We start from the raw sequence: 72,089 nt of genomic DNA on the forward strand, positions 1-72,089 counted from the left end.
ATATATATATATATATATATTATAATGCAAACAAATTGTAAAGTTTAGCTTAATTAAAGAAAGACTACTCTGCTTTTAAAATGAAGCTTTATAAAGATGAATTGCTACCCTTACAGTTCTTTATCCGATACATCAAATAAGTCGAAAGAGTGTTAGATCTAGATCTATATCTGTTATATAATATATAATGTCTGATTTGTTTTATTTATAGGTGTCGATTGATTTCGATGAAAGAAATTCATTATTCATAAATTATAACAGTGGTTATCTTGTTATCACGAAATATCTTTTGTCCAAATTAAAAAAAAAACCAAACAGGTGTTTTTGGCCAGTTAACGTTTGAATCTGGTATTTAAAGAAATATTTTCAAAATCTAGATCTAGTTTCGTTCTCTACATCAACATGACACAACATCCAAATCCGATAGTTTTCTTTGATATAGCGATTGGAAGCACTGTAAGGAACTTTTTTTTGGAAATTTTAGCTCGATACTATAATGCTAGAATCTAGATCTTTATTTCTAGAACAAATCGCCAAATGTTTGTCTCGAACGCAGATTGAGCCCCTAAATTAAATTTACTTGTGACTTGTGATGTGATAGGTGGTGAGAGTGCCATCATTATCAAATTAAAATTATTAATTATCATCATTCATTTTTCATGATGAATCAATAATTTATGTCAATCAATGATGATGATCATCATGCTCATCAATCAGTACACTCAGTACACTGACTGAGTCTTACTCTTACTCACTCATCACACTCAGACTAAAAAAAAAAACAATTTTAAAAAGGCTGAAGTCACTTTCCCTTTAGTAGTTAATTAAGTTATTAGTATTTTTTTTAGGCCTACTCTTTTCCGTTTTTTTTCTTTTTTGATTCAAATTTATTTAGTATTTAGAAGCTGATTTGGACTATATTTCAATTCGACCCTTGGGTACGGCCCTGGTTCGACTTAATTAATTATATAATGTAATATTCATATGCTCATTAAAATAAATGTAGATCTAGATCTAGGTGCCAATGGGTTGTTCATCCAAAATGACCATGCATAGGCAGGAGGTCTAAACTTCCTTTTTGTTTTTGGGTAATAACCGGATGACTCCTTTATCATTTTTTTTTGGTTATTGTTTATTGAATTTCATAACTCTGAACAAAAATTTCAGGCTGCTGGTAGAATCAAATTTGAATTGTTTTCCGATGTAGTCCCAAAGACAGCAGAGAATTTCAGGTAATTTTTGTTTAATACATATCTCCTCAAAAAATGTCATGTTTTAAAAATACAGTCCTTTTTCTGTTAGAGCTTTTTAATGTTTTTTTCCACCCCTTTTCAAAATTTTAAGTAACAGCTTTCAATATTTTCTAATGATATATATGTTGATGGTGATTTATTTCTCTAAGAGGATATTAAGGTTTAGAATAGCTATGTTTGCTGGAGTAATGTTCCCATAAATCTACAACTGTGATGAATCAAAAATCACTTAATGGATTAAAATTAATATAAATCTCTGTTCCAGAAATATTATATCATATCTAGTTATAATACAGTGTTAATCTCTATAAATATATCCTTTCTGGCTATATTACAATGTAAATCTCTATTCCAGAAATATATATATTTTTCTGATTGCTTCTATGTTTCAGACAACTTTACAAATTTCTACTCCAGAAATATCATATTTTTTCTGGTTATTTTTCAGACAACTGTGTACAGGAGAGTACAGAAAAGATGGAAAGCCACTTGGTTATAAAGGTTCCATATTCCACAGGTAAAGAAGTAAAATCTAATTAGATGTATTTTCTTAATGTGTGGTTTCTACGTAACATAAACAAACACAATTCACTGGTGGTTGATGATAATTTTTATACTTGCGAACTGTTTTTCAGAGTCATTAAAGATTTCATGGTTCAAGGTGGTGACTTTGTAAATGTAAGTTTTCCTTTTTAAAATGAAAATAGTAAAATTTTAAATATTATTATATACTATCTGTAACAATTATATTTTTACACAATTTTAAAATCTAACATTCATTTTTATGGTTTTTAATGGATTTTGAATTAATTGCAGCATTATTTCTTCTGTTTTTTTTTTATTTAAGTTTTGGTGACATTAATAATTCTAAAGTTGAGGTAATGTGTTGTAAAGTTTGTTTTTTACTAAGATGACATAGTTGAGTATACTGACAGGGTGATGGCACAGGTATGACGAGTATATACGCTGGTCGGCCGTTTGCTGATGAAAATTTTAAAAGAAAACACGAGTGTGCTGGTGTGTTGTCTATGGTGAGTTTTTCTTTAATAAATTTATTATAACCTAACATGTTTTTACTTCTGCTATTATATACAGCAATTATTATTTTGTTATAATAGTGAAAAAAATTGCTTTAAACTGTTGTTGAAATATTTAATAAATCTGAAAAATTAAAAAGGGAAATAAGTCTAAATTATGTTGTAACTACATATGTTCTCTACCATAGAAGATAGTTTTAACATGTTTTCTTTCACTTGGTAAATATTTAGCAATATTTATCTTAATGTATCTCTTGTGGTAGGCTAACAGTGGCAGAGATACAAATGGCTGCCAGTTTTTTATCACCTGTGCAAAGTGTGAGTTCCTGGATGGGAAACATGTTGTCTTTGGTAAGTGTGGGACAGCATCAGCTGCAGTCAAGGTTAATTAAAGTTAGTTTTAACATTCCTATCACTTCCTACCTTTATAACTTTAATCATCATGTATATCCATTCTGGTCCCTTGATGCTCAATACATGAAGACATTCAGCTGATGTAGTATATGAAGGGAATGTGTGATTTACATTCCACATATGAATAATATATACAGTGTACTCACTTATAAATGGTGTGTTTAATTTGTCTTGGTAACTAAATAAATTAATATCTGGTATAAAGTGTATAAGGATTTAAAAGATTTTGTTGTCATTAACACACAAAAAACATTATATTGTATTTTATTTTATAACAATTGTTTGTGTCCTATGAAATTTCAGGTAAGGTAATAGATGGTCATCTTGTGTTGAGGAAAATTGAGAATGTTCCTGTTGGGCCTAACAATAAACCAAAAATTCCTGTGACAATATCGGAATGTGGGGAAATGTAGCACTACATCATCAATTTTTTTTTATTTAAAAAAAAAAATCATCAATCTCACATGTTCACATTAAGTCATGTTTATTTTGTAAAATATATGTTGGTGTACAACTTTTATAAACTTTTTGTTTGTTTCGGTTTTTTTTAAAAATTGTTATGACGCAATTTTCGTTACAAGTGATCTATCCCATAACCCAGGAAGAGTTGTTGAATTTTTCATAATGCTTTGCCATCTTTCTCTGTCAACTGCTGCTTATATTCATTCAGAAATCAGCATCCCAGTCCATTCCTTGAGGAATGTTCCTATTTGTATAGGTGTATATTTGGTTGAATTTTTTTAAATGAAGGCCTGTTGTCAACCATGAAACGGTATGTTAAAATCCTAATGATGTCTCTGTTTCCCTGACCTTCTCCCACCTTGCACAGTCACCAAATGACTGTCTTTGATGTCCATGGAACCAAGTGTACAGTTGTCCTTTTCCATGTCTGAATACAGCTGTGTCCTTCCATCGAGGTGGCTCGCCTTCGCCATGAGCATGTGGTTGTTGTAGTTTCTCTAGGAAATCTTCCAACCTGACTGGTGACCTTTAACAGTAAGGGCCCAGTGTGCTAAGTGGTAACATCATTTCTTCTCCTCCCCCTCCCCCCATGGTTTGGTGTACTAACTTAAATGTTTTGCCGGGACATGTCACTTTACAGTCACCTGTGAGAGATTTAGAGGATAGGAGGGGGAACAGTGAGGCCAATCACCTGGAGGTGTGGCTTGCTGGACATCATTTATACAACCACTTACCAGGGTCCCCTATAGTGATATGTTTATTATTAGGATAATAATTATTATAGATCATATTCAAAATAACATCATGTAAACAGTGTTGTATCCTTTCAGGGCTGAATTAGGATTTTAAGATAGTTTCATAGTTGACAATAGGTCTGTTGCCTTCATTTAAAAAAGAAATTCAAACAAAAATACACATATACTAAATAGGAACATTCACAACACAAAATATCAAGATTTCTTAATTTTTATTTGTAATATTAATTCAGTCAAACATAAATTTAATCCAAATCTGTTTAGTAATTTGTAAAGTATTACAAATAACTTGTTGTGTACAGATCTTATAAAAGTAGCATGCTTTTTCTCCTGGAATATAATGGCATGCAGTTTTGTCTCTTACCTGGTCAATCAGTATCTACTCACAGGTAGATCTCATTAATATTATTCAGAATAAGATCGCACACATGCGTCACATTTTAAAATGTTTCAAAATGATCAGTGGAATGGAAGTCACAACATGAAAAGGGCAGTTTTAATCAATGTTAAACAGCCGATTGTAACAGAGATTATAGTCAGAGTGAAAAAGGCACTTAATAAATATCAAGAATAGTCATGTCATCTTTCCAGAAGAAAATTTTCACTTGGTAAAAGAACACAGGAATACATCTATTTCAAATTCTTTCAGATGTTTGAGGGTATGCTATAATGAGAATGGCTTCATCATTCATTAAAATCAATTTTGATAGTATGTGGATTATGTTAAAACTGTATTGCCTCAGTATAATTAAATACAAATGTCATTAAAATATTGCTTTATAAAATAATGTCACAGTAACACAAATCTTTGGTATGTAAAGGATTAGAAGAAAATCTTAAAACTTAGATTGACATGATGTTGTCAACATGGTACATAAAATATCACAAACATTTTTTATTAAATGCAAACAACATATAGAAATACATTAATGTAAAAAAAAAATGATGAATCACAAATATTGATAGGTATCTTTGCTGATTATTAGGTTATAATGAAAATTATATTAAAAAAAGAGCTTTTAAGATTTGATGGTTCATAATGATTACAGGCGAAGTATAGTTCAATCTGTTTATGTGATCTTAGCATGAAGAGATTATTATGATCAGCTGCCTCTACCTGACTTGAATTATGTTCTCATCTGAGTTGGCAGGACTTACTGATGTCCTATAGACATAGGAATGTCACACACTCAATATTTACAGTTGTCAGGACTTAGTGCCATCCTAAAACCTCAAAACTTTCAGTTAAGCGGTCAGATGCTCAATGGTGTTACATACTATTTAGGGATATTCAACACAAAAGCAGTGTGTAATTGAGATTTTTTTTCATTGGTCTCACTGTTAAATTGCTTGTAAAATTATAAACTTACACCTTGGTAAATCTAATTAGGAAAGAATTAAGAATTATGAAAACAAAAATGTTCTTTCTTTGGTAAAAAAATAATACATCAACTTGATCATTTTATCCACAACATAAGACTAAAATTAAATTAAATTTAAAAAAAAAATTCTTTTATAAAAACTTTAAAATTGAAAACTGGATCTTTGTTTACCCTCACTATCAGGGTAATGATTAAGTTTTATTTTCTTTAAAAAAATATAGATTAGATTTTACAATCTGATTTAATTTTACAGAAAAAAGGATAAAAATAAAATGCTTAGTTAAAACAGAGTAATAAAAAAACTTTCCTAAATATTGTTCTGAATATTCCTTCTTTGTCTTCGCACACACATGCAAAAAAACAAACAACTTATAAATCTTTGTATCCCATGAGCCAAAGCAATGGCTGGTCTGTTGTTACAGTGACAATGCTGTCTGCCAGAGTATTTGATGTGCTGATCAGCTCGCCAAAACTCATTTTATCATTGGCTAGATCAAAATAAAATAAAAAACTACAAAAAAAGTGTATAAACAAGTTTTCATATGCACTAAAAACAACTATGTTTCTATAATAATAGTACACTATATGATATTATTATAATCAGAATCAAATATGTGATAAAGTTTTAAGAAGTCGGTTTAGCAAAATAAGGCAAAAAAATTAAAACCATCTTGTTAAATTATATAACTCTAACACTGATAACAAATACAGTTGTACTAATCAATGGGAAATAACTCTTAATTCAACTTCGACTTAATTTTAACTAAACCAAATCAATGTTGTGACAGCTATATCCAAACAAATATTAAAAAAAAAAGACTATGTATAAAAAAATTGCGCACTTTTACATACATTTATTATATAACCATAGCTGAGTAATTAGAAATACAAAGTGCTTGCTGTTTCCACAATGCTATTCGCCAAAAATTATTTTGTATGGACCATGAGTTAGCGTACACTTTTGTTTAAGGGAACCGGGCACAAATGAAAACCAGCTGTCATCCTAGTTATTCCTAATCCCATTTTTTTCCAATCAAGTTCTTCATTTTATTCAGCATCTGCTGGCTGCTGTATAGACTTGCTCTGCCAGAAACTTGTTGTTATTGGCTGTGGTGTGTTTGGGTGCTGAGTGGTTTGATCATTCAACAAAGCCATTCTGAACTTTAGATGACTAGCGCAGGAGAATCAGCAGATTCATTTGGCCAGGCATTTTTCAAGATGAGACTGCCACATAGAGACATCAATTGAACAAGTAATTGCTGCCACAACATATTGAATTTGCTGATCAGATAAGTCTATTCCATATATGCTTGGGTTATACATCAGTACAAAAATGGGACATCTTTGGCAAAAACATATTCTTTTGTCCCACTACCCACCAAAAACTCTGGGTTAGAATTAATTTTATAGATGAATGGTCATAATCACTATATTTACATGTAGTCTTACATAAGCAGTCATAGATATGAAGGTTAATAATGCATGAGGCCCATAATAGATACACCAGTACATACTCTTCAAAAGTGATTACATCGTGGTGCTTAGCCATTTGTGCAGCTCAAACAAATTAACCAAGTTTGTAGAAGTCATTAGAACCAACTGGCTTTGAACTTTGAGTTAAAATCTTTTGTGATACGATTAATATAACCATTAATTTTAATCAACGTGTTGATTATCTCAAGAGTAATAAATTTTAAAAAATAATCTTTAAGGACTATAAATCAATCCTATCCCTTAAGATCATTTTATTGTCAATATTGGTAAGTTCATCAGTCCGTTCCATATCACCATCATTATCAGAAAGGTAGAAACAAACATGGAAAAGGTCAGCTGTCAGTAAAGCAGAAGCAGCCAGAATGATGTGGGAGTAGTCGCACTGAACAGAGTATGATGAAGAGGTGTGGTTGCGTCCTTGTGCTCCACAAGTTGTCCACAGGATTGATGATGATCATCATCAGCAGACACTTCATCATTAAGAATACTATCAGATGTGTGACTTTAAGATGTCACAATCGTAGCAATTGAGGTCCATCAAAGTTATTTAAAATAAGATAAGTAAAAATAAAATTATATGTGGGTAAATGCATGCAATAGTAAAATGTACTAATTACAATGTTTACGTTGTACAAGGAAATAGCAAAGAGGTACCTACTGAGATTGTACTTCAACCCTGTGGTTGTAACATTCAAAGCTGGCTGACCAATGGGGACTAAACCACACCAATCTCCTTCCAGCCCAGTGTCACAGTGTAAAGTATGTTCACCCTGACGGACATTGGTAAAAATGTTAATTACAAATAAATGAACCACTATCTAACAAGCCACTTCCTCGTGTATCTGGAGATTAAAAGCTTAAGTTTTAAAATGCTTTACGTGAAAGGTAATCTTGGAGTACTATAAAAAATAATTATAATACAGATAGTAGTAAGAAACAATCATCACAAAAGTGATTCATTATTTTGTTTATTACAAGTTAATGAACCTATATAATAAATACTGACCTCTACTAAAGAAGACTAATACACTATACATTTCTCTATAATAGTGTTATAAACTAATGAAATCTATTTCACCTGATACTTAATTAAAATTTATTTGGGTAAACATTAATAAATACAAATAAACTACCAGAACCCAACTTTTATACTGAACTGTGAATTATCTTTAAAGCCAATCCTTTTTAAATTTAAAGACATGCCAGCCTGTATGAATTGTTAAGAGATTAAAAGTACAAAAATGCTAACCTTGTCCAAGAGAAGAGCCAGTGAAGAATCTGATAACAAAAGCAGGGGAACTTGTGCTAAACTAAATGCTGTGTACAGTGTGTTGATGTTGGCCAACGTGTGATCCATCCTTCCTCCAAATGCACCAATAGCTACAACCATCTCAATCTGACGCAGACAAAAATATTAAAATTACGCCTTAACTTAAGTATTTAGCTTATCAATAGAATTTTTGTCGTAGTGAATACCAGTTTAATAAGAAACAAACAAGAAGCAGCATCAGTAATCCATTTTTACTTAACCAAAAATACGTCTTCAGTTAGTTTAAATAATAAATCTTACAGTTTTCTGATCAACTCTCTCAGTGACAACTCTCAAGCATTTAGTAAAATCAGTTTCATCTTGATCGGGAGTTGATATTATGTCAACATTCTGAAAGAAACCAATATCTCTAGGTTGGTTGTCTAGAGCAAATTCATGTACTAATATCACAACAAAATGTGTTTATTTTTTTACTTAATGAAAAAATATAATCTGGAAGTGATACAAGATTTAAACTATTTGAAAGAAATATACAATATTTTAAATCACACTAAAACAACATATTCTGATACTTTATATCTGATGATAAATTAAACAAAACCATCAAATTTTTTTACAATATAGTTTATACAGCTTTTCATCCTGATTCTAAACATTAAACTTGTAACATAACTACTATTAATACCATAAAATACAGCATCATCATAAAATTCTTTATTAACTATAACTCCTTTCTACTTCAGTCCAGGGCCTATCTATTTGAGCACACGGTGATTTACAGGTACCTTATTCTTGTAGTACTCTAGTACAGCAGGGCTGGCTGAGTCAAAGTCACCAGTGATAACATTTGGTAAATATTCATCTTTCTGGTCACAAAAACTTTTGTGGAGCCGATTCACACCTCCGTCAGTCACTGCTGTAAAAGCACCTGTAAAATACACAAAAACAACAAACAAATCTGTCATGTGTTGACATTAGGAATGTTTTTATGTGTTCAAGTTCAAGGACACAAGAAGACAGCTGAAAATAGCAAATGTGTCCAGCATGAATAAAACCAATGTAATAATTAATAAAGCTGGATGAAAAATTATCCTTTAAATAGAAAATAGAGTAGACTTAAACTGAAAGTTAAATACATAAATAGGCCTAAGTCTTTTTCTAAATATTGCATACATACTCTTTTTCCATAAATGTGTAAGAAGAGGTACATCAATTGGTCTGTTAAGAATTATTAGAGCTATCTTGGGCCCTAAAATTAAAAGTGGAAGGCATGTGTTAGGCCAATAAATTCAATTTGTCATTCTTGAACTGACTGAACATAAATACTATATTATAATTATATGCCTAAAAAAATATTATATTAATTAGAGGCTAACATTGATAAGTTAAAGTAAAGTTAAATACTAAATAGTTAAGTTCAGTTAAATTAAAATAAGAATGGTTGAGAATAGTAATGAATAATTAATAAATTTTTTTTAAATTAAGTGATAGTTTAGTAATTTTACTTTAGTTAGTCAGAGTTCAGCTCATAAAACATCATCATAGACATAGTAGTGAGTTATTAGTTAGAGTTAGACTTGTTAGAGTGTGTTGTTGTGTTAGACTCAGACGACTCAGTCAGTGTCAGTGTGGGGGTGTAGTCTCAGACTGTCAGTGTCAGTGTAAGTTAAGTATTTAATTTAAGTAAGTACTAAGTAGTTTAGTAAGTAGTAGATCTAGTAGTAGAGTGTGGACTGGAGTTGTGGGTCGTACGTACTAACTACTAACTACGTCGATAACGTAGGCTGTCGTAGGTAGGCCTAGTTAAAGAGGTAATTAATTTAATTAAATACAAAAAAATACCTGCGCCTGGGAGCAAACAGGTAAGTGGACGAAAGACATGCATATCAATAACAAAACGAATGCGTAAAAAAACAATATTCTTTAGGTAGAATCTATAATTATAAATTAAGTCTAGTGGACACTTGTGGTGGATCTTCGAAAAGAAATTGTTTTGGTACAAAAATAATCGTCAACATTAGCCAGATACCATAATTAATAATATTGCCAAATACTCTGTAGAACTACGACTTGTGTTCTAGATTTAGATAAGTTGACTTAAAAAACAACACTTTTTTTCTTTTTGACAATTAAGCTAGTGCGGTAATATATTTCTATCTTAAAATTAAGAATAATTTAATTTTAGAGATTGAAATTCCTAAATTATTATTATTGCTTGGTGAGCTAGACAATCTACGTTTTAATTTCATCACCAATCTGCCGATATGGCATGATGGTTTACGGGCATTCCCATTTCTCTTCTTCCGTATTGTTAAAAAGATAACTGATCTTTTTACTCATTCTATTTTTAAAAAAGAACAGAATAATAATTATAGTCTAGATCTAATTGAATGCCCTCTATTATTTAAGAGATATTTGCTCGTTATTTATCAGATTGAAAAATATATTTCCACACTTGTGTCGTTTTTTGTAAACCTCTGACGTCTAAAATCTAATTCTAAATCTAAGCTAAAGCTTTTATTTATTATTTTAATTTTATCTTTTCAAAACTTAAGATCTTGGGTGTAGCTAATGGAGGCGAGCGAGTTGACGAGATTCCGTCCCCAATGTTGTTGACATGGAATAAAAACGTGCTTTTTAGATTTAGACCGTAAAAAAAAATAAAAACTTAAGCCTAAAATTAATTTAGAAATTTTATATTTTTAGAATAAATGCTATAAAAGTTGCAAATCCAGAGAACTTGAAAATAATTTGTTGAGTTTAAGGTTACATTTCTATTTATTTTCATCAAGCCTAAGTTATAACCGGATGTTTCACTTTCGTAAGACAAATATTGATTAGCTGTACAGTAACTTAGTGATCGATAACTATTTGTTTACAAAACTTTGCAGATCAAGTTTTTAAATAACCATGCAAATTTAAAACCCCATGACCTAGTTTTCTATTTTTAGCTTACAATGTGTACAATAAAATCAATGGCGGCCTATCCAATAGCAGGATGCCATTGTTTATGTCGCCATTACACGTGAAAACCAAATTGTTTTTGCTTTTTTTTTAATTTTTATTTAGTTACCGAAAATATTATAAACATCAAATACGTCCAATCTTTAGTAAAGTCCGAAAAAAACCAGATAGACAGGATTTTATAACCATATTAATTGTAACTACGCTGTGCATGATTTTTAAATGAATTTATACACCTCTCAAATACCTTTGAGACTTTTCTCGCTGGTGTCCATTATTGTAGAAGCAGGAACGAGATCGGCTATTATCTGATTTCATATAGTTAGTGAAATTTTTTAAAATGTAAAAATTTAGTTCCCATACCGGGAATCGAACCCGGGCCGCCTGGGTGAAAGCCAGGAATCCTAACCACTAGACCATATGGGAGACACACTAAATGTAGAGCTTTAATGATCAGACACATGCATTTAAGTAAGGTCTAAAGATTGTTGTAAATGAATGCTAGTGATAAATATTTTGTGATTGAAATACCATTTCTCCCCCGCCTATAATGGACACCAACTATATCTACCTAGATTTTAGAAATAAGTTATAGTTATAACAACACTGCAAATATTTAGACAAATTAGTTTTTAACTAAAGGGAGACTAACATGAGACAGGTAAAAAGTTACATAGTTCTCTACCTTGAATCGTAATCATTATTTAATCATTTTTTCAAAGATGTCATGTTTAGGCTACATACTGTTTGCGGCAGAATTTTTATAAGTTTATCAAATATATTTACTTCAACCTATTTAAATGTTTGTGAAGGTTCTAATTTAATGTGAAGGAAACAGTTTCCATGTCTACATGGCTTTCTTTTTTTAAAATCAGCGTAGAAAACTAAGCAGGCCCTAAAAGTAAGGCAACGTTCATTAAAACTTTTGCTGGGGTTTCAAAATTATTTGGTTTTGAACGTAGGCCTATATCAGGGGTCGGCAACCTTTTGAGACGAAAGAGCCAAAAGTTACAATTTAGATCTACATAATTTTCCAGTTTTTAAAGAGCCACTAACATTTTTATTTCAATATCTGGTATTTGATTTGGATTAGGCAAATAAGTTTAATTTTTTAATTTAAAATAAGTAGCTTTAAATGTGAAATAATATTTATTCATATAAAAACATACACATGTTTCGCACAAAACATATTAAATTATTTTAGCTAGCTCTGATATGATATAGATTCTACTTAGTTATAAAAAAAACAACTATAGGACTATTTCAATCCACTTTAGAAGCTCTTAACTTTTTTTTTCTTTACGGACATCATCGGCCCAGGAGGTGTCTCCCATTAGCCAGGCAGGCCTCAACACGGCTAACTTCGACTAACTGGCTTGGATGGATATCGGTTTGATTACCGTGTATCGGTCACTTCTGTCCTTATCTTCCACCCACAGAGCCCAGTGTTAACTCGTACTCCACAGTCCAGTACCCGGCTCAACCGTAGGAAGCTAATAGCTAAAAACTACGTCACTCAGATCAAATTAATGATTACTAACAGATAGGTAAATGCATTCTGAATAAAATAACATTCTCCATTAAACGATATTCGAAAAAGTCGGCTGTGGGGCTGGGCTTGGTGCCCAAGCGGCTGTCAGCTGTCCGAATACTCTCTACTCCCACCTATTCTCATTGTTCGCTGATTAGTGTTTTTATTATGTTTAAACTCGTGTTTCATTACAGTATATAATTTGTTATGGGTTTTGAAAATAAAATAATACAATAATTTCTAATATTTGTGCATGGAGCTGGAGAGCGGCATCTTGACATCAAAAGAGCCGCATGCGGCTCGCGAGCCGCATGTTGCCTACCCCTGGCCTATATATGTCAATCTAGCATTTTATGGAAATAACATTAATGGCAACATGCATTAATAGGCTATATCTTCCAATTTTTGACAATTTTACCTCCTCTCCGTCACACATCGTCACAAAAAGCCACCCCCCCCCAAATGACGTCACACATCAGCTACACCCCCCCCCCCTCCTTGACGGCCTGTATATGGACTGCACTAGTCAGAAGTCAACTTTAATTGACGGTCTGTATATGGACTGCACTAGTCAGAAGTCAACTTTCATTGACGGCCTGTATATGGACTGCATTAGTCAGAAGTCAACTTTCATTGACGGCCTGTATATGGACTGCACTAGTCAGAAGTCAACTTTCATTGACGGCCTGTATATGGACTGCACTAGTCAGAAGTCAACTTTCATTGACGGCCTGTATATGGACTGTACTAGTCAGAAGTCAACTTTCATTGACGGCCTGTATATGCTGTACTATTCAGAAGTCAACTTTAATTGACCGTCTTTACATGGACTGTGCCAGACAGAAATCAACTTTACTACCAAGAGTCACAGGCGCATACCATCCAGCTGAGAAGACGTGCAGGATCCTGCAAGAAAAAGGACAATTATTTTTCTACTAACCGGATTATGGTCAGTGTTTCTTCCAGAGTTTTTTTTTTTGGGGGGGGGGGGGGGGCACTGAAATTTTCGGGAGGGGGCGGAAACTGTTAAAAGTATGTATTTTCTATATAAAATTTCATTTCGTCGTGGATGGTGGCCTCTCTCCGGGGTGGGGGGGGGGGCGAAGAGATGCCTGGAAGAAAGACTGATTATGATATGTACCTTTTACATTCTTCATATGAGTGGGTCGGAAGAACAAGCTCCCCCTCTTACAATACAGCTAGACTCTACTCCTCCCCCCCCTGTCAATTATCCATATATTATGTGCAAACACGCTCACAAAAATAAAATAAAGTGGATTAGGTTATTCCCCCTGGCGATTACAAACGTGCCAATAATCTTAAGGTAATCTACGGGTTAGAGTTATCGCTGGGCTAGGGCTAAGTCTAGGATACGGGGAAATGTTAGGATTAGGCCGAGGGTTAGTAAATACGAGTGTGGCTTGGCTTTGATTTAGGTATTGGGTTAGGTCTAGGGATGTTAGGACATTTTCTACAGAGAATAATCTTCTCAATATTTTGCCAGTTACCCTTTATAGAACAGCAAGACAAAGTCGGACATTCTATAAAAATGTGAATCTTCAGTGAAAGGTAGGTAAAGTGGGTAAAGAATTTCAAGGTTAATATTACCATTATACATTACTTAGCATTCATTACAAAGAAAGAGAATTCGATATAAGCCTACCAAATTTATTTTTTTTTTATCAGAAGGCGTTGTAGACTAAAACGTGGGACCCACTGGCTACAAAATTGTTGAAAACATGATAAGACCATTCACGCATGACGTATTCACCTAGTTATATAAGTTGAAAAACACAATCTATTTTTAATATCGCTACGACGCTAGTTCTGTCGCACTCATTGAAAAATAGGTCACTAACGGTCAAAATAAAAACAACCAAGGAGTAGCCAATTCCTACGTATAAACAAAATAAGAGAGTATTTTTTTAACGGAAGTACGAGTTTACAATAGGCCCACTCCTATTATCTCAAAACAGACGAACATTGTGATCATTGTCATCCGATGATTCAACAACTGATGAACAGTGTTTCTTTCAGGCGTCTTTTCGGGGGGGGGGGGGGGAGAGAGAGAGAGAAACCGCCCACCTCCATTCCCCGCAGTGTTTCTTCCAGACTTTTTTCTCCGGAAGGGGGGGGGGGGGGCACTTGAAATTTTCGGGGAAGGGGGCGGTAGACTTTCTTCGGGGGGGGGGGGGCGGACACTGTTAAAAGTATATATTTTCTATATAAATTATCTAAATTTCATTTCGTTCGGGGGGGGGGGGGCGGTAAAAGAGAAGAGATGCCTGGAAGAAACTCTGATTCCCCGAATGAAATTGAATTTATATAGAAAAATATATATACTTTTACACCTGTCTGCCCCCCCCCCTCCCAATCGGAAAATCCCCCTGCCCCTCTAAAAAAAAAACCAAAAGTCTGAAAGAAACACTGCCCATGTAAGAATCTGAGTTAGAAATATACACGGTATTGATTATTATTATGATGATAGCCTCGCTGAAAAGAAACGTGACCTTTAATCTTCACTGAGATTCCACCTGCGTGTCTACAGTAGCCTTATTTGGTGCGCCCAGTAACTCTATATTTGCTTAGATTAGTCGTGTAGTAAGGTAGTTTTTTTTTACACATTACAAGCCTGCTGTACACATTTCGTTTTATAGATATTAGAAGCATATGTGTATGCGATGAATGAGCGTTTTATAATTATAATTTCAAACAAAACAGAGAATTTTTCTTTATTTTTTAAAGCTCACCCTAACATAGGAACATCACTATAGTACCTTGATTCGTCACTGATCAAACATAGCCTGGCCGGCATTAGAGCCCTGGCTAACAAAGTCTTCCACACGTTAGGCTAACCTACTTTACTATGAGTTCAGGGATCTTCACAAATTACACAACACAGAAATAGGCATTTTGACTAACCGCATTACCCTTTACCGGGTTATTAGCATATATTTTCTTAGACCACCACCTAATTAGTATATGAAGTTTCTTGAACCCCCCCCCCCCCCCACACACACACACCTTTTTCTACAAAAAAAAAAAAAAAAAAAAAAAAAAAAAACAGCGTGAATATTTGGTAATTTTAAAAGATTTTGCAACTAAATAAAGGTAATCACATCATCTTGTGTTAAAATTGCTTGTTACGTCTTTACTTTAATTAAGTTAAATAACCTTTTTTGGTGCCCTGTCAAAACGGCCCGGGACAAATCGGCCCCGTCAAAACGGCCCCGTTAATACGACCCCGTCAAATCGACTCCCGACAAACCGACCCCGTCAAAATAGCCCCGTCAAAAGGGCCCCGACTTATTGGCTCCCGTCAAATGGGCTCCCGTCATATTGACTTGCGACATATAGGCTCCCGACAAATGGGCTCCCGATATTTAGGCTCCCGACAAATGGACTCCCGACATATTAACCCCTGACAAATAGGCTCAGGACATATTGGCTCCCGACAAAGCGGCTCCCGACATATTGGCTCCCGACATAAGGGCTCAAGACAAATGGGCTCCCGGCAAATGGGCTCACGACATTTTGGCTACCGACAAATGGGCTCCCGACATATTGGCTCCCGGCAATTGGGCTCCCGACATATTGGCTTTTGACAAAATGACTCCCGACATATTGGCTCCAGAAAAATGAATATGACCACTATTGGCATAAAAGTAACCATTGTGTCCTACCTCCAATACCACCATAACCTCTTTTTAATGCCCGAATGAAATTATTTTTTCATGAATTAACATTAATTCACAAACAAATCGAGCCCTTAACAGCTAAATTCCACCAATTCTAAAGTTTTGATAATGTTTAATTTACAACATAAAAGATATGTTGCTTAAAAGCGAGCACAGAAGTGTAAATGTATGATATACATGATGTTAACATGATAACAGCATTTTGTTTTGATAACCTACAAGCACAGTGGCGTAGCGAGGTCGGGTGTCACCCGGTGCTGCACTTAATGGTGTCACCCCCCCCCCCCCCCAGGGGACAAACTTTCAAGTTTTCGATTTGCACCTCCCCCCCCCCCCCCAAACTTTCGATTTGCACCCCACCCCCTCAACTTTTTCTCTATATATTTTGCTATTTTTTTGCCTTTGTGTCGCCCCCCCCCTAAATGGTGTCACCCGGTGCGGTCCGCACCCCCGCCCCCCCCCCCTCGCTACGCCCCTGTACAAGCATATTGCAGTTAGGAAGGTACAGCGTGGACCCTTCTCCCCACACAATGAGTTGGAACAGCCTATAACCGACTCAATTATGGATGTCATAGATAGATGGCCCTTAAATTAAAACTATAGTTTATAATAGATAAACTAATATAAAAATAAGGCCTGCCGAACAAGAGATGCATACGTTGTATTACATAAGAGTGTTGGATAAGCTAACTCTAAAGAATATTGATGAAGGGGTCCCACTGGCAGATGTCATATTCAATGAGACCGCTTTGCCGGGAGACTTAGTCTCTACAGAAACGGTATTGTCAGTGCAGTGGCGTAGCTAGGATTTTTGGGCCCCTATGCAAAAATTATCAGTGGGCCCCTTCGTCAGCCGTTAGGCCAGTGGCGTCGCTAGGTCGAGTCTCACCCGGTGCGGCACTTCGTATTGTCACCCCCCTCCCAGGAAACAAAGCATATATATATATATATATATATATATATATATATATATATATATATATATATATATATATATATATATATATATATATATATATATATATATATATATATATATATATATATATATATATATATATATATATATATATATATATATATATATATATATATATATATATATATATATATATATATATATATATATATATATATATACATATATATATATATATATATGTATGTGTGTGTGTGTCGGCCTACATAGGCCTAAAATTTATATATATGCCACATACTGGTACACGTACGTGTTTAAGCTTTAATCACTGCTGACTTTATAGTAACGATGTTTATCTACAGTCTGTTTATAATACAGTTGGATGTAGCATTGTTTTCTTTATAGTTTACGTTTACGTCGTGGTGTAACACCCCCCCCCCCCCCCTCTTGATAAAATTTGCGATTTGTACTTAGAAGACTATTTAACTTTAACTAATGGATCTGGAAAATGGCATTTCATTCTATAAATTTTACAATTTTTTGCCTTTGGTGTCACCCCCCCCCCCCCTAAATGGTGTCACCCGTTGCGGTCCGCACCCCCCGCCTCGCCTTCGCTACGCCTCTGCGTTAGGCTACAGAGGAGTTAAACGAAGAGATCAACTTCTACTTACGATGGATATTTTTTAATATATAAATATTCTGAAGGCAACATTTTGTATTTCATATGTCCTGATTTTGTATTTATACTATATTATTATGCTTGCCTACTACTGCTAAAAAGTTTATTTATATGCTGATTCTCTCAATGTCTTGCACGACAAAGTGATATAGCCTGTAGTGTTATTATAACGATTGGGCTCTGTTTGACCCACAAACACTGAATCCCACTGCCGAAACGGTGGGGGGGGGGGGGGCTTTTTGGAACTTTTAACCTTTTTCTTTTTTAAAATTATTTATATGTAACAAATATTAAAATTCCATTGTAAAAGTTTTAATTTTTTATGAGGGAAAAGGGCCCCTATGTGCCTTGAGCCCCCATGCCTTGCTTACGCTAGCTTTACGGTAGCTACGCCACTGTGTCAGTGGTCCTTTTGTCTGGAGCCAAATTGACAGGAGCCTTTTTGTCGGGAGCCAAAATGACGCTAGCCAATTTGTCGGGAGTCGTAATGACGGGGGCCGTTTTGTGGAGAAACTAAATGGCGGGAGCCTATTTGTCGGGAGTCGTAATGACGGGGGCCGTTTTGTGGAAAAAACTAAATGACGGGAGACTATATGTCGGGAGCCAAAATGACGGGAGCCTATTTGTCAGGAGCCTTATTGACTGGAGCCCTTTTGTCGGGAGCCTATATAACGGGAGCCTATTTGTCGGTAGCCTAAATGACGGGAGCCTATTTGTCGGGAGCCTATATGACGGGGTCCATATGTCGCTGGCCCTTTTGACGGGGCCGATTTGACGGGGTCGTTTTGACGGGGTCGTTTTGTCGGGGTCGTTTTGACGGGGCCGTTTCGTCATTGGCCGAATTGACGCCGCACGCCTTTTTTTGGTTTCCAAATGTTGAAGGTCGGCGTAGTCGGGTTGGTTAAGCTCATTGTGATGGGGGGTTTCATATATATTATATAATTATATCTTTTCGATATCTTTTCTATATTCTGATCTGCTACTATTCATACGACAACTATTATACTTGTGAGTAGGACGGGAATCACTCTTATGTTCCGCAGACACTAATTAACAAACGTCAACCACTTCGTTTATGAAAAGAACACTAACTTTATTAATACACACTTATTTGCACAATATCAAAGAATACATCCGTCTCCTACCATTACTAACCCCCAACTCACGTTACTGCCGCGGTCTACGTCATTGGTACATTGTCGTGTCATGCTCACGTCACATTCGCGCCACAAATATTGTATTCAACATGCGCACAATACTCTCGCACCAAATCGTCTACCGTCAAGTTCGCACCGTCCTTTGTAACCTCTACTAGTCGTCTAATTCTTTATATCTACGCTATGACATCTCCTCCCCCCCTACAATTAAAAAAAACTAATACTATTAGTTTTTTTTTCTGTCTTCTTAGTCAATCATCGTATAAATACATAGTCATAGCGTCATCAATGACTGAATTACATTAACATTTCAATAGCAACAATTCCAGCATTCACATTTTCAAAAAAACAAACGACAACAATGTCATGCCGCATCTTGAACTGCCAGTAGAGAACTTTATCATCTGTATTGAAAAATTTACAAAATAAACGTCAGTCAATTTATTCTTTATCTTCGGTAAAGACTGTTCCACAAAAGTTTATCATCTGTGTAGACAAATTTACAAAATATACGTCACTCAATGAATCTTTATCTTCGGTAGAGACAGTTCCACAAAAGTTTATCATCTGTGTAGACAGTTTTCCCTGTTATACTTGACGTCTAAATGTTCCCTTGAGCTTTATAAACACAAAACTTGGCAACACTGTGACTGAAAAACAAATATTTATAAGCTGAAGTTGCCGTTACGACTTGATCGAAAATTGACCGCGACCGTGCGTAAGGCTTTTGTTAGCTGGTTATGGTGACCCTTCTTGCCGTTACGACTTGGTCGGAAATTGACCGCGACCATGCGCAAGGCTTCAGTAATCTGGTTAGGATGACCCATCTCAAATTAATTTGGTTCCTCTAGATGTGTTACTTGACGTGATCCTTCGGACGTGTCCTTGACGATGTGTTTCATATGTTCACGTTCATGATGTATTGGTCGTTTGACCGCTGCATTTAAGCTGGGCATCAGTGCGTAGCATTCACGAAGATGACGTCAGATTCTGAGAAAATATGAGCGGACATGTCGTCTTAAACATATGCCAGCTAAGCGTTTTTGTGCCCGTCGGACAAATAACCTTCCTCTTTTAAAGAAAAACCCACCAAATTTTGATATGCTGGTTATTTGTCCACGACACACTACATAATAATAATAGTAACTACATTATTATAATTATCAACAAAATACCAACTACATTACTAAATCATTAACTACACACGACTAGCATTAAAATAGAAAGAGATCTACTACACACAAAGAAAAGACATGTGTGTTGTATTGTGTGTCACATATCTGTAGTGCAGGAGCAGCTCTCTGCCTGTGACTGTAGACTGTACATAACCAAATAAATTATCATTCAACCTCTTGTGGCCACTGTAATACTTTCTTTACTTAATGGCTATAATGGAGCAGCTCTCATTATACCACATTATGACAACATCTTCTTCTTGCAACATCAAAGTTGACACATTGTTTCACGCCGATATTTTAAGACGACTTAGATTTGTACCATTATAGGTGGCTGTTCGATAACTTGAGTTTTATTTCACTTCATACTTGTTTAGTCATTATTCAAAATCGTTCGTAAGGAAGTGGTCAAAGTGGCATTTCTAACTATCATGAAATTAATGTACCGCAGGATGATTGGTTGGGCTTGGATGGTCAACCTGCGGTCTTTGTTCATGTCGGCGGTTACTACTTGATGCAACCCCAGCGAGTCCTGACTTTCTGAATAGCGATATGGGTGTATCAGTACTATGTATGTCTTGTACTTGTTTTACGGTTGTTTCGTTAGGCTCTATGGTTTCTTGTACTGGTGATATCAACTGACTTAGTGCTGACCAGGAATAACAGTATACCCAGAGGCGTAGCTAGGGGAGGGCGGGGAGGGCGGCCGCCCCGGGCGCCGACCCTAGGGGGGCGCCAAAAGGGGTAGAAAATTATTTCAAAAGCTCATTTAAAGCTGCAGTTTTGAATTATAAACAGCCAAAGTAAAGAAATTTAACGGCTGAGAGCCTTTGCATACTGATTTAACTGTTTTCTACCTTGATTGTGTAACTGTAAAACGTGTATCCTTAAGAAACAGTGACCGGAAAACCGCTTTCCAGCTTTCCTAGATGTGGGAGGGGGCGCTTATTCGAAGACTAAAATCTTAAAGATATCACACCGGATTAAGGAATAAATAACCGATATCACTCAGGAAAGAAACCCATTGTACTAAAGCGTATTTTACGATTGTGTGACATTAAAAAAAGAGTTAGTGACGTTTAAAATCCGCTATACCATTTTTGTCCAACTTCATTGTGATTGATCAGATACTTTAACTTGATTGCATTACATCTTACCGTGATCACTTCATTAAAGATAAATAATTATCACGGATTCTTGTATCGCTATCCGATAAGTAAAATAGCAGACTGTCGGAGAGGGTGGTGGAAAGCGACACTCTACTTTGCCAAAATTTTAAGAGAGAAGAAAATTGGTATATTGTAATGAATAGATCATTTTTTAATTCCTTTTTTCATAACACTTTGCTCAACCTAACTGATAACTTGAAATTATAATATAGGCCTACTATTATCGAAGTTGTTCTAAAGACACGACCAAAAGTAGACCAAATAAGTTTGCACCTACTACAAAATACACTCTAAAGCAGTGGTTCTTAACTTTTTGGAGGTACCGAACCCCACCAGTTTCATATGCACGTTCACCGAACCCTTCTTAATAGTTGTATCGTTCACACAGATAAAATCGTGAATCACTTCCGCGGAGACCCTGAGACTGAATTACCGAACATCTTGGGTTTGATGGAACCCACTGTTCTAAACTCTTTTGATTTTCTTCTTTTTATTCTTTTCGGCTTCATAAGGAACATAGGCGTAATCAACACTCTGTCAACTCACTTGATTTTTATGAAGATCGAACCCTAATAATCCAGCTTCCCCTTCTCTATTTCGAACGATTTCCTTCAGAACTTATTTAGTCTTTTTCTCTTCCTCTTTCCCCATGGACTTCACACAAGCACCTGCATAGGGGTGTTATTTTTTGTCTTTCTCATATTGTGTCCTAACCAGCACCTTTTCATTCTCAACTGTCTTTAACCTAGCTCCGAGCTATACCGTAAAAGATACATTATATTTAGCTTAGAATGTTAATACGCATTTTATCGCTGCTGATTCTAATCTGAACGTCATGAGCGTCAGCTAATATCATTAAACCGGTTATTACAGCTACTTCAACCAGTACAATTTGTTCTGCATTTGTTGTTGACTGTGTGCGAGAAGGCAGCGCACATCTGATAAATCCAAGACTTCGAGCTGTTGTGTCCGTTGGATTCCAGTTTGTTTTCTCTAGCTTGTTTCATTATACAATCAACCAGTCAACGAAATACCCATATCATATTCCAATGTGAACAATAATTTGCTATTGTATGTCAATTGTATGATCTTAATCTAACAAACTTATAATCGAAATATATACTATATCATAAAAGAGACTATTCCAAAGAAAAAAAAAACATAAAAAGACTGTCATAAAAGAATTAGCACCTGCTAATTATTTTTTTCTGACATTACTAATCATCATTTTTTAAGGATAATGTATCTTAAGGGGTAAAGTTTTAGGGAACGACAATCATACAGCTAATTATTAATTTTTTTCCGGACTGTCGCACACACACATACACACATACACACACACACACACACACACACACATATATATATATATATATATATATATATATATATATATATATATATATATATAGGGGGGGGGCGCCAAACTAAAAGTTCGCCCCGGGCGCCGGAAAGGGTCGCTACGCCTCTGAGTATACCTTCTCGCCGATTACATTCTTCTTAACGTATTCTTCACTTTCATTGTTTACTTCTTTCTCTAACCTAAGTAATCTATCACTAAGTTCATCGTTTTGTTTTCTCAGATTGAGAACAACTGCGCCAATTTCTGTAATTCTTTTGGAGAAATCTTCTATCACTGAGTTCATGTCTACCATCAAATTGTTCATTCTATTCGGTGGATCACACATGTTTCTGTCCACTGGTTCACCAGATGAATGTGTTTCGGGCTGATGGCTTCTTACTTGTGTTCTATGATTCATGCCATTCTCAACTTGAAATTGTTTGACACCTCTGATGTTGCCTAGGATCAGATCATGTGGACCATATCTAAAAACAACTGCTTCTACTGTTCTTGTTGCTGATGGCGTGCTAATCTGGATTATAGCTGTTGGCCAAACATATGTTATGCCTCGTGAACTCTGGACATGTTGTGTTCTGCCTGTGTATTGATGTCGTCTAACAAAGTAGCTTCTAACAGCTATTGTTGAGCATCGTGTGTCCCTTATGGCCCGCGCGAATCTGTTGTTAATCTTGGCTGTAAATGTTTCTTTCATGTTGCTGGCTTCACTAAAAGATCTCAGGTTGCATTATTACGCTATATCGTGTTATTAGTATATATTTTCTTAGACCATCACCTAATTAGTATGTGAAGTTTCATCACCCCCCCCCCCTCCCCCACCTTTTTTTCTCTAAAAAAAAAAAAGACAGCGTGAATATTTGGTAATTTTAAAAGATTGTGCTACTAAATAAAGGTAATCACATCATCTTGTGGAAAAATTGCTTGTTACGTCTTTATTTAATTCAGCTGAATAATCTCTTTTTTTTTGTTTCCAAATGTTGAAGGTCGGCGTAGTCGGGTTGGTTAAGCTCATGGTTGCTGAACCGAAAAGTCCCGAGTTCGACTACTCCAAAATCAGCTGCTCCCAAATAGAAAATGCTGAAATCGGAGTCATAGGCCTATAATGTGTTGACACATATCACATAATTGTGTTTGAGGGAATCCCTTTCAACACTAAAGTTACGATCAAAGAAGGAGAAGTTTCTAAATGTTAATACGCTGTCAAACTATTAACCAACCGATAATATGATAGGTTTTTTTTCTTGGATTTTTTATAATTTAAGAAAAAAACAAAACATCATCAAAGGCAGTATTGTAGTTCAACTGCCCCTTCCCCCATGAATTATTTTCTTTACAAACAAAAAAACCGGATAAACTAGCAGTTTCCTTTACGCATCGGAGACACGGCTAATGCCCCCCCCCCCCCCACCCCCCCCCCCCAACGAAACACGTCCACAGCCCCTATCCCCCCCCCCCCACTCAGAAAAAAAAAATTCTATAGAAAAAGTAGACAAAATATATACTTTAATAGTGTCTTCCCCTCCCCCCCCCCCCCCCGGCCGTTTCAGGTTCCCACCAAAAAAGCTTGAGATAATCCCGTAAAACTATAACAATATACACATATTTAGCCAATTTTGAAATTCTGTGTAAATGAATTATAGCAAAACATGTTTGAAATACTACTGATTCTGTTACTCACTGTTACCATTCGCTGTTGTTCAATGTTACTCACTGTTACCATTCGCTGTTGTTCAATGTTACTCACTGTTACCATTCGCTGTTACTCACTGTTACCATTCGCTGTTACTCACTGTTACCATTCGCTGTTACTCACTGTTACCATTCGCTGTTACTCACTGTTACTATTCGATTTGAAATGCTGATTCTGTTACTCACTGTTACTCACTGTTACCATTCGCTGTTACTCACTGTTACTCACTGTTACCATTCGCTGTTACTCACTGTTACTCACCGTTACCATTCGCTGTTACTCACTGTTACCATTCGCTGTTACTCACTGTTACTATTCGATTTGAAATGCTGATTCTGTTACTCGCTGTTACCATTCGTTTGATTTGAAAAACTAAATAATTTTGTTAACAGTGTTTCTTCAGACTTTTTTACTCGGGGGGGGGGGTAGACTTTTTTCTGTGGAGCCTCCCCCCCCCCCCACGAAGAGATGCCTGGAAGAAACTCTGTTATAGTTACCATTAGTTTTATTTGAAACACTGATTCTGTTAATGTTACCATTTGTTTTGTTTGAAATACTAATTCTGTTTATTTTACTATTCGTTTTATTTGAAACACTGATTCTGTTGATGTTACCATTCGTTTTATTTGAAACACTGATTCTGTTAATGTTACTATTTGTTTTGTTTGAAATACTAATGCTGTTAATTTTACTATTCGTTTTATTTGAAACACTGATTATGTTAATGTTACCATTCTTTTTATTTGAAACACTGATTCTGTTAATGTTACCATTCGTTTTATTTGAAATACTAAATTATTCTGTTACTGTTACCATTCGTTTGAGCAACCTTGCATACACATAAAACTTGTACACGTGTTTCAGAAACGTGACTTAGACCACACAGATGAATGGGAACAACGGAGACCTCAGTATGTATTCAAATAAACAGGGCCTTAGTATTCATGTAGCGTAACCCGTTTGGTGACAAATAAAAGCAAAAATATGGCGTATGCGTTTCTGAATTTTAACTATTTAAATATTTTTTAAAAATCAATACTGCTATATTAATATCCGCACCCTGTTTTATTCCCATAGATCAGGCTTTATCTAGTTGTAGGAGTGCAAGAGTAGACCTAGATCTAGGTATTTTTTGTAATCTTCAACAGCTGGCCTATTTTTTTTTATCTATGAAATCCTTAGTCCTTGATGGCCTAGATAATTTGTTGACACATTTTTGTTGATTTTTAACTTTAAAAAATAAGATCTAAATAATATGCATAGAAATTAGAGAACAAAAAAAAACTCTTTACATTTCATTATAGGCATACACATAATAACAAATCTTTTTAGAGTAACTATAAAGTATAAAGTTTTAAATGTAGCTTTTATAGAACGTTACAAAACGGCGTGTCATACATTTCAGTGAACTATGACGTCACCGCAGTTATGTAAGAAAAATAAATTCAACGAGGCCTACCAATCCCACCCCTGCGACAATTATTCTTTGGTGCGAGTGAACCGTATATAAAAACGCGTGGATCTGCTGCAAAACATTTCTTTGGCACACGTCTGCGTTTCAGCTTCAATTCTGTTAACTGCAAATTCCAAAAAGGTAGATATCTAGTAGATAGATTTAGATCGAATTCTTAATGTACGCAATGTATTTAAGTGTATTTATGTATTATATTTTAACCGCTAGCCGGCCGTTACAATTAATTATAAATTAATACATTAAATTAAAAAATATTTTAAATACTTAATATATAGATGAATTTTTACGATTTATTTAATTAGACCAAGATCTAGATATATCTTATGTACTATTTTAAATTTAACATGTTTAACTTAGACCTATTTAAATTACTGAATGTGTATTATGTAGCGTTCAGTTTATTGGCGCCTTCGTAATAATATGAATATTATAGGCATATTCATATACATAGGGTCTGACAGCTTTAAAAAACGAAAGCTTATCCCTACATTAAACATTAGGTAGAAAACAAACATTAAAAGCTCTTAACACATAGATCTAGATCTATTTACTGTCACATTGTTTTGACATTTTAATGTTTATACTTTATGCATTTTTTATTTTGTCCCCAGTTTTTTCAAATATACTTTTTTAGGCTACCTTGTCCAGAAGACCAAAAACTCAAGTAAAATGTTGTACCCATTGCTGGCAATCACAAACAGTATCTTTATGATCGGCCAATTTGTCATAAATGGTCTTAGTGCATCAGGCCCAGATGGAAGTAAGTTTTTTTTTTTTAAATTATAGATCTTCATTTGTTTAGTTTAAGATGACTTATTACATTTATTGCAAAATTAAACTTTTGATTTAAGTTTATAACTATATTATATTTATAAACTGCAGTTCAATGTTTCCAACTAGATACATTTATAATTCCCTTAAAGCTCTGAAAACTAAAGTCATCCTCCCCCCCCTGTAGTCTGTAGAGATGCCTTAAATAAACACTGACCATCAATGAAGATTTAATCTATAAATTCTTATTACATAGAACCCTTTTTTAAAATTACAATTAAAAAGATTTCTTACTTTATCTTAGAAAAATAATTATATTTTTAACTTCCATTTCACAGCTGTTTTTCAAAATAGAACTGGAGACATATCTGCCAAGTTTGAGACCCCAATAACACCAGCAGGCTGGACCTTCAGCATATGGGGCTTTATCTATGCATGGCAAACACTATGGGTGATCTACTCCTTGGTGAATATTTGTAGGAAAAGTGGCAGTGGCCCTCTGTACGAGAACCCCAGATTTCTTCCTTTGTCTATGCTGGGTGTATGTATCATCATATGTTGTGTGAACATAGCCTGGTTGATTTCCTTTGATAGACAAGAGATTGAAGCAGCCTGCGGTTTACTTATTGCCTATGGGTTTTTAATGTACGGAGCTATGTATATCTCATATAAAGCTCTTGATAAAGCTTCAGCGCAACTTGTGGAGCAGAAGAGAACGGTTGACATTTGGTTAACAAGAGCTCTGGTTCATAATGGTTTAGGTATCCAAGCAACATGGGTGACCATTGCAACTCTGCTCAACGTCTCCATGGTGATGATCTACAGTGGGAACCAATCAGTGGACCACCAAACCTCGGGGACAATCGTCTTGGCTATTTTATCCGCAGAACTCTCTATCTATGCTATAGCTGATTTTTTTTTCCTAGATCGCTACTCTCGTTATACAATAACCCCATACATGGTTGTTGTCGTTGCTTTAATTGGGAGCATAAACAAACATTATGAAGACGGGGAACAGAACTCTATTTTTAAAATTGTTTTATTGGCTGTCGCTGGAGCTTTACTGGTCTTAAAGATAGCTGTCACGATCTTCAAACATTTCAGGCGTCCCAGATATGTTTCTCACTATGAGTCTACAATTAGTGAAAAACCAATAGCTGGCCAGTATGCGTAATTAACTGTGATCACAAATATAATTAAATATATTAACATGTCTAGATAGAAATTAATTAGGCAGTGATAATTCTAAAACATCGATATGACAGCTATTTATGGTCCTGCTGAACGATTTATTACAATGAACCTCACTTTTGAGATATCCGATAGTTTAAATAAAATAAAATTATGGATATGTTTGTGTTCTTTATTAATGGCAACTAAATTAATGCCCAATTCCTGATATATGAATCAAAACAAATCAACCTCACATTGAAGTTGTCCACTTTTATGTAAATACAAATCTTTGTATTAAATTCCAAACTTAAAAGCTAAAGTTTTTTTAGTTATTAAACAGCCTTTTTAAAATTGTTTTAATTTGATATAATTGATTTTACACAATATGCATTTTACAATTTATATGTAGTGTTGTATATCTTAATTTTTTCTACCTTTTGTTTTATCTTTTGTGTTTGTCACTGTTTTGACAATCTTTTATATTTCTGAATTAAATTATTTTCCAATAAAAGGTGTTATTTTATTTTCTCGTTTGTAAAGTTTCTTATTGCTTTATAAATAATTTAACATAGGTTCTGAAAAATATAATTTTGACATAGTAGTTATTTTTTAATGCATTGGAATCTTTAAAAAAAGAGTTTGGTTATTTAAAAAAAAAAAAAAAAAAAAAAAAACCTAGAATTTTTGCTAATTTTTGTTGCTAAAGGTGTATAGCTCCTATTTCACATTTTAACAAAGTTCAAGACTTTATGTGATTAGGCGCTTGTCATATAACACTTAAAGTTAAATTTTAACAATGAGATAAAATATACCACTGACAAATTAAGGCTGTTTTGAAAGCTTAACAAAACTTAAAATTTTTTATTTTCTTTAAATAAAAGGTTATAGTTTTTTTTTCTATTTTAAATTAGGGGTTATGGTATTTTTTTCTTCTATAAATACTAGGTTATATTATTTTTTTTCTTTTAAAATTAGAGGATATAACTTTTTTATTCTTTAAATATGAGGTTCTAGTTTTCTTCTATAAATAACAGGTTAGATTTTAAATAGTAACATAGCTGTGTGGAAATTTTAATCATAAGCTATTAGGACTTGAACAAAGAACTCTTTGTTAACTCAGGCAGCAGTTACCACAAGATATGTTGCGTTCAAGCCTAACATAGGCCTTCTTTTATTAAAATAATTGTAGGCCTGTTTCAAGTTGGCAAAGTAAAAAGTTGGAAGAGAATAAAACTGAATACACTATCCCTTGATATGCAGATTACACAGACATTGAACTCTTCTTCATCTGTATTTTGGATAATTTTGTGTATTTAATTAATTTTTTTCATTTGAACCAAATGCTGTACAAATTACATAAGTTATTATTTTCAACCTCTTCCTCAAACCAAAAATTAAATGGATAAAAATAATTTAGCAAACATCTTATAGCCTGCCCAAACTACCAAACATTAATGTACAGCTTGCTACAGCTACCAAAAATTAACATACAGCCTGCCAAACTACCAAACATAAACATACAGCCTGCCACAACTACCAAACATTAACATACAGCTTGCCACAACTACCAAACATTATCCTATAGCCTGCCACAACTACCAAACATTATCCTATAGCCTGCCACAACTACCAAACATTAACATACAGCCTGCCACAACTACCAAAAATTAACATACAGCCTGCCACAACTACCAAACATAAACATACAGCCTGCCACAACTACCAAACATTAACATACAGCCTGCCAAACTACCAAACATAAACATACAGCCTGCCACAACTACCAAACATTAACATACAGCCTGCCAAACTACCAAACATTAACATGCAGCCTGCCACAACTACCAAACATTAACATACAGCCTGCCCCAACTACCAAACATTAACATACAGCCTGCCACAACTACCAAACATTAACATACAGCCTGCCACAACTACCAAACATTAACATACAGCCTGCCACAACTACCAAACATTAACATACAGCCTGCCCCAACTACCAAACATTAACATACAGCCTGCCACAACTACCAAACATTAACATACAGCTTGCCACAACTACCAAACATTAACATACAGCCTGCCACAACTACCAAACATTAACATACAGCCTGCCACAACTACCAAACATTAACATACAGCCTGCCACAACTACCAAACATTAACATACAGCCTGCCACAACTACCAAACATTAACATACAGCCTGCCACAACTACCAAACATTAACATACAGCTTGCCACAACTACCAAACATTAACATACAGCCTGCCACAACTACCAAACATTAACATACAGCCTGCCACAACTACCAAACATTAACATACAGCCTGCCACAACTACCAAACATTAACATACAGCCTGCCACAACTACCAAACATTAACATACAGCCTGCCACAACTACCAAACATTAACATACAGCCTGCCACAACTACCAAACATTAACATACAGCTTGCCACCTGAATTCCACCTGCTTCAATCAACAGCTTCTTCACTAATGAAACTAGTTTGGGGATTAATAAAACAATGTCTTAGAGGATTTCAATCTATTAACCAGGTGTCTAAAGATGGCCAGGAGAGTTTAAATTTGATCTGCAGTACAGAAATATAAGTAAACGTGCCCTTTAGACCTAACAATCCATTTGACAGATGAAGTAGACTCCATTTGTTTCTTGTCCTTGGCATATGAAGGTATGACTTGGTCAGAATTTTGTCCTGCGAGCCTTTTTCCCCTCATGAGCAGAAACACATGGTTTATATAAATTACATTCTTCTTTACAAACTGTCCATTGTAATCAAATTACAAATTAAACAAAAAAATAAATCACAGACTTCAATGTTGTTTACCAGATGTTCAACATGTTTTCATGACCTTTGACACACAATGGCCTTTGACTACATTGTTACATTTCTGCCTAAGCTTTAGCTGACCTTTAGGTAAAACAACCAGAGTTACATACCCTTTTATAAAAGATCTGGCAATATCTAAAACAGTCTGGGTTGTGTTGACCTACTTACATAACCAAGTTATATTTAGAAGTATACAACCAGTGTTGCATAACATGAAATTATAATGGCTTTATTGTAGGCAGCAAACAAGAAAAACAGGATTTGAATCATTGTGGGAGAAAAACATTTAAATTATAACAATCAGTATTATGAGATTTCATGGGCCAAAAAAAAGATTGTAAAAACATTCGGTCTACAATTACCTCGAAGTCATGTGCCGAAGACTATAAAGAAATGGATTGTTAAATCTTTGGCTTTGCGTAGTGTTCACAATGAATTTAAAATGTTGATACAAAATTATTTTTTTTACAAGGCGCCAAGCAGAAGATTGAAAGAAGTTTGTTCGCAATCTTGAAATTAAATGGAAGTTACAAAAGAAGTATTTATTTTTTGTGTATACAGGCCTTGTAATCAATGAAAAGTTGATACAATTTTATTCTTTATTTAATGTGTATGATGAGTAAATGATGTGGCGCTATCCAGAGCATGGGGTTAATAGTTAAAATAGTCTGATATACTTTCCTCAGTTAGTAACATTTCTCTCTAAGAGAATATCTTTTAAAAAATAATGAGTAGTTCAAAACCACAACAAATTTTTTTGTATCTCCCTTGGAAATTTATGAGAAACAGTGGGATAGACTGGTTAGTGAAATAATGCTGACCTAAATGACACTCAAATATATAGGATCTTCCTATGTCCTGGTAAAAAAAAAAAAAATCTACAAGATTGATCATCATTTTTTAAAAGTCTTTACATAAACCCTAATTTATTTTCATTGTCGAATCTTAAATGAGTTAAGCCAACAATACAAGTTTTCTAACTTAAATGTTTGTGTTGTGAAAATCAAACTTGAACCAAACACAGTTAACATATATCACATTTTTATTATTTTCAATCTATTTATACTGGGATAAAAACAAAATAAATATTCATGACAGCATAAATCATACTTAGATAAAAACATTTCTTGACAGAGTTTATTGGATAGTCAACTGGTAAAAATGTTTCAAGATTTGTACATCAGATCTTCACGTCAGTGTAATAAAATCACAAAATCACATTTTTAAAAAACTGAATTGTAAAATTGGACAACATTTGTCTAGGTAAAATGAAAAAACTCCAGACAATATGAACCTTATTGTGATACTTGTCTCAGGACGGAACAATTTATTTTGAACAGCTTTAGAAGTACAAAGTAATGGATAATGAAATGGTGACTCTTCAACAGTTGTGTGCTCTCCATACTACTCAAACTCTGATGCTCTGCCTTGCCTTTTCCAGGATATCTTTACGAATTTTTGGATAATTTGGGTGCGTATTGAGAACCTGGAAATAATCATTTTAAAATTACCACACACTAGCAATGTAAGAAATAAAACATTGAAACAAAACTAATAGCAAAAAAAAAGCACAAACAAATTTTATAAGTGTTGGGTGGGTGCAAAAGTTAAGTGATTTACAGCTAATTACAGATCCATACACAGAATAAAATATTGATCAAGATTTGAAACGTTCAGTTAATAGATTGATCAATCGTATACTGAAAAAGATGGCAGTTATGTGAGTTACAGCTACATTACAGATCAACACACAGTATTAACTACTTATCAAGATTTGAAACTTTCAGTTAATAAATTAATCAATCATACAATGAAAAAGATGTCAGAAGTAAAAACAAAGTTTAAGTAGGTAAATAGTTTATGATTTTAACTTTTGTGCCATATAATATACAAATGGATTGATATGTACCTATCAAATAATTTAAGTTTTTAAAAATATAGCCACCAAAAACAGATGTAATATTTGTAGAAAGAACGTGAAAATAATCACTTTATATTTTTCAATTTACAAGATATAACTTCCTAAAAAGACATAAAAAAAACATGAAAATTTTACTTTTTCATTGCAATATTATTTGGGTAAAGCAATTAACTGTTGGCTATTTGTTGGAGTGCAGGTAAGACTTGTACAACATACTTTTCTTTAGTATCAGTATCCTTAACATCCATTAAAAAACACAAACATGAGACTGTTTTGCTCAGTCAATGTTTTTGCAGGAGCCAATTTAAAATAGCATTTGATGAGCAGATGAGAACAACACTAAACAAGTAAATTAAAAACTTGGACTTACATGTTGGCAAATGTCTATTGCATCAACAAACCTTCGGGCTTTCATATAATTGAATGCAAGTTTGTAGCCTAAAAGTTGGTGAGAAAATATATTAATTATAAACATATTCATCTCTACAATATTTCACAGGATTAAAAAAAATCCACTTATATGAATGGCTAGGTTAGTCTAACCATAACTACAGTTTAATGAAGGGAAACAACCAAAGAAATACAGGACACAAAACAAGCCAAAAAGAGTTATGGAGAAAGGCAACAAAAAAGATTTTTAAACATTTTTATTACTTCTTATTACTATCATCTGATTAGCTTTGCTGCTTATGACGATATAATGTGTGCATAAAATAAAACAAATATCTATTGCAAACTTACCAATGACAGGATTATTTTTGTTGCCATACTTCCAAGCATTTTCATAACTATTGGCTGCATCTTTGTAGGACTGTTCTTTTTCAAAGATGAAACCACTGTACTCATAAGCTTTACAGCATGACTGAAAGCAAAGTCAAAAATACTTTTAAAGAAAAAGATAACACATAACCATAAGCTTACAGAAGAAATATATAATGGAAAATTTGTTTGTTAATGTGATTCAATTTTTAAAATTTAGATAAAGACTTCTGAAAATACAATATTCTAATCTGTTGTAAAACATTTCCAAATTTATCAGGTAATTCTTAAACAAAATTTGATTTTTAAAATGCTAAAAGGATAATCTATGAGAAAAGTCATGCATGAAGATAACCTAATGTAGGATTGCCATTTCTATTTACTAGCACAGTTAGGCATAAGGTATCACTGAATCACTGCACCTTATTGAACTGTAGACATCTTTTCAGCAGTTCTCCAGCCATGTCATACTTGCCAGATTGCACATAAATATCAGCAAGCAACAGCCAGCTCTTCTCCAAGTCTTCAGCATCCTGCATACAGTAAATTAAATTTTATTTAATCATTTCAAATTACAACACACAAAAATCACATTTTTTCCAACAACTGTTGTATGAATTCACAACACAGTATTACAGAAAGAATGAAAAATTAGGTTTTTAAAATTAATTTTATTTTTAAAACTATCAAACCTGAATGGTCCATGGACTTTTGGCAACTCTTTTCAACTGGTTCCTGGCACGAGGGACTTGTTTTAACACCATGTAGGCTGTTGCCATTCCATATAAAGCACCAACATGTTCTCTCTACCAAGAGGAAAAGAAAACAAACATGTAACTCATTAAGCTTAAGAAACTGAAGAAGAATAAGATAGTTACTTATAATTTTTCTCTTCCAACTGATCATGTTAATTTTATTATAATGTTTAGTTAAAGTTTTACATTATTTTTAATGACTAAAAAACACAGCAATGTGAGAACACTATGCATGAAACATTCAAGGTTCTTGTTAAGGGCAAAAGTTAGTTTACATTTAACTCTCTATTGAGAAAGAACCATTGTTTCCACAGTGATTAGTGGGTGCTATTGGTCTTACTTATAAAAGAAAAATAACTTATAGTTAGCATTAAAAAAAAACTTTTAAGATAAAATTATCATTCTATGTAACTAAAATATCAAAAGTACCTTCTTAGATGCTGCTTCAGCCTGTCCTTCAGCACCACCCTGTATACAAGCAATAACGGATTTCAGCAAGTGATTGTTTACAAACACAACTTGTTTAAATATCAATATTATTAGCTAATGTTGTTAGCCATTTTCTCAGATATTAAAACTTTATATTTTAGATAAAATGTATTGTCTATGTCCTATATAGCATCTGTCATGTGTGACAGTTATAATCTTAATTAATTATGTAGGAAAAAAAATGATGAGTGAACGTACCTCTGCAGAACATATTTCCATGAAACTGCTGAGTGCTTTTTCAACATTGGTCTTTTGTTTTGTTGCAATGAGAGCCATGTTTTCTAAAATTGTAACCCTCAGATCTCCAGGCTTTGGCTTCACTTCCTGTCAAAAGGAACAAATAATTTTAAATTAAAAAAAAAAAGAGAATCAGTTTTGTAGAAACAAACAAAATTTACCTGAAACTGAAATAGCTTTTTTTTTTTTTTAAATTTCTTCAAACAAAAGAGTAAAATTCTAGCCAATGTTGGGCATGCCAACCACCCTATTAACAACGCTTTCCTAGTTGTCAAATAAAGACTAATGTAAAAAAAAAAAAACCCCCACAAGTTGCTATAAATTAGTTGTCAACAAGTTCTCCCATTGGCCTCACCTTCAGCAGCTTCTCTGCTGTCCTGACTGCCAACATCTCTGTGTCTGTCTTGTCTTTGTCCATGTTAGACCTATCACAAAAAGTATACTCATAAACTTTTCAGAAACAATAAACATACTAAGTTCATTGATGATCAAATTTCAGAAATAAAAGGTACCAGCATAAAATTAACTAAAACAATTATATTGGTCCTAAGGTGTGTGAATTTTTAAAATAAAGAGTATTTGCCTTGAATGAATTTAAATAACATCATAATGAAAAATAAATTTAAAAGCAAGTTTAATTGTTTTCCTATAAAAATCTATAACTTAAATAAAAAAATGTCCTTACGATCCACTTTCCCCATCCACTGAATCAAAGACTTCTCCACCAACAGTCTCATTGTCAGGGTTCAGGCAGATCTCTATCATGTTGTAGATGGCGTTGTTCCCCCAGTCTGAATCTTTACGAGCCTTGTTAAAATGTTTCAGCGCTTCTGTTGTATTCCCTGAATACCTGAGCAGGTAAAATGTACAAAACATGTTACAGTATATATTCATAAAAAAATAAGTATAATATTCCTATAACACTTCATTTTGCTTGGCTATGTTAATTCTCAACATTAATTGAAAAGAACTGTTTCTTATTTCTATATAAAATGAAACAAAGTATTTTTAATCCTTTTGAAGTTATTTACACAAAAAAAACTTTACATATTTGAAAAAAATTGAATTTTTAAGATAAAAAAAAGGATATAGTAAAAATTATAAGCAGTATAGAATTATATTTTTAATATAAATATTTATTTCCATCCCATAATTTGTACACATTTTGAGTTAGTTTTAGGTACAGGTTTCCTTACCATTCATACAACCCTTTACAGTAAGAGAATCCAGCTTCAAATGGAGCTCTAGAGGAAGCTGTCTGTGCCTGTTCAAGAAATTTTGGCACCTCGTCAAGTTTACCTGCTCGTCTCATTAAGTCAACCAATCTTGCCAGGGCCTCGTAGTTATCTTAAAAATAACAACAAACCGAATGGTTATCACATTCTGATTCAGTGACATCACAAGATTTGGTATCATTTGGCGCAGAAACTCAAGATGTCAACACACCGCCCCCCCCCCCCCCCCACTCCATTATCGCTTCAATTATTACGCATTTTGTTTTGGTGTCAGTCTTCCATCAACTCCTATTTTATAAAATTAACAGGATAAAACTTTGTTAGGTCATTAAATTGTGCCTTATTTAAAGTTGATGTCACCCCATAAATGGTGTCACGTGGAACAGACTGCATATCTTGTACTGATTTATCTATTTTATTTTTCAACAGTTGGTTAGTTATGTAGTCTCAAAATTATTACAGTACATGTCTAAACTCTGAGCGATTTCTAATTTTTATTTTTGAAGAGTTGAAAATAACACTTTATTGACCTCTCTTCCCTTAACTAACTAATGGTATATTACAGCACCAACTTGAATTTAATAAACATGTAAATATAAAATAAATTATTTTTAGAAATTTCTTCTGATTGTATGATTAACATCACTTACTACAACCAACTAATTTACATAGGATGTGTTATAGTTTTTAACAAACCTGGTTTTGAATTTAACAACTGCTGAAAGTGGTACATGGCTGAGTCATACTCATTTCTGCGAAACATCAAATCAGCCAACATCTGTTGGGTGGAGAAAATGTTATCATTAGTACTGTTACTGTAGTTATTTAAACATTATCATTAGTACTGTTACTGTAGTTATTTAAACATTATCATTAGTACTGTTACTATAGTTATTTAAACATTATCATTAGTACTGTTAATGAAGTCAAATAAACTTTATCATTAGTACTGTTAATGAAGTCAAATAAACTTTATCATTAGTACTGTTACTACAGTAAATTAAACATTAACAGTAGTACCATTTGTGTATATTTTTTCATTAGTACTACTTTTGCAGCAAAATAAATTTTATCATTAGTAATGTTACTGAAGCAAAATAAATTTTATTAGTACTGCTATTGAAAGGAATTCTTATGTGTTCTCCAAATGCATTAAAAAACTCTGCATAATCTGGGAAACAGACTAATTCAATGATTGAACAAGGAGTTTACTTGGGTTTATGAAAATCAACTGAATAATTTTACAAATACAAAAATTTAATACTGAGGTTCTGCTAGAGAAATCTAGATTACTTATTTAAAATCAAGACAATATTGCAGTTAGGATAGGACTAAACTTTGGTTAAAATAACTTCACAGAGCCTCAATAAAAAAAAGTCTTACAATGGTGGCGCTGTCATTCTCACTGTCATTCTTCAGCAGTGTCATCAGCTGGTGCTGGCATGAGTCAAGGTCCTCTGTCATCAGGTACAGCCCAGCCAGGTCCAAACTCCTCTAGTAAAAGTCAACACAAAATGTTGTCAACAAATACAGAATTTAAAAAAGAATCCATAGTTACTAATATTGAAGTTGGAGTGTAGGCTTCCAGTGTAAGTTAATGATAATTGGGGATAAAAATTTTAATTGAACTTTTGAGTGAAAAGAGATTTAATTGAGTCTCACTCCAACTGGCTGCATTACAAAAAAAAAAAAATTTCTTTTTAAAAGATTTTAAAAAAATTATCAGTTGGCCTATTAGGCAAAAAAAAAAAAAAAACCCAACCTCCCAAAAAACCCAACAAATCTAGTGTTTCCATAACTGTCACTATATTTAAGTCACCATGTTTAATAAAGTTTTGTCGCTCAAGTTTTGATCTAGCTGGCAATCTAATAATTACACAAATAATGGGGGGTGGGGGGGGGGGGGGGGGGGGGGAGAGAAAAGAAAGGCTTGAAATGTCCAGAGATAGATTCAAAATGACAAGAAGATGTTAGTAAAATTGCTTTTAGAAGCTGTTGAAGAGAAAACCCAGTCAAAGATGTAATGGTAAGATTAGATCCACATTTTCCTACATCACTTTTCCTGTAATTTATTAATCACACTTTTCTGTCACAGGCAAGCTCACAGCTATGCTAGGATTAAACAAGGCACTCTTTACTGTGACAAATAAGTCTCACTTTAATAAATGGCTGACTTTTTTACATGAACAGGTCTCACTATATTATTTACTGAGATAGACAGGACTCACTTTAGTGTGACAGATAAGTCTCACTTTAATAAATGGCCGACTTTTTTATATGAGCAGGTCTCACTACATAGTCCAGTCTCACTTGACTGTGACTGACAGGTCTCAATAAGTGAAGTCTTACCTTGCTGTCATTCTCGCTGTACACAAGGGCATCCTTGTAAAACTTGATGGCTGTGTCCGTGTCTCGCTGGTTGGATGCTTGCTCAGCTAGCAGACTTGAGATGCTGGAGCCAGACAAAACTATTTTTTAACTGCTGAGATCACTTCATACAAGAGCAGACTGATTTAGATCTAATTTTAATTTTCAAAACCATAACATAAAATTTATTTAATGTCTAAAATATCTTTAATTTGATTTAAAATATATTTTTTTTAAAAAGGAATTCATTTCCTACCTTGCAGCAAGTTCTTTTTGTTCATGAATAGCATCAGGCTGCTCAATCTGGACACGTTTCAGAACTCTTTAGATTAAGAAAACCAATTATCAGCAATTTTAAAATCAGAATTTTAATTTAAGGAAACAAAACCACTAAATAAATACATTGTTAGTAGGTTAGCACAAACTGCTTTAAAAATCTGAATAAAATAGTTCAATACAAATTCCTCACTTGGCTTGCATATCTCTAGCCTTCTGTAACGTGCTCTGGGCCTCTTCTAGTCTGTCCACTTGGTTGTAGACTTTTGCCAGAAGCATCAAGTAACGTGTGTGTTCCATCAAAGTTTCAAGATCTACATGAAGGTGTTATATCATTTTACAGCTGAATCAGTTTTTAACTTCTTTTTCTTCTTCATTCTTTATTTTTAATGTTGGAAGGGATCCCCCTCCAGCACAATTAAGTATAAATGTCTACTGGTTATGCACTATTTAGGCCATTGACTCCAATTTCAGCCTGCTTTTCTTTTTGGATTTGCTTCCATAGCCTTTGTCCAATCAAGAACAAACTACAAGGTAGCAGTTGTTTGATTTTGGAGTTGTCTCTCCTAGAAGAGTGGCTGTCCCCAGCTAACGAGCCTCATCTGCCCGAGGGTTCGAACTCGATACTTTTCGGTTTAGCAACAATGAGCTTTACCGACTCAACCACATCGACCCCTCAGTTTTTAACAAATTTTTATTTTTTTCTTAGAACTTTTAGCTGGAATTCCATTAAGAAAACTGTAGTTATGACAAATAAAAACAACTATACTTATTTAAACCATCAACATGTACAGCAATTATCACTTAGAACAAGACATATCTTGACCATCACTACACAAAACAAGACATATCTTGATTATCCTTTCATACAACCTTGACCATCATACAACCAGACATACCTTGACCGTCATGCTCTAATGCTTGGCGCAAAACCTTCTCCGCTTTATCAAATTGTCGCAGTTTCAGAAGTAACTCTGCCAAATCATATCTAAAACAAATTACAGCTGTCAATTTTTTAAACAAATCTATTGCAAAATTGCAATCCATAACAATAAACTAAGTACTAAACAATTTCTCTCTATCGAAAACCTACCTCAATGTTGCCTGACCACCAGCTTTAAGAGAAACTTCATAATAGTTGATTGCCTGTCAAAACATGCAAATGCATTCTGTTATTGTACTAAAAATATACATAAATATTGAATTGACAACATTCAAATTAATTAAATTGATCCATAACCATTGGATTAACAACATCCATAAAAATTAGATTAAAATTATTTTAATAATAGTTTATTGTATTTTTTTAATCTCATCAACTATTTTGCTTTAACAATAAATTTTAAATTAACAATAAATTGTTTAGTGCACAAACCTTTCCATAATTGTGTGTCTTGACCAACGCTTGACCAATCTTCTTGGCCAGAGCTGCATCCTTGGGATTACTTTTCAGTGCGGATTCATACACCTCTATAGCTTTTTCAGGCTAGATGATCAAAGATTGTAAACAATAACTTACTACATTTTAAAACCTCTTTACTGTAGCAAACAAGAATAAGACAAATTGCTAAACACAGTACAGCACACATATTTTTTTGATGAGTTTTATAAATTACACTGATTTAAAAAAATACCAACCTCTTGAATGCTCATGTAAGCATCCCCAAGTAATAGACATGTGTGTGTACTTGGGTGCTTATCCACTAGCTCTCTGTAAATAGTTATACAATTAAATATTCAATAAGAAATTCTTTTTTTTTTAACCGATTAAATCCCAATTAAAAACATTAAACATAACCAAACTAAAAACTAAATCTAAAAACAATTAAAACACATTCTGTTAATACATAGAATTATGTAAAAATAAGCTCATCACGTTAATTACTTAACTTGATATTTAACTTGACACTATCATGTAAATGCAGTTTTATATTTCTAAGAATTAATTGACAAAATCTAGCATTATTTAAATAAAATTCTCATTAAACAATGCATGTCATAAAACTTTTATGTATAGCTGGGAAAGATAATAAAAAAAAAAAACAATATTTTGCTGCTGTGTTAAAAAAGGTTAAAAAAAAATATTTTAAAAAGAAAATTTTTAAAAATTGACCTGTAACAACTAGCATAAAGTCGCTTATCCTTCCTGTGGTTGAGGTAAATGTCAGCCATTTTCTCCCTAGCCTCCACAAAGTACGGCTGTTCTGGCGTGATGTTCCTCAACATTCCGAGGGCCATCTCCACATCACCCCTGGCCAGGGAGAGGTCAGAGTTGGCGATCAGAATACGAACTTCCTCAGGGGTTCCTTGAAATTCATTGATAGCGTCTTGCATTATCTTTGCTGCTTCATGCTAGAAAATTAAAATTCTTAATATAGAACTGGTTTACTGTAAGAATCATTTACTAAAGTTACAATTCATAAGGTAAAACTCTTTTACTAAAGATAAGATCCGGAAAATGTAATTTTGGTTACATATTAATAAATGAGCAATGACAATTTGTTTAATTTAATATTAATAATGTTAGCTGGTTGTTTGAAAAACTGTTTCTTGCTGTATGAGCTGTTTCCTGCAATCTTGATTTAAACTATCTAGCTGCATGTTAGTGTAGGCTGTTCTGTGCTGTATGTTGTATAAGCTGTTTCCTGCAATCTTGATTTAAACTATCTAGCTGCATGTTAGTGTAGGCTGTTCTGTGCTGTATGTTGTATAAGCTGTTTCCTGCAATCTTGATTTAAACTATCTAGCTGCATGTTAGTGTAGGCTGTTCTGTGCTGTATGTTGTATAAGCTGTTTCCTGCAATCTTGATTTAAACTATCTAGCTGCATGTTAGTGTAGGCTGTTCTGTGCTGTATGTTGTATAAGCTGTTTCCTACAATCTTGATTTAAACTATCTAGCTGCATGTTAGTGTAGGCCGTTTCTTGCTGTATGTTGTATAAGCTGTTTCCTACAATCTTCTTCTTTCTTCTTCTTCGTTCTTAATTATTAGTGCTGAAGGGGATTGAGATTTATCTGTCAGTGGGTTTGAACTCGAGACTTTGTTCGAATTTATCAACAATGAGCTTTTTGCCGACTCGACCATGCCTCCATCACAATTAAGCGTTACGTGTCAACTGGTTATGCGCCATTGAGGCTATTGACTCCGATTTCAGCCTGCTTTTCTTTTTGGATTTGCTTCCATAGCCTTTGTCCAACCAAGAACAGACTACAAGGCAGCAGTTATTTAATTTTGGAGTTGTCTCTCCTAGAAGAGTGGCTGTCCCCAGCTAAGGAGCCTCACCTGCAATCTTGATTTAAACTATTTTGTTACATATTTTAGTGTAGGCTGTTTGTGCGGTACTCCTGTTACAGTACCTGTTCGTTCAGAAGTCTGTGAGCTTCTGCCAGTTCCAGAAAAACAGAAACTCTGTCATTGACACTGATCAGGTCTGTCTTGGTCTTCTTGGAATCTGAGGCTGAAACAGTTTGTGGGATACATCATTACTACATTTAAATGCTTCAAAATAGGCATAAAAAATATGTAAGAATGTATCTTATGCAACTATAGTTAAAATGTTTGTAAAAATTCTGTTTTATATAATGCATCTGAGGGGCCTGCTATTATACATTGTTTTTAATGAATAGTTAATTTTTTAATAATATGTAATGAAGGGAGCTTTTATAGTTTGAAACAATATTTCTTTAGGATAAAAAATTAAGCAAAAGTATAAATGTCATTATTAAATATTTTCTTCTTCTTCATTCTTAATTTTAGTGTTGGAAGGGATCCTTTCCAACACAATTCAGTATACGTGTCAACTGGTTATGTGCCATTGAGGCCATTGACTCAGATTTCAGCCTGCTTTTTTTTGGATTTGCTTCAATAGCAACCAAGATCAAATTATTAAGTATAATTTGTTGAACCTTCTCCAAAATATATCTTTTAAGTAGAGTATCAATGTCAAACAATCTACCATTTTCTTAAAAATGTTTTGTTAAACCCCAGTACACATATAAATATGTTTGTGGAATAGTTCTAATTAACTAAATGGCGGATATTTTATTGAAAGCTAAAACAAAAAGCTACACACTACTCTTTTTAATCCCAGGTAATGCCATTGCCATTTGTAAGGTTTTCACTGCCTCTGCCATATTTCCCTGCTTTTTTAGGATTCTGGCCAAAATAAGATGGTACAAAGGATGATCTCTGACCTAGGACAAAATAAATTCAAAACAGATATTTCAACAGGTATTTAACCTAAAGTACCAGGTAAACCAACTTCAACAGCAATGTAAAAACACAGGCAGATTAAAAAAATTAACCAACAATATAATTTAAAAATTAATACATTCATATATAAATTTATAAGCTTATACCATTCTTCACAATGGCAATAGAAATTGTGCAATGTTTTCATGGAAGTCTACCCAGATTTCCCTTCTCCCCTTCCCTGTGGTGTAATTTAAACTGAAAACAAAGTTTCTCTGGGCATCAGTGCCCATGGAGAGCCCTACCCATGCACGACCACCTTCTCCAACTTTATAAAACAAAGACAAAGTGGCTTTACAGATGACAATAGGAAGGACTGACACACTACCTAGCAGATTGTATTATAGATATAGCAAAAGTAAAGAGTGCTGCCAACCTGAAAGTTGTAGCTCAGGCCAACTTCCAGGGACTGATTTGCCAGTTTGAAGTTGTTCTGGTTAAGATGGATCTGCGCCATTAAAATATGAGCATCAGAGAATGTGGCGTCCTGGTCTAGACAGTGTTGTAATGTTGTCTGAGCAGAATTTACATCACCTGGCAATTCAAATTTTCAAGCATAATTTTACTCTCTTATCTGACAAAAAAGCTGTATAATTATCTCCTTTTTCTCTAAGTCAGAACACTGAATCATATCTAATGTTGAATAACTGTCTTAGTCATAACAGAGAATCACATTGAAAGATGAATTTTTTTTTTTTGAAAATGAAATCAAGCAAATAATGATTTTTAGTTGGTACTAGGAACCAACATATGACATAGATCCTACCAGCAAAAACAAAATGGATGAATAAAGACCTTGACCTACCTGCAAGAAACTTGACCTTGGCGATAAGAAACAAGCCAACACCAACAGTGTAATTTTACAAATGAATACATTGATATATAAAACCAAAACAAAATGGATGAATAAAGACCTAGACCTACCTGCAAGAAACTTGACCTTGGCAATAAGAAACAAGCCATCAATGAGACCTGGAACAGCACGGGTTAAGGGATCCAGCACCTGGTGGCATCTTTTGAGTACTGGACTCACTGGCTGACCTGAGGTCACAGGCTGGAACCAGAACATTCATTACATCATCAGCTGGTCAAGTTTAGCCATGGGGTTAGAGGATATTCAAAATGTTAAATGTGTGAAGCAATGGGGTTAGAGGATATTCAAAATGTTAAATGTGTGAAGCAATGGGGTTAGAGGATATTCAAAATGTTAAATGTGTGAAGCAATGGGGTTAGAGGATATTCAAAATGTTAAATGTGTGAAGCAATGGGGTTAGAGGATATTCAAAATGTTAAATGTGTGAAGCAATGGGGTTAGAGGATATTCAAAATGTTAAATGTGTGAAGCAATGGGGTTAGAGGATATTCAAAATGTTAAATGTGTGAAGCAATGGGGTTAGAGGATATTCAAAATGTTAAATGTGTGAAGCAATGGGGTTAGAGGATATTCAAAATGTTAAATGTGTGAAGCAATGGGGTTAGAGGATATTCAAAATGTTAAATGTATGAATATAAACATAAGGGGACTTTATAAACAGCTGGGGGGAGTTTAGTTTCTTTTAAATATGTATGAATATAAACTTAAGGGGACTTTATAAACAGGTGTTGGGAGATAAGGTTTTTTGTTGTTGACAAAATCCAGGGGAGATGCTAATATTTAAATGGTTATACTTGAAACACAACTTACCACTTGAGGGCCAAACACAAGATAATCTTTAATGACTCGTAGAAGAAAGTCTGGGTTTAATTTACAGTAGTAATCTATCCCTAGTGGCAAACCCTGAGAATAGAAAAAACATTTTCATAAATATTTTTATAACTAACTGACCATAAATGACATCACTCTTCTAGGAGGAGGGAAGGTTTGGACTTTTATGAAGATAAGTGATGAGTGGATCAGAAATTTTAAAATTAGAAACTGCAGTTCTTTCAAGTTCCTAAAAACTTTCAAAAGTAAAAAAATTAAAAAGTGATCAGCATACTCAAAGTTTACCTGGCTCAGTTAATGTTTAATTTAAAAAATCGTTGCGTGTGGTGATAAAGGAAAAAAGCTTAACATCATTTACAGTTGAAACATTTTAGCAATCAAAAGTATAAAACACATTTTTTTTAGATAGATTCTTGGAGATTGAGGTTAAAAAAAAAGTTGTGTATAAACTTGGGTCCACACCTTAAGACCAGCAAAGTGCAGCTCTATTGATTCATTCAGCAGCTCCATCACCTTATCAGGACCTTTTCCTTTCTTCATGGCTAGCACTGATGATAAGTATGCCAGCTCCTACAGAAAACCATTTAAATTCAACACTTCTAAATTCTATCTTTAAAATGAAATGATCAAATCATTCTTCATACATAGAATACATGAAAAATAATGTTTTTTTTCAACAACAAAAAATAGAAATTAAAATAAAATCATTTATATTGATGTAAGTTGAATCTACCTTTTATATTAAATGTAGTTAAAAATTTAAAAAAAAAAGTGCTGAAACAATTCTTAAACCAATGAATCAACAATTTTTAAAAAATCCTTTTTTTAAAGGAATATTTTGGAATCTCAATAAAGCATAAGTTTGATTACTACAAATAATAGTATATTTTCATGCTTTTGTAAAATAGAAAATACATAATAAAATTGATTATGTGCAGTTTACTTCATTAACTGAAAGATAGAGTGAGTGAATTTTTCTTACGGCTGAGCGGCCAATACTTTGCTGTATCTCTGTCAGAAATTCCAGCTGCTGGGCCGCTTCGTCAATGTGGCCCTGCAATAGCTGGCAGCCAATGATTCCAGTGAGTGCCGCCACACTTGTCTCATCCAGCTGCATGGCGGTACGATGGCACTTCATGGCATCTTTCACCTGGTTAGTACATGTGAGAAGGTTCAATTGTTAGGATCTATGTACCTAACCTACTAAGTACATAACACAACATCTTTCACCTGGTATATGTGAGAAGGTTCAATTGTTAGGATCTATGTACCTAACCTACTAAGTACATAACACAACATCTTTCACCTGGTATATGTGAGAAGGTTCAATTGTTAGGATCTATGTACCTAACCTACTAAGTACATAACACAACATCTTTCACCTGGTACATGTGAGAAGGTTCAATTGTTAGGATCTATGTACCTAACCTACTAAGTACATAACACAACATCTTTCACCTGGTTGGTACATGTGAGAAGGTTCAGTTGTTAGGATCTATGTACCTAACCTACTAAGTACATAACACAACATCTTTCACCTGGTACATGTGAGAAGGTTCAATTGTTAGGATCTATGTACCTAACCTACTAAGTACATAACACAACATCTTTCACCTGGTACATGTGAGAAGGTTCAATTGTTAGGATCTATGTATCTAACCTACTAAGTACATAACACAACATCTTTCACCTGGTTGTTACATGTGAGAAGGTTCAATTGTTACTCCATTGGCAATTTAACAAAAAATAAACAGACAAAGCTGCTTAAGATAAAACTTTTACCAAGTAAATTTGTATGCATAAAATAATTTTATGTGTGTCAGAGAAATTTAGATCTATGCCTAAGTACCTAGCCCACTAAGTACATAACACTACCTAACTGTGTAAATTCAAACCATGACTTAAACTGGAACTTGTCTAGAAAAAAATAATTTTTTTTCATATTTGTATTAGTTTTCACTGAAAAGTAGGCCTTTTCTTAACCATTTTTTTTAGGCGATAAACAATTAAAATTTAATTTTCAATAAATGATTTTTAACTTGCTTAATCTGACTTAGTACTAAGAAACATTATTTACTCTAAAATTCCTAGAAATAAAAAAATTATACTTCTTTTCTTTCCTAAATTTACATGGTACATCACAGCAACAACCAATGTTTATTATTTTTCCAAACAATATTGTAACCAGAGTTTTGAGAGTTACCTACCTTGCCCTGCATCATCAACTGACAGCCCATCTCATTGACAAAGTCTGCATTACTGCTGTCCAGGGACATAGCCCTCTCCATTAGAACATTTGTCTGCTGGAGAACTAAGTGGTTTCTGCCACACTGGTGATAGAAAAAAACCTACGTTTGCTGATTTCAGTTTGGCCTCTTTGGGAATTTTAAAATAATTGAAATAAAACCTTTTTTTCATCATTTGGAATTTTAAAATCTTAAAGGAAACAGAATCAAAATAAGATTTTATTTGTAAAATGGAAGATAATGTGGGCAAAAAAACAACCAACCCCTTACTATATTAAACAAAGTCTCTATAGAAGCACCAACACACAAATTTAGTCATGAGACTATCTTCTTCATGTCAAGTAACAGAAACAAAATTCAAGACTTGAATTATAAATACAGTGTAATGAAAATTGTACCAGTTTGGAGAAGACTTGAGCGAAGTGCAAATATAGCTGTCCACTGCGTGACTCCACTCTATCCAGGGTGGTAATCAAGTCTGCTATTTTTGTTGCAGCCTAAGTGTTTAAACAAATTATTTTTAAATCCAAATATATATTTATTATATTTAATCAAAATTGAAAACAAATTAAAGTAACAGTTTGTATTGGTAAAAAAATGTATTTAGTCCCAAAAATTAACCATGCTTTAACAGGTTGATTTTCGCTTATAGATCTAATTATTTTTAACACTGCTAATAACTGTATTGCACATACCTCTGCATAGTTTCCTTCTCTACATAAAATTTGTACAATCTGATACTCCATTGCTTCAATGCAATGAATATCAACATTTTCTGCTCTAAAAGAAAAAACAAAACTACTAATCACACGTAAATTATAACAACTGATAAGTAACTTTAAAATGTAAACTAAATTATTTGTAAGGGTAAAACAAAAACGTGAATCAGACATAAAAATAGAAAATGATGTGGATCTAACATTTTCTAAGATAATTTGTTTGTATCTAAAATAATTTGTTAGGAGTAAAATATCAGACCATAGAATTATGTTCATTTAAATAGGATAGCCATTAAAAAACAACAACTGGGCAGCCAAGATGAGAAACAAACCTTTGAGCAGCTTCTATAGTCTGGTCCCAGTCCTGCAGTGCCAGCTGAAGCTTCATCTTCTCAACAAAAGCTGGCAGGAAGCTGGGCTGGCTGACCACCACCTGGTTGATGAGTTCCAGGGCACCGCTGTAGTTGTGTTTCAACTCAAAGTACTTGGCCTTCCCAAAGAGAGCGCTCACATTCTTTGAGCCATCACTGTACAGACATATTTTTTTCCAGTTAAGTGAATTGACTTTTATCACTCTAGTTGCAGCTTTTTTAAACAATGGATTAACAATATCCATAACCATTAGTTTAACAGCATCCGTAATTCTATTAACAATAACCTACCACAACAGAATTAATAAAATTTAGAACAATTTGATTTAAATAAACAAAAACTGAATTAAAAACATAAATAGTTATTGAAAAATTATCAATAACCATTGAATTAAGAAAAGTGATAAATATAAAAGTAAACAATACCACAAAACCCTTAACTACTGGATTTAAAAAGATTTCTTCAGGCTAATTGACTATTCACACACCATCAACACAAAAAGTAAAAATACAAGTTACACTTACACCAATGCCTCCTCAAAAAATTTAATAGCTCTCTTTGATTCTCGGCCACTCATCAACTCAATCCAACCCTTCAGTGTGAGACCCTGTCATTAAAATAAGGAGCAATTGTCATCGTAATCTATTCATGTGTTCTTTAAACAATCCAATTGTGTCATACATTCTACATTTCTCATATTTTTATGTATACTTTAATACTTTTTATACTAATGCAAATTTTAAAAATAATTAAATTAGTTGAGTAAAAAAACTAAGATAAATTTTAATACTGTTATTTAAGACTTTAGTAGAATCAGCATGTTAATTCTTTTTATATACTTCTAATAAATTTATGTTTCTACTAGTGGAAGGGTACAAAGCTTAAGAGCAACAATTTTATTAATTTCATTAAAGTTTATGCAGGTTTTAACACTTTAAAACTTGAAACAGAACACACAAAAAAACCCAACTATTTTAATACCAGTTGTTTGGTTATAACCTGAAAAATAAAAATCCCCCCAAATTATCTCTGTGATTTAATTGTATAATTAATAATAGTAAACCATTAAATTAATGCTTGGATATGATTAAAGTAATAGTAAGTCAATAAGTTAATGCTTGGCTTTGATTAAAACAATCAAGGGAGAGTGAAGATGGGAATGAAATGTGTCCTCTCCATAAGAAATGATAACTTAATTTTCTATGATTTAAGTCATCCATCAGAGCTAGTCACATACATACTGTATAAGCATGGGTTTCTCAAGTGGGGGTGATTATGGATGGGGTTAGCATGGGAGGTGGGTGGTTCAAAATCTTTGAGGGATAAATAACACCCCATGGCCAAGAATTTGTGCTTATAAAGCTACTTTTCTCACAGTGCCGACCACAAAGTTGTCAACTAGAATCTTTTAGCTTTACCCCTTGACAACACCAACCCATTTTCACATTACATCATTAATATATAAAAAAAAAACAAAAAAAAAACAAGCAAAACAAAATAATAGCTGTGAGGTCATCAAAGGAAAAAAAATGTTAATTTACATCAGTACTTTTTGGGGACATCTTCAGCATTCGGTCAATGTATTCCCTTGCCTTATCATACTTCCCTGTGTTGAACAGGAACAGCCCAGCAAAATATAGGCCCTTCGGATAAATTAGAATAAGTAAAAATACATACATTTTATTATTTAAAAGAAAAATTAAAAAAACATTTAAAGCATACAGCAGAGGCATATTTTTAAGGCCGATTCTAGTCGGAATAAGATACGCATGCGATACGCATGCGCAATGGAGAGAAACTACGACTTGCCTTAGCGGCGATATTTTCGATGGTACTGCGCATGCGTGTGTTTACAACCGCAGAACCCTAATACCAACCCTAATCCTATCCTTAACTCTATCCCTAATCCTATCCCTAACCCTAACCCTATCCCTAACCCTAGCCCTAATCCTATCCCTAACCCTATCCCTAATCCTACCCCTAACCCTCATTCTAGCCCTAACCCTAGCCATAGGTCACTGCGCATGCGCAGAACTATCTTTTGCCAAAAAATCTTATTCCGAGTAGACACTTCGTATTTTTAAACTCAAAGATGAGAAGTTACAGTTTCTATTGTTGTCCATTTATTTAATAAGGAATTTTTTTTTATTACCAGCTCTCCAGCTTGTTTCCTTTCTTCTTTTAACTTTGCATCAAGATCTTGAACAGCATCACGATCTAGAAATGAGAAATCCATAAGTTTTTATCACTGATATTTTAATCACCATGCACCTGATATTTTAATTAATGTAGCACTTAATAAAGAATACAGAAGAGCCTATGCTTTTAGACCTATATTATATAGGGCAGAAGAAGGAGAGTTCATTTATTTTTGTGGTCTATGTTGTTAGTTTCCCATACTAGTTATACTGAATGGGATGGTCAGACATTAGAGTGAATGACCAATTATTCAAAATTCTCAAGTCAGTAGGATGTCCAAGAGTCGACTCAGCTGGGGACAAATGCATCTGATGCACTTTAGGGGGAAAAGAAAGATGGCCAGATCAGACATGCCTACCCCTGTCAGCCAAAAGTAGGAACAGTTATGCCTAAAAAGAGGAATTTGTGGCCAAAAAGAGGAACATACACGCTGACGCAACTTTACTAAGTCAAAAATAAAAAAATAATTAATTAAAAATTACTCTAAACTCTATTGACATTAGTAGGCTTCTAGTCATATATAAATATAACTAGTCTCTAGGCTACATTTAAATACTGCTTAATGTCAGCTTACATTAAAAAAAAAATTAACCAGTAACCTGAGATCCCCCCCCCTCCCCCCCAAGACCCTTGATCTACCTAGTAAAAGTCCTAGTTACTTCTTACTAAGTTCTTCATAATAGTACTTACTTGTTAAGATACAACTTACAAGATAGATCAGTATTCAGTATTCGCTATTTCATTATGTACTACTAGATTCTCTACTACTACTAGATCCGTCTCTAGATCTACTATGTACTATGTAGATCTAGAAATTAGCATGTTAGTCATGATTTTATTGTATTTTTCTCCCTACATGTTATTTAAGGCATAAATTAGATCTACTATTCAATTGCAAATACTAAAAAGAACGTTCTGTAGCTAGGTTGTCCACATTTTCTATTACTATTAGTAGATGTAGATCTAGTTTAGCTAGATCTGGTATTAGATGATACTTTTAAATATAGTAAGTAAACTAGGAAAAGGAAACGTATGCCAAAGGGAGATAATCGTTTTTCCCTTGCCTTTTTTCAATTCACTTTATTACCTTTCTTTATTAATTATTTTTTTCAAAAAAAGTCGGAACAAACCGAGTCAAAATCGGAATGACGGAACAGATTACTTTTTTGGTGAAAAAACAGGACGGTTCCGATTTTGGCGGGATGGTAGGCATGTCTGGCAGATTAACTGACAACATATCTGTTCATAGGTCACATAACAATGATCTCTACTTCAACTGCCTTGTTGATCAGTACGTCTGAAAGAGTAACTATCAGACTAGTCATGTACCAAACAGAGCTGTCAGGAAGATCAGTCAACACAAGATTTTTGCTTTATCAATCGTGCTACAATATTTGGGTGAGAAAACTTACCAATGCTAGGAGATTTCTTGTGAGCAAGCATGAGTGCCATAGTTGCACATAAGTTGATGTCTCTTTTATCTTTAAGTACATCCAGCTCCCTCATCCCTTCTTGAACTCGATCTGAGATTTAAAACAGCATTACATAAGCTATGAAAAAATCAACATCACAAAAAGTAACAGAAAAAATATCAGCTTTACTAAAACGTCTGAGGAAAGAAGTCAGCATCAAATAAAGTCTGAGATAAAAATCAAATTAACTTCAGTTTAGCCTGGGAAAAACTCAGCATCCTTTTAAAGCTTTTTTTTTATCAACTGCAATAAGAAAAAATAATGATAATGTATTTTTTTTTTACAGTTTTCATTCTTGAAATCTATTTTATTGCAGTCCATCTAATAAAATACGTTTTACACTGTGCAATAATTGTTCTGAGTAAAATGCCAAAGGTATTAAATTATAAATTAACTGTTTATATAAAATGCTCAATTGACTAAATAAATGTTTTAAAAGCTTAAAAAAAAAACCTACGTAGCTATTAAAGAAATATAAGTATTATAATTAGAAAATAATTAACTCTTTGAATTAACTTTATAAAAAGCTTATTATGTCAAGGGTGATTTTTGATCATTAATTTGAACCTTCTTCCAAGGTTCTTGGAACGATTGTAAATCATTTGAATAAAAAATAATCTGCGAATGTATGTGACTTACTCTGCAAAACTTTGGCAAATCCAACATAGAATTTGAGAATGGGGTCATTGCCATAGCGTTGAAGCCCTTCCACTGCAGCAGATTCCATGTGACCATAGTAGCCTGCTTGGCAGTAATAGTTGATTTTTGCCTAAAAATAGCATTTCACATAAACAGGTTTGTGGTGATTACAAAATACAAACATCTATCTTATTAAAACTACTCAGTACCAAAATATGAAACCTTAATTTTTAAAAAAAATTAACTTATTATTTAGGCCTAAACAAAATTCATCATTGCAATGAAAAACTCTAAAAAACAAAGCCAAAAACTGGACTTGCACTTTGAGGGTTACAAGGTCAAGGCCAGAGCAGAACCGAGTTATTTATAGTTATAATGATGAAACTGTTGTGACGTAGCTAGTGTTACTAAAATAGAATTTGACTTGTAAACTTATAGACAAATGGACAAGCTATTAATAGAAAATATGCAATAGGTGGCACCGAAATAGAATAGTTTGACCTTGTTGACAACACCGGATGTACAACTGGGTGTGACTGGGTGTATATAAGAGCCATACTATTGGGTATGTAGGTAGAGAAGATGGAAAGATCGGAGGCAGACAGGCCGAGAGGCAGAGAATGGATTGAATGCAGATACAAGTGTAAGCAGATAGTGAGAGACGGAGTGATATAGTGTGAGGACCTGTGACATCGGAGGTCTGTTGAGATTCACCTAATTATCTGAACTGTGATTATTCAAGAAGAAATAAAGTGAAGTATTATTGAACCTGCGGGCAGAGTGTGCTTCTTTATATCAGGTGGGTGGATCGGTGCCAAATGAGGTGTCCGCGGCCTAGAGGCAGGAATTCCTAAGCTGCGGGCAAATACCTACAGACAGGTGGTTACACGGCTCTGTCGCATTTGGGTGCCGTGAGGAAGGGGTTGCACAAGACCTAACAAAGAAGTCACACATGCTGCTGCCTTTGTCACACTAGTATTGTTCAATAACCGGGAGGCGGGTTTTTCAGGTTATAAAAACAATCTATAGGTGGCAGGGCTATATTTGCCAGGAAAGCATCTCAAAGTTTGCTTTGGAGAATGAAGGCTAAATTTAAAAGTTGGTTTCATTAAAAATAATTGAAATTTAAAATATCAATTTCCAGAATGCAAAAATTATTACCATAGTTGAGCATTATTAGGTTCATCAGTCTATGAAAAATTGAATCAAATATTGTAAGCCATTTTTTAATAAGACTGGCCAAAAAATGACAACCAATTTTTATTAATTTTTTTTACCATCACATGACCGCTATTTGGCTGATCACTAGGAAGGAACTGTCCAGTTAACAAGTATAACCCAGGGGTCGGCAACCTTCTGAAGCGGAAGAGCCAAAAGTTACAATTTTCAAAATTTCCCTGGTTTTAAAGAGCCACTAACATTTTTTTTTATTTCAAATAATTTATTTTTTTATTAAGATTATTAGTATTTGTTCAAGGAGCTGGAGAGCCGCATTTTGACATCAAAAGAGCCGCATGCGGCTCGCGAGCCGCAGGTTGCCGACCCCTGGTATAACCCAATTTGTGGCTTGCCATGGCTTCAAGCGTAAGATTGGAAAGGTGTGACAATAAGTTTTAAATTAAGTAACAGTCAAAAATGAGCTAAAACCCTTAAAGGTAGTGCCTAATGAATTAAATTTGGATGTGTATTATTCAGTGGTCATGTTTAAATTGAAAATTGAATAGAGTTTTTATTTAGCGAGTATATCTACTTACTAGTACTTAGATACTATTAGTTAGCGCAGTTAGTCTATTTCTCTTTTAATCCAAATCATAATATTATTAATTTATAATTATAGATCTACTAATAGTAGGGTTGTCGGCATCCGCCGAGTTCGCGGTAAAAACATGACCCGAAATCGCCCATTACTTTCTGATACCGGACCCACGAGATTTGGTTTTGCATACTAATAAGTTTTTAATTTATGGTAATTAATTAAGTTTAAAAGGTCATTTCCTAAGGTTAATTAAAAAGTAGAGTGGTTGTCCCTTAGTTGTAATGGCTTTGCGACCTGATTGCATGCTGTCTCTGCTTTGGTCTTCCCTCTGTATCAAGGTTAGTTTCAAATACGTTGGAATCTCGATTTTTTAAAAGATTCCTCTAGATGAGAGTAGATTACTGATCAGACATATCTTAAGTAATTGGAAATGAAATTTGTTTTTGGATATTTTGACTCCGACATTAGTTATACCCCTCCGAACGTAGTCACTGTATGTAGGTCACGCTGCCACCATTGTTATATTTTTTCATCCCGATCTTCCTGCCTTTAAGTTTGATCAACTAATAACAGCATTCTTATGGCATGTGCAAACAAATCTAATTTTTTATTTCAAAATATATTTACATACCCATCTTTAATTTTTTCAGCTCTAGTTCTAGTTTTGCAGAATATGTTTTTCCTAAAAATCCAATTTTGTCAGACTAGACTCTAGACTCTAGACTGACAAGAGTCAGACCTAGATCTAGGTTACCTGTCTGTTGCTATACACTAGCATTGTGCTAACTGTAATTTAAAGTATTCAAGTTCTACTTACCCTTAGATATAGTTATATGCTGAAAATCAGAATCCATACACAATTCACACATAAAAACATTGATCTGATAACTTCATTTCACTTATTACAAAATGGCTTTTATATGGACTCTACTTCACCTCCCCAAAATAACAAGGCAGTTGTAGACACATTACAGTGTTCAAGTCATTTACTTTAGATTTCTGACTATGGAGTTCTTTCATTCACTGTATTTATATAAAATATTGCTTTAGAAACATTTTCATATTTGCGCAGCAGTTTTATAACAAAATGGCTTAAAGATGGACTCTACTTCACCTGCCCAAAATAATGAGGCAATTATATGCACATAACAGTGTTCAAGTCATTTACTTTAGATTTCTAACTTTGTAGTTCTTTCATTTGCTATATTTATATAAAATAGGGCTTTAGAAACATTTTCATATTTGCGCAGCACACAGTTTTTTGGGGTTATGGGAGGAAGCCAACACAAAAATATAAGTTCTGTATTATTTTTATTAATTTCAACAGCATTTACAAGTTCTATATATCATTCTAGTTAAACTCTGCAAATATGAACAAAATACAACTGCAAGTAAAATAACTATGCTCAATTTACTCAGGTATACCATGACTTGTCACAATTGGCCAATGCAAAAGCAAGGGGATTCCACCCCTCACAAAAAAATTCGCCAAAAAAAAACTATTTGAGCTAGACAGAAAATATTTTTTGTTTTGTTTTCATTTTGTTGAGCTCTACAAGAATATGTAATTTTTATTTTTATATGATGATTAGTGTTTTTTTACCTAAATCCCTACTAATAGTATAATACAAATCATAGGCATAAATCATTTTTAAACAAAAAGTCCAATTTTACCAATACACCCTACTTTTTAAAATATTGCATTTAACAGTAGAAAAATCTAGATTTTTTTGTGAATGTGAGGCAGAAATTTTCCAAAATTTGGACCAAAATGAAAATGAAAACACTGGCAAAACAGTTGAGTTAATGAGTAGTTTGAGTAGTGATCAGGCCTACACTACAGTACAGCATTATCTATAAAATCTAATGAGCTTAGTTAGTGTAAATGATGTGAGCAAATTAATATTACCAATGTTACAGGGTCTGCTTCTGCCATGATATGATAGGAAAGTAACAAATATATATCAACAGTTAGATCGAGATCTATTTGTACATCTAGTAGTTTACATTGGTTACTGTTTGTGCATCCATCTTGGAAATGTAATAGTGCGCATGTCAGAAATTCCGGAAAATGTGAGTTTAAGTATTTAACAAAAGTAGTCTATAGAATTATGGTTCTTTTTTCGAACCAATTTAGTATTTTACCTCATAGCATGTCGCCTATCTGGCTTTCAAAATATTTATAACAACTAGCGTGCCCGTCAGAGGCGTAGCGACCCCTCCCGGCGCCCGGGGCGAACTTTCAGTTTGGCGCCCCCAATATATATATATATATATATATATATATATATATATATATATATATATATATATATATATATATATATATGCGTGTGTGTTTGTGTGTGCGACAATCTGGAAAAAAAATTAACAATTACGCTGATTGTCGTTCTCTAGAACTTCACTTGACGCCAATTAATTTCCCCTTAAGATGCCGAAACACGTAGAAAATCATATGAGCTTAGAACTGTGGGCTCCATCGAACCCGAGAGGTTCGGTAATTCAGTCTCAGGGCTTCCGCGGAGGTCAAGACACACACCCGACTCATAGGATTCACGATCGGATTATCTCATTGTGGACGATACAACTATTAAGGAGGGTTCGGTGATTGCGCATATGAAACTGGTTGGGTTCGGTACTCCAAAAAGTTAAGAACCACTGCTTTAGAGTGTATTTTGTAGAAGGTGCAAGCTTTATTTGGTCTACTTTTGGTCGTGTCTTTAGAACAATTTCGATAATAGTAGGCCAATGTTGCAATTTTGAATTATCAGTTAGGTTGAACAAAGTAATAATCAGTACAATATACTAATTTTCTTCTCTCTTAACATTGTGGCAAAGAGTGTCGCTTCCCATCCACCCACTCCGACAGTCTGCTAACTCTTTTATGTTACACAATCTTAAAATACGCTTTAGTTCAATGGGTTTCTTTTCTATGCGATATCGGTTTATTCCTTAATCCGGTGTGAATTTTTCCGATTTTAGTCTTCGAAAAAGCGCCCCCCCCCCCTCCCCATCTAGGGAAGCTGGAAAGCGGTTTTTCCGGTCACTGTTTCTTAAAGATATACGTTTTACAGTTACACAACCAAGGTAGAAAACAGTTAAATCAGTATGCAAAGGCTCTCAGCCGTTACATTTCTTTATTTTAACTGTTTATAATTCAAAACTGCAGCTTAAAATGAGCTATTAATTTTTTTTTCTATCCCTTTTGGCGCCCCCCATGGGTCGGCGCCCGGGGCGGCCGCCCTCCCCTAGCTACGCCTCTGGTGCCCGTCCCCGTCCCCAGGATAGCCCGAGGCAAATCGTACCCTGCCGGGGCGCGGTCAGACGCGCCTGATTTAGTTTAGTGGACAACTATAATACTACGAGATTAATGGCCGTTGAGGAAGAGATACAACGGGCGCTAGGTTGATAGTGTTGTCTTTTTGTCTAAACCAAAAGCAAAATCACCGTCTCAACTTCAAATTGAACGGGAGACGAAAAATGTAATTGAAAACGGGTTTGTATCCATAATCGGCATTTTAACACGATTTGAGCTTGATCTACTCGTAGTCACTGAACATTTATACTAAAAATAGTCGTAGTAATACCCCTATACATAATTGCACCTAAGCTCAGATATGACAAAAGTCTCATTTAGAGTTTCTTTCAGAATTTCTTTCAGGCGACTCTACGTCCCTCTCTCTCCCCAACCACCCCAAAGCATAGGCGTAGCGACCCTTCCCGGGGACAAACTTTTCTATTTGCACCCCCCCCCCCCCTCAAGATTTCGATTTGCACCCCCCCCCCCCCCCTCAAACTTTTGATTTCCACCCCCCACAACCTTTCAATTTATTTTTCCAACCCATCTTGGCGTCCCCTAAGGTCGGCGCCCGGTTACATATGTCCCCCCCCCCCCCCCCCTCCCATCGCTACGCTACTGCCCCGAAGCACATCTACCGTCCCACTCAACTAAGTAATGTATTTAAAAATGATACTTTCACCAGTGTCCGCCCCTTCCCAGAAAATTTAGTCCGGGGAGGAAAAAGTCTGGAAGAAACACTGGTCGCATTTGTAGATCATACAGACTAAAGGTAAAGTCTACTTCTATAATATAAACCCGTTTCTACTTTTGGCCGACACTGGGGGTGGGTGTGTGTGTGGCGTCAGAGTTTCTTTCAGGCATCTCTTCAGCCCCCCCCCCCCCCCCGAAAATTTTTTACCGCCCCTCCCCCGAATGAAATGAAATTTATATAATTTATATAGAAAATATACACTTTTAACAGTGTCCGCCCCCTCGAAGAAAGTCTACCGCCCCCCCCCCCCCCCCCGAAAATTTCAAGTGCCCCCCCGGAGAAAAAAGTCTGGAAGAAACACTGTGTGGCGTAGAAGCTTTGCCCCTATCAGAAGAAATGCATGAAAGAAACTATGCAAGCAAACTACTTTTAAGATTAAACACATGAATTAGGTGGTAATGTCAGTGTTTTTATTATAGAATATCGATGACGTCTCTATAGTAAAAGCGTTCCCAACAGATAACGAAAGTGTTCCCAACAGATACATACATACATACATACATACATACACAGACAGTAGGTGCCATAGCGCACACAGGATAACCCGGGGCGCCAAATCGCACCCTGCTGGGGCACCGCCCCTGCGAAAATGTTTTTTTTGTCGCAGAAACTTTCCCTGGAGTATTCTCAACAACTTCCCAGAGTTTCATGGCGATCAGATGCAGAGTTTCTTCCAGGCATCTCTTCGGGGGGGCGAAGCCCCCCCGAAAATTTTTTACCGCCCCCCCCCCCCGAACGAAATGAAATTTGTATCATTTATATAGAAAATATATACTTTTAACAGTGTCCGCCCCCCCGAAGAAAGTTTACCGCCCCCCCCCGAAGATTTCAAGTGCCCCCCCGGAGAAAAAAGTCTGAAAGAAACACTGATCAGATGAAAGGTTTTGCAATGCTTAAAAGACAAAAATAAAATCTGACGAAATATATTAGGAGGGTTTCATCAATGCTTTACCAATCCTATAATCTTAGACGAGTGACCTTGTTTTCTAAAACTGAGTTATTTAAATGTAAACAATGCCTATGCTTGGATCATATTTATCAGGGCAAGTGTTTCCTACACTACTTCAAAAAAAAATTTGCTTATTACTTTTCGACGCATGCGGCACTCAACTGAAAATTCAGAACATGTCCTATGTTTTCATTCAGCGAGCGAAGACAACTTGACCCAGAACATAAAAAGGGGCGTGGTTTTGTGCCCTGCGACTCAGAAGATGTTCCATATACCCGAAACATGTTTAGTATACACTTCAGTAGGTCAAGTCTAGTTACATGCCGTAAGTGTAAACGCGGTGTTAAACATTGCGAAAGACTATGCATAAGATTGGGTTTTACAGTCGTTCACTAAACATCAGGCGTATCCGGTGGCCCGGCTGGGTGCGAGTTGGCGCCAGAGGCGTAGCGAGGGGGGGGGGGGGCGGGGGCGGGGGGTGCGGACCGCACCGGGTGACACCATTTAGGGGGGTAACACCAAGGCAAAAATAGCAAAATGTATAGAGAAAAACTTGAGGGGGTGTGCAAATCGAAAGTTTGAGGGGGTGGGGGTGCAAATCGAAAGTTGAGGGGGGGGGGGGTGCAAATCGAAAGTTTGGTTGAGGGGGGGGGGGGTGCAAATCGGAAGTTTGAGGGGGTTCAAATCAAAAGTTGTAGGGGGGGGGTGCAATAAAAAATTTGAAAGTTTGTCCCCGGGAAGGTTTGCTACGCCTCTGGGGGGTGACACCATTAAGTGCCGCACCGGGTGACACCCGACCTCGCTACGCCACTGTTGGTACCTGGTATACTAGCGGCTAGACAAACTTTTCTGACCCTCGGCTGGCATCCACCCAGACGCAGAGGTTCCTGTCAAAACTACAAGTTCCTAAAAACTGTGTTTAAAATCATTAAAATAAACCTAAACATTGCAATAACCCATCATTCCCCCCCCCCCCCTTCTCAAATAAAAATAAACCGGGAGTGATCTCCCCTAAACTTTCTCGAATATTCTAATATAACACTAAGGGGGATGGCAACACGGGATATAGACTTCTAGACATGATTTTTTCCCACGTTTTCTTTAACTTGCTTTCGCCTCTGTTTGTTTGTTTGTTTGTTTGTTTTTCCAATCAAATCTTGCGATCGAAATTTCGTGCACTTCCCAGTTAGCTAGCGCGCTGAAATTTTCAGGGAAGCTTTGTTTCGGATGACAATAGAATATTCAACTGTTATTATTACTAAATTGATCCATGGAAACATTTTATTGATCATTTTATACCCGTATATAATTGTACAAAAAACGTGGGGAAAAAGGGACATAACCCAGTAACTGTAATTTGATGAAAAGAAGGTTCGGTACTCTCCCTCTTTTTGCTTACTGAGTAGTTGTCACAACTGGTGGCCAGTATGGGGGAGACGATATGGTCGAGTGGTTGGGCGCACGATTGCTAACCCGCTCGACACGGGTTCAAATCTATGTGTTCTAGTCAGTAACGTATTCACACAACGTGTTTTTTTACGAGTTGTCTTTTTACGAGTTGTCTTCGTTTACCCAAAAAAAAAAAAGTGAAAAGATAAAATCGATAGCAAGATTTCAATGCAAACAAACAGACAAAGACTAAAAAGTAGAAAATAATAATCATTAAAAAAGTTTTAAAAACCCACGTTTTCTGATTGAACTAAAAAGTAGAAAATAAATGCTATACATCACAATAATGCAAGCGATCACTCTACTATAAGCGATGAAAAACGTGGGGCGCTGTGATTTTATTACAGTTTCTAATACTGTTGACTCTCTACAAGCTCCCTAATAAAAGTCAATAGTATTATCTAATCAATAGTAATATAACTTTTACTTCGGCGCCCCACGTTTTTCATCGCTTATAGTAGAGTGATCGCTTGCATTATTGTGATGTATAGCATTTATTTTCTACTTTTTAGTTCAATCAGAAAACGTGGGTTTTTTAAACTTTTTTAATGATTATTATTAATCCATTTTAAATACTCATATTTTTACTTTCTCGTAAATACGAAGTATAGAGAAAGTCTTGTAATCGTGCAAAAAAAAAAAAAAAAAGATTTTTGCAAATCTCGACGTTTTACATCTCACTGATACGGAAAAACATAATTTTGCAATCTTGTCCGTATGTCTGTGTGTGTGTGTGTGTGTGTCCGTGTGTAAACACGATAACTTGAGTACCGTTACAGCTAGGTTGATGAAATTTCATATATAAGTATTTTATCAAAATGTGAACGCTAAATAAAGATGTGTATAATAGTGCGCAATATTATTAGTACTTTATAAATTTACATGCGTTTTTTGAGAAATCTGAAATAGCGTAAATAAGTACTTCTGGTCAACGGAAACTACTCAAAATTTGACAGAAGGTAGAGAATTAGATCTTTTACTTACATATCAAATTACATTTATCTATCTGAAATAGTACTCAAGTTATAGGCTTTTGAAAAATTCAAAGTAGAAAAAGTACCACTTCCGGTTATCGGAAATCGCTCAAAAGTTGATACGTATCTACGATTTTGATAAAATACATATATATGAAATTTCATCAACCTAGTTGTAACGGTACTCAAGTTATCGTGTTTACACACGGACACACACACACACACACACACAGACAAACGGACAAGATTGCAAAATTATGTCTTTCCGTATCAGTGAGATGTAAAACGTCGAGATTTGCAAAAATCTCGATTTTTTTTTTTTTTTTTTTTGCACGATTACAATACTTTCTCTATACTTCGTATATACGAGAAAGTAAAAAAACGACTTACCACAATTTTCCTCTTCCCCTGAAGCAGGACAGTCTTTGATAAAATCACAAACTCTGGAAAAACTGATCGCAATCTGGGCGTCTCTACAGGTGTAGTTCACATTTTCCTGCCGGTGGGGATGTGAAAAGAACTATTGGGACTTGAAATAGTCTTAAAACAGCTGACTGCCACAATAAAATAGCTTCTGTTTAACAAGATAAACAGTACAAAACTATGCGGAAATTTATCTGTTACTATCTGTAGCGATCTCTCTGGGATGAATTTACTAGTAGGGCTAATAAATAGTAGGCTAGTATTGTTGACCATGTAAAATTAATTGCAGTAATTTGGTAAGAACCTCTTTAGACTATTTGAACTCTTCATATAATTTTTACATAACATAAATAATCGTATTTAAACAAAAAACACAAGTTCATCAGAAAATAAAAGCTAGAAAACAAAGTTATCGTGTAAGGGGTCGTCCACGAATGACGTCCACACTCGTAGGGGGGAGGGGGGTACGTAATTTTGTGATTTTGTGACGATGTGTGATGATGGGGAGGGGAGGGGGGTTCAGATGGTGCGACGTCACACTTTTGCATTATAAAAAAGCAATGTTAGAAAACGAATTTTATCGTTATTTTGCGTTTTAGAAAACTGTTTTAATAAATTGTAATAACAATTGATTAAAAAACTCTATTTTGACAGAGCTCAGACAAGATTTTGGAAAAAAATATAGCTGTTTAAAAAAATTCAATTCAATTTTTATGTCTTAACTACAAAATGTTGACAGCAATGATTAGCCCTAGTAACAACACAGAAAGTATGACAAGACTAATTTGGAACTCTGAGGCGTTGAATGTCTGGGGTATGTTGATGTGCGCTGTGTGCCATTTGCTGGCTCCTTGTTCACCACATTCACTCAACACTGTCAGGTCTACCTGTGGAGGTGGGGGGGGGGGGATCTGGGGTTTGTTGATGTGTGCTGTGTGCCATTTGCTGACCTCTTGCTCACCACATTCACTCAACACTGTCAGGTCTACCTGTGGAGGTGGGGGGGGGGGGGGATCTGGGGTTTGTTGATGTGTGCTGTGTGCCATTTGCTGACCTCTTGCTCACCACATTCACTCAACACTGTCAGGTCTACCTGTGGAGGTGGGGGGGGGGGGGGATCTGGGGTTTGTTGATGTGTGCTGTGTGCCATTTGCTGACCTCTTGCTCACCACATTCACTCAACACTGTCAGGTCTACCTGTGGAGGTGGGGGGGGGGGGGATCTGGGGTTTGTTGATGTGTGCTGTGTGCCATTTGCTGACCTCTTGCTCACCACATTCACTCAACACTGTCAGGTCTACCTGTGGAGGTGGGGGGGGGGGGGGGGGGGGGATCTGGGGTTTGTTGATGTGCGCTGTGTGCCATTTGCTGACCTCTTGCTCACCCACATTCACTCAACACTGTCAGGTCTACCTGTGGAGGTGGGGGGGGGGGGGATCTGGGGTTTGTTGATGTGTGCTGTGTGCCATTTGCTGACCTCTTGCTCACCACATTCACTCAACACTGTCAGGTCTACCTGTGGAGGTGGGGGGGGGGGGATCTGGGGTTTGTTGATGTGCGCTGTGTGCCATTTGCTGACCTCTTGCTCACCACATTCACTCAACACTGTCAGGTCAACCTGTGGAGGTGGGGGGGGGGGATCTGGGTTTGTTGATGTGTGCTGTGTGCCCATTTGCTGGCTCCTTGCTCACCACATTCACTCAACACTGTCAGGTCTACCTGTGGAGGTGGGGGGGGGGGGATCTGGGGTTTGTTGATGTGTGCTGTGTGCCATTTGCTGACCTCTTGCTCACCACATTCACTCAACACTGTCAGGTCTACCTGTGGAGGTGGGGGGGGGGGGATCTGGGGTTTGTTGATGTGTGCTGTGTGCCATTTTGCTGGCTCCTTGCTCACCACATTCACTCAACACTGTCAGGTCTACCTGTGGAGGTGGGGGGGGGGGGGGGATCTGGGGTTTGTTGATGTGTGCTGTGTGCCCATTTGCTGGCTCCTTGCTCACCACATTCACTCAACACTGTCAGGTCTACCTGTGGAGGTGGGGGGGGGGGGGGATCTGGGGTTGTTGATGTGTGCTGTGTGCCATTTGCTGACCTCTTGCTCACCACATTCACTCAACACTGTCAGGTCCTACCTGTGGAGGTGGGGGGGGGGGGGATCTGGGGTTTGTTGATGTGTGCTGTGTGCCATTTGCTGACCTCTTGCCTCACCACATTCACTCAACACTGTCAGGTCCTACCTGTGGAGGTGGGGGGGGGGGGGGATCTGGGGTTTGTTGATGTGTGCTGTGTGCCATTTGCTGACCTCTTGCTCACCACATTCACTCAACACTGTCAGGTCTACCTGTGGAGGTGGGGGGGGGGGGGATCTGGGGTTTGTTGATGTGTGCTGTGTGCCATTTGCTGACCTCTTGCTCACCACATTCACTCAACACTGTCAGGTCTACCTGTGGAGGTGGGGGGGGGGGATCTGGGGTTTGTTGATGTGTGCTGTGTGCCATTTGCTGACCTCTTGCTCACCACATTCACTCAACACTGTCAGGTCTACCTGTGGAGGTGGGGGGGGGGATCTGGGGTTTGTTGATGTGTGCTGTGTGCCATTTGCTGACCTCTTGCTCACCACATTCACTCAACACTGTCAGGTCTACCTGTGGAGGTGGGGGGGGGGGATCTGGGGTTTGTTGATGTGTGCTGTGTGCCATTTGCTGACCTCTTGCTCACCACATTCGCTCAACACTGTCAGGTCTACCTGTGGAGGTGGGGGGGGGGGGGATCTGGGGTTTGTTGATGTGTGCTGTGTGCCATTTGCTGACCTCTTGCTCACCACATTCACTCAACACTGTCAGGTCTACCTGTGGAGGTGGGGGGGGGGGGGGATCTGGGGTTTGTTGATGTGTGCTGTGTGCCATTTGCTGACCTCTTGCTCACCACATTCACTCAACACTGTCAGGTCTACCTGTGGAGGTGGGGGGGGGGATCTGGGGTTTGTTGATGTGTGCTGTGTGCCATTTGCTGACCTCTTGCTCACCACATTCGCTCAACACTGTCAGGTCTACCTGTGGAGGTGGGGGGGGGGGATCTGGGGTTTGTTGATGTGTGCTGTGTGCCATTTGCTGACCTCTTGCTCACCACATTCACTCAACACTGTCAGGTCTACCTGTGGAGGTGGGGGGGGGGGGGATCTGGGGTTTGTTGATGTGTGCTGTGTGCCATTTGCTGACCTCTTGCTCACCACATTCACTCAACACTGTCAGGTCTACCTGTGGAGGTGGGGGGGGGGGGGATCTGGGGTTTGTTGATGTGTGCTGTGTGCCATTTGCTGACCTCTTGCTCACCACATTCACTCAACACTGTCAGGTCTACCTGTGGAGGTGGGGGGGGGGGGATCTGGGGTTTGTTGATGTGTGCTGTGTGCCATTTGCTGACCTCTTGCTCACCACATTCGCTCAACACTGTCAGGTCTACTGTGGAGGTGGGGGGTCTGGGGTTTGTTGATGTGTGCTGTGTGCCATTTGCTGACCTCTTGCTCACCACATTCGCTCAACACTGTCAGGTCTACCTGTGGAGGTGGGGGGGGGGGATCTGGGGTTTGTTGATGTGTGCTGTGTGCCATTTGCTGACCTCTTGCTCACCACATTCACTCAACACTGTCAGGTCTACCTGTGGAGGTGGGGGGGGGGGGATCTGGGGTTTGTTGATGTGTGCTGTGTGCCATTTGCTGACCTCTTGCTCACCACATTCACTCAACACTGTCAGGTCTACCTGTGGAGGTGGGGGGGGGGGATCTGGGGTTTGTTGATGTGTGCTGTGTGCCATTTGCTGACCTCTTGCTCACCACATTCACTCAACACTGTCAGGTCTACCTGTGGAGGTGGGGGGGGGGGATCTGGGGTTTGTTGATGTGTGCTGTGTGCCATTTGCTGACCTCTTGCTCACCACATTCGCTCAACACTGTCAGGTCTACTGTGGAGGTGGGGGGTCTGGGGTTTGTTGATGTGTGCTGTGTGCCATTTGCTGACCTCTTGCTCACCACATTCGCTCAACACTGTCAGGTCTACCTGTGGAGGTGGGGGGGGGGGGGGGGGATCTGGGGTTTGTTGATGTGTGCTGTGTGCCATTTGCTGACCTCTTGCTCACCACATTCACTCAACACTGTCAGGTCTACCTGTGGAGGTGGGGGGGGGGGATCTGGGGTTTGTTGATGTGTGCTGTGTGCCATTTGCTGACCTCTTGCTCACCACATTCACTCAACACTGTCAGGTCTACCTGTGGAGGTGGGGGGGGGGATCTGGGGTTTGTTGATGTGTGCTGTGTGCCATTTGCTGACCTCTTGCTCACCACATTCACTCAACACTGTCAGGTCTACCTGGGGAGGTTGGGTCTGGGAGCCTGGGGCAACATCCTGCAACATTATTAACAGTCAGGAAATTTTGACAGGTTAGCAGGTGTTTTTGACAGGTTAGCAGGTGTTTTTGACAGGTCAGCAGGTTTTTTGACAGGTTAGCAGGTGTTTTTGACAGGTTAGCAGGTGTTTTTGACAGGTCAGCAGGTTTTTTGACAGGTTAGCAGGTGTTTTTGACAGGTCAGCAGGTTTTTTGACAGGTCAGCAGGTGTTTTTGACAGGTTAGCAGGTGTTTTCAACAGGTTAAGAGGTGTTTTTGACAGGTTAGCAGGTGTTTTTGACAGGTTAACAGTCAACTTTTTAAAAAAAAGTTTAACACAATAAAATAATAATGAAACAAAAAAAACTTTCACCCGCTCAAAATAGGGATACAATGACGATACTAATTTTCGACAAGACTAATCATAGTAACTATAATTCAGTCGAAGCTGGTCCTACAACTGGATCTACTTACCATTAGATCGACATGGCTGGTTGTGAATCCACACCTCGTCTAGATCAATATCACTCTTCGCTGTCCTCCCAACCACCCCATCAAACATGACCTGCGTGGGCTGGTAATCCCCGGCCACCTCCACCTCCACCTCCACCATCCCTAACCCTAACTCTAACCCAAACCCTAACCAACCCTAACCCTAACCTAAACCCTAACCCTAACTCTAACTCTAGCCTTATACCTAGCCCTAACCCTAACCCTAACCCAAACCTTAACCAACCATAACTCTAGCCTTAGCCCTAGCCCTATCGTTGCTAACATCCCATAATAGAAGCTGACAGAGATTTTACTTCCACTAACCATAACCCTTAACCCATAATTCTTAATCCAAACCCAAACATAAACCCAAACCCTAACCCAACCATAACCCTTAACCAATGGCGTAGCGAGGTCGGGTGTCACCCGGTGCGGCACTTAATGGTGTCACCCCCCTCCCCCAGAGGCGTAGTGACCCTTCCCGGGGACAAACTTCCAAATTTTCGACTTGCACCCCCCCCAAACTTTCGATTTGCACCCCCCCTCAAACTTTCGATTTGCACCCCCCCCCTCAAGTTTTTCTCTATATATTTTGCTATTTTTTTGCCTTGGTGTCACCTCCTAAATGGTGTCACCCGGTGCGGTCCGCACCCCCCCCCCCACTCGATATTCTAAAAACTCCACTTCATAGCAATTTATACTCAAAACTTTGCCGGTAAAATTTTTAAATAAAATGACGTGATTTTAGGAAAATCTGACACTTCCGTTATCTCAAACAGTGAAAAGATGAAGACAAAAGTGTGTATAGCAGTGTTAACTGGCATTCCGGTTGTCGCTATATTTGGTAATTTGCAACATGAGTAATTATTTTATATGCTAACTATCCGTCGGCATCCGTTATACGTGAATTTCAGACCTATATATTTTAGTGTTATATTTGTTTGAGAAAATTATTTCATAATTAGTTATTGGTCAAATTGTTTTTTTTTATGAATTAATTACCCAACTATTGCGCACTATTATACGCGCGTTGCCATGTTCATTAGGTGCGCAATGGTTTTTAGTCATGCAACTCTATTGTAAATTTTAAAAAAATTAAAGAACTGAAAAAAATTTCATAATAATGTTTTAATAACAAGCCTTCTTAATTCTCTGTAATCGTTAAATTGTGTCAGAAGGTTTAGCTTCTCTTGAACTTCCAAGAACAGCTTGATTTCATCTTTCAATTAAAAAACGCGATTCACATTTCTTATTGACAGCCAGCCTACTGAAGTGTAGAACCCCGTGATCTTTATTCATTTCTTTGCACAGCGCTTGAAACGGACTGGTGTTTAGGGCACCAGATTTAATATAAATCGGAAGAGTCATGCTGTCGAGGGCATACCGGTGAATCATATAATGTATTCCCCTTGGTTAGGGAGCTAAATCTTTTCCCCTTGGTTAGGGAGCTAAATCTTTTAGTTTTTTTCTGAAAGGCCGATTTTAACCCAAAAATGACGCACCATCCGTACAAACCCCATAGCCGTTCTCCCATTCTAATCACCCAGTTTCAAAAAGCGTATTTATTTTCTCCATTATATCTTCACACAATATCAACTCTTCTTTGCTATCATCTGAATAAATAGATTTCACAAAGACAAGCAACTGCTAACACAAACTCACATCTGTTGATTCATCAATTTGAATATCAAACAATGGCGAAAGTTTGACTTCATTCAAAATTTATTTTTTAACATTTACGAGTATGTCTGCTATATGCTGCGGAATAGAATTATTTTATGCAGAGATTATTAATGCATCTTTACTACACTGGAATACCCCAGAAATAGTATAACCATACTCGGCGTGGTCGAGTCGGTAAAGCTCATGGTTGCTAAACCGAAAAGACTCGAGGTCGAACCCTCGGGCAGATGAGGCTCGTTAGCTGGGGACAGCCACTCTTCTAGGAGAGACAACTCCAAAATCAAACAACTGCTGCCTTGTAGTTTGTTCTTGGTTGGACAAAGGCTATGGAAGCAAATCCAAAAAGAAAAGCAGGCTGAAATCGGAGTAAATGGCCTCAATGGCGCATAACCAGTTGACACGTAATCCTTAATTGTGATGGAAGCATGTTCGAGTAGGCAAAGCTCATGGTTGATAAATTCGAAAAAAGTCTCAAGTTCAAACCCTATGGCAGATAAGGCTCGATCTCTCCCAAGACTAAAAATTAAGAACGAAGAAGAAGAATTATAACCAACCCTAACCTGTCTCAACCCATCCCGGCATGGAACGGCATGGCATGACACAGTATAACATAGCACAGCATACACATTATGTCTATGTGTGTTTGTGTGTATGTATGTACACAATACACACAGACACACAGACATACTCACACACATCCACGCATGCATGCACATACACACAAATACATACACAGACACACACATACGCATACTCACACACGTACACGCTTACACACACACACACTGCCCCCTCTACGCCGATAATTAGCAGAAAAATGTTCTGGCAAAAACATTCATTTTTACAGACATTTTTGTTTATAACTATACATTGACAACGATGTTTTTAAGGTATACTATATCATAATTATCATAATACTATATCTTAATTATCTCACCAGTTTGTGGTGCTGCATACCTTTTGAGACATACGGAAGGTAAATTGATAAATACTATTTTTATGTAAAGTTGTAATGATCTTCCCTAAACTTTCTTTTATTTTATATTTTCTTACCTGAAAATAATTACGTAAAAAAAAAGAATTGCTCACAAAATGATAGCAAAGAAATGTGTGTATACTCAGCGTAAAATCATTGCTTTGTAAAGAAAACATTGATATTTTTTTTTACTATAATCTCCCGTCCCTTGCCCTCATATTGTGATGCCGACGTACCCGGGGCATAGTTTCAGAAATCATGCTAACAGACACAAACGCAATCGCATACACAAAGGCAAGCACAATATTAACCCTAACCACAACGAAACACAAACGAAAATACAAACGCACTTGCAAACACATATACAAACACAAATAAAAACACAAAAATAAGCTCAAAAATAAATATAAACCAGCCCTCACCACAATCTCAACCTCTCTTAAATTAAAAAAAAATGAGGTATGAAGTAGTCATAAAATAAACAATAATTAGTTAAGAAAGGAGGTTTAATGGTCTTTAAAAAGTAAAACCTAAATTATAATAATAACAGCATTTTAAATTATGAAAAGATAAAATTGTGTTAAATCATCATACCTATTTTTTTTTTCATAACGCTAGATACATACTAAATAGGAAAACACAGAAGTTTATAAATAAATAATTTAGCATCAGCGTTGAACGCAGAGCAAAATATTCAAATTATGAGACCAAAAAATGGCAGAAATTAGAGGTCAATATGGGCTAAACAAATATTTGAAAAATTGAAAACATTTAGAAGTTTCACTGAATTTAGCCAGAAAGTGCGCACAAACTTGTACAGTGTTATATCGAACAAAGGGTCATCCATAAATGACGTCACACTCATAGGGGGAGGGGTCCGTAATTTTGTGACGGTGTGTGATGAGGGGGAGGGGGGGGGGGGTTCAGATGGTGTGACGTCTCACATTTGCATTATATAAAAGCCATGTTAGAAAACGAGTTTTAGCCGTTATTTCGCGTTTTAGAAAACTGTTTTAATAAATTGTAATAGGAATACTCTATGTCGACAGAGTTCAGACAAGATTTTGGAAAAATATCGATGTTTTAAGAAAAATTCAACAGCAATTTTGAGGGGGGGGGGGGGTTTGTAGGCTGAGGTGTGACGTCATTTTAGGGGAGGGGGGGGGTCTGGCTTTTTGTGACGATGTGTGACGGAGGGGAAGAGGGGGGGGGGAGGTAAAAATCGTCAAAAAAAGCGTGACGTCATTTATGGATGACCCCACGTGTTTCAAAAATGAACCAGAAATAGTACTTCAAGCTATTCCGATTTCTAAAACAAAACGCATAATATGCATTTATAGAGTACTAGTTTTCTGCACTATTATACACATATTATTTGCCGTTCGGTTAGTGCGCAATTCTTTTTTTTTTCTACGCGATTCTATTTAATTTTTAAAAGTTTAAGTAATTAAAAATGGATAAAAAAATCATGTCTATATCCCGAGTTGCCATCCCCCGCAGTGTTATTTAAAAATATTCGAGAAAATTTAGGGGAGATCGCTCCCGCTTTATTTTTATCACATAGTGTAATTAGTTCTAAATGACCTAGACAGCAAATACGACTTAATATGTTTACCTTGAACCCCAAACATTACCTAGTCTTCTTTTAAAAAAACAACAACAACGTAGAGCTATATGCCCGTTTTAACATACATTGTCGCAATTTCGGGTGAAACCAACCGTCTGCGACTCACAGTTTACCATTGTAACCAGGCTGATCTAGTATTTGGATTAGATTAATCCTTTTAAAAATAGTTTTCTTAAAAAAAATTATTGACAAATTTAATATCTAAATCAGATTTTCAAATTAAATATTCTTGCATTTTCATTAAAAATGAACCTATCTGGAAAGTTTGAACAGAATTTATTTATTATTTAAGGATTCGTCACAAACAAAAGAACAAACAAACAGCCCTTATGAATTAAATAAAAGCTTATAATTAAACACATTTTAATATCAACAAACATTAAAAATAATAAGCCTTAAATGAACCAAAAATACTTAATTTCTTTTATAAAAGCACTGTTCGCTAAAAAAATGTATACGCATTTTAGCGAACAACTTTAAAGTTTGTTTAATTTTATTTTCAGGGTATTTAAAAGCTAACTTTATAAATGTTTTTTTTTTGTTTTATATTCTATTGTTTGTAATTATGAATTTTAAAAATAAAAAGTTGGTTAATAATTAACTTTTAAACTTGTTTTTAAGTCTACAATTATTTTTCATTTTCTTTTATTATTTTGCTCTACGTTCGTTCTTAATGGAGTCGACAATACATACGTCTAAAATTGTAGCTTAAAAACCTGATCAATAGCATGCGAGCACGTTAAGTCAAATATCTGCTCTTTCATGTCAGTTCGTGGTAGAATATTACGCAGGAACCAATAATCCATTAAAGACTTTAAAATTTGATAAAAATTCAGTTACAAAATCAGCCACAGACAAATAAAGAACAAACACATCAAGCAAAATCAGAAAAAAGAACGAACAAATGAATCGATGGATGAACGGACAAACAGAGCGATAAACGGACAGAGAAACAAACAGAATATCATTATGAGCTAATTAAAATCTTAGGAAAAAGCTAGCTCTACAA

The 72,089-nt window shown here is 35.7% G+C and overlaps 4 protein-coding genes and 1 non-coding gene across 5 annotated transcripts; 2 read left to right on the top strand and 3 right to left on the bottom strand.

The window, feature by feature from the left end:
• Window positions 1-351: 351 nt before the first annotated feature.
• Window positions 352-3,241, top strand: LOC131954362 (peptidyl-prolyl cis-trans isomerase H-like). Its single transcript, XM_059317983.1, has 7 exons — window positions 352-456; window positions 1,168-1,232; window positions 1,702-1,770; window positions 1,889-1,931; window positions 2,189-2,284; window positions 2,554-2,641; window positions 3,008-3,241. The coding sequence occupies exons 1-7, from the start codon at window positions 403-405 to the stop codon at window positions 3,115-3,117; spliced, it is 525 nt and encodes a 174-aa protein (XP_059173966.1). The 5' UTR covers window positions 352-402; the 3' UTR covers window positions 3,118-3,241.
• Window positions 3,242-4,131: 890 nt separating this feature from the next.
• Window positions 4,132-10,086, bottom strand: LOC131954370 (thiamine pyrophosphokinase 1-like). The gene is made up of 7 exons (XM_059317996.1): window positions 9,910-10,086; window positions 9,245-9,316; window positions 8,853-8,995; window positions 8,368-8,457; window positions 8,047-8,193; window positions 7,456-7,567; window positions 4,132-5,791 (listed from the first exon to the last, which is right to left on the bottom strand). The coding sequence occupies exons 1-7, from the start codon at window positions 9,950-9,952 to the stop codon at window positions 5,673-5,675; spliced, it is 726 nt and encodes a 241-aa protein (XP_059173979.1). The 5' UTR covers window positions 9,953-10,086; the 3' UTR covers window positions 4,132-5,672.
• A 1,299-nt stretch (window positions 10,087-11,385) lies between these two features.
• Window positions 11,386-11,457, bottom strand: Trnae-uuc (transfer RNA glutamic acid (anticodon UUC)). Its single transcript has one exon. It is a non-coding gene; the product is annotated as a tRNA-Glu (tRNA).
• Window positions 11,458-25,779: 14,322 nt separating this feature from the next.
• On the top strand, window positions 25,780-28,336 carry LOC131954369 (uncharacterized). Its single transcript, XM_059317995.1, has 3 exons — window positions 25,780-26,003; window positions 26,495-26,643; window positions 26,993-28,336. The coding sequence occupies exons 2-3, from the start codon at window positions 26,553-26,555 to the stop codon at window positions 27,826-27,828; spliced, it is 927 nt and encodes a 308-aa protein (XP_059173978.1). The 5' UTR covers window positions 25,780-26,003; window positions 26,495-26,552; the 3' UTR covers window positions 27,829-28,336.
• A 3,359-nt stretch (window positions 28,337-31,695) lies between these two features.
• LOC131954363 (tetratricopeptide repeat protein 21B) lies at window positions 31,696-56,114 on the bottom strand. Its single transcript, XM_059317984.1, has 37 exons — window positions 55,985-56,114; window positions 52,320-52,449; window positions 51,621-51,731; window positions 50,162-50,226; window positions 49,551-49,652; window positions 48,534-48,616; window positions 47,970-48,164; window positions 47,614-47,698; window positions 47,317-47,415; window positions 46,880-47,002; window positions 45,655-45,822; window positions 45,135-45,242; window positions 44,652-44,744; window positions 43,892-44,021; window positions 43,344-43,501; window positions 42,789-42,909; window positions 42,073-42,173; window positions 40,830-41,068; window positions 40,355-40,427; window positions 40,092-40,202; window positions 39,810-39,862; window positions 39,616-39,704; window positions 38,910-39,030; window positions 38,697-38,762; window positions 38,423-38,525; window positions 37,457-37,567; window positions 36,770-36,851; window positions 36,035-36,185; window positions 35,524-35,688; window positions 35,194-35,263; window positions 34,800-34,925; window positions 34,542-34,580; window positions 34,050-34,163; window positions 33,780-33,890; window positions 33,340-33,460; window positions 32,969-33,036; window positions 31,696-32,163 (listed from the first exon to the last, which is right to left on the bottom strand). The coding sequence occupies exons 1-37, from the start codon at window positions 56,009-56,011 to the stop codon at window positions 32,086-32,088; spliced, it is 3,990 nt and encodes a 1,329-aa protein (XP_059173967.1). The 5' UTR covers window positions 56,012-56,114; the 3' UTR covers window positions 31,696-32,085.
• Between the last annotated feature and the right edge of the window lie 15,975 nt (window positions 56,115-72,089).

This window comes from Physella acuta, unplaced genomic scaffold, assembly GCF_028476545.2.
Source record: "Physella acuta isolate Inbredline_101_S28 unplaced genomic scaffold, ASM2847654v3 ptg000991l, whole genome shotgun sequence".
Classification (NCBI taxonomy): domain Eukaryota; kingdom Metazoa; phylum Mollusca; class Gastropoda; family Physidae; genus Physella; species Physella acuta.

Coding starts and splice junctions, on each gene's coding strand:
- LOC131954362 (XM_059317983.1), top strand. CDS start 403: ATGACACAACATCCAAATCCGATAGTTTTCTTTGATATAGCGATTGGA. Junction 457..1,167: donor ATATAGCGATTGGAAGCACT/GTAAGGAACTTT, acceptor CAAAAATTTCAG/GCTGCTGGTAGAATCAAATT. Junction 2,642..3,007: donor TGGGAAACATGTTGTCTTTG/GTAAGTGTGGGA, acceptor ATGAAATTTCAG/GTAAGGTAATAGATGGTCAT.
- LOC131954370 (XM_059317996.1), bottom strand. CDS start 9,952: ATGCATGTCTTTCGTCCACTTACCTGTTTGCTCCCAGGCGCAG. Junction 9,317..9,909: donor CTGTTTGCTCCCAGGCGCAG/GTATTTTTTTGT, acceptor TTTTAATTTTAG/GGCCCAAGATAGCTCTAATA. Junction 7,568..8,046: donor TGGCTCTTCTCTTGGACAAG/GTTAGCATTTTT, acceptor AATGTCCGTCAG/GGTGAACATACTTTACACTG.
- LOC131954369 (XM_059317995.1), top strand. CDS start 26,553: ATGTTGTACCCATTGCTGGCAATCACAAACAGTATCTTTATGATCGGC. Junction 26,644..26,992: donor TGCATCAGGCCCAGATGGAA/GTAAGTTTTTTT, acceptor TCCATTTCACAG/CTGTTTTTCAAAATAGAACT.
- LOC131954363 (XM_059317984.1), bottom strand. CDS start 56,011: ATGGCAGAAGCAGACCCTGTAACATTG. Junction 52,450..55,984: donor AAGCAGACCCTGTAACATTG/GTAATATTAATT, acceptor TGCTATTTTTAG/GCAAAAATCAACTATTACTG. Junction 47,416..47,613: donor GAGAAGGAAACTATGCAGAG/GTATGTGCAATA, acceptor TTAAACACTTAG/GCTGCAACAAAAATAGCAGA.